This window comes from Condylostylus longicornis, unplaced genomic scaffold (assembly GCF_029603195.1).
Source record: "Condylostylus longicornis isolate FDR11 unplaced genomic scaffold, ASM2960319v2 ptg000010l, whole genome shotgun sequence".
NCBI classification, from domain to species: Eukaryota; Metazoa; Arthropoda; class Insecta; order Diptera; family Dolichopodidae; genus Condylostylus; species Condylostylus longicornis.
In genome coordinates this window covers 24,591,799-24,657,076 of record NW_026577979.1, presented here as the reverse complement: position 1 = coordinate 24,657,076, position 65,278 = coordinate 24,591,799, and the positions used below count along the sequence as shown (strand labels likewise).

At 29.3% G+C, this 65,278-nt stretch overlaps 5 protein-coding genes across 8 annotated transcripts; 3 read left to right on the top strand and 2 right to left on the bottom strand.

The window, feature by feature from the left end:
- Positions 1 to 7,670: 7,670 nt before the first annotated feature.
- Positions 7,671 to 10,947, top strand: LOC129618754 (splicing factor 3A subunit 3). Its single transcript, XM_055533717.1, has 4 exons — positions 7,671 to 8,234; positions 8,299 to 8,346; positions 8,410 to 9,628; positions 10,310 to 10,947. Exons 1-4 carry the CDS (start codon positions 8,139 to 8,141, stop codon positions 10,441 to 10,443), a joined length of 1,497 nt encoding a protein of 498 aa, XP_055389692.1. The 5' UTR covers positions 7,671 to 8,138; the 3' UTR covers positions 10,444 to 10,947.
- A 25,530-nt stretch (positions 10,948 to 36,477) lies between these two features.
- Positions 36,478 to 37,808, bottom strand: LOC129619027 (ubiquitin fusion degradation protein 1 homolog). Its single transcript, XM_055534088.1, has one exon. The coding sequence runs from the start codon at positions 37,676 to 37,678 to the stop codon at positions 36,767 to 36,769; it is 912 nt and encodes a 303-aa protein (XP_055390063.1). The 5' UTR covers positions 37,679 to 37,808; the 3' UTR covers positions 36,478 to 36,766.
- Positions 37,809 to 44,387: 6,579 nt separating this feature from the next.
- On the top strand, positions 44,388 to 46,639 carry LOC129618798 (mitochondrial inner membrane protease subunit 1-like). 4 transcript variants are annotated; one of them, XM_055533803.1, is made up of 5 exons: positions 44,388 to 44,812; positions 44,874 to 45,003; positions 45,060 to 45,102; positions 45,159 to 45,261; positions 46,168 to 46,639. In XM_055533803.1, exons 2-5 carry the CDS (start codon positions 44,902 to 44,904, stop codon positions 46,595 to 46,597), a joined length of 678 nt encoding a protein of 225 aa, XP_055389778.1. In that variant the 5' UTR covers positions 44,388 to 44,812; positions 44,874 to 44,901; the 3' UTR covers positions 46,598 to 46,639. The 4 variants fall into 4 exon arrangements, with proteins under 4 accessions (XP_055389778.1, XP_055389780.1, XP_055389777.1 ...); XM_055533805.1 differs by having other exon boundaries at positions 44,389 to 44,989; positions 45,050 to 45,102; XM_055533802.1 differs by having other exon boundaries at positions 44,389 to 45,003.
- Positions 46,640 to 46,650: 11 nt separating this feature from the next.
- Positions 46,651 to 50,486, bottom strand: LOC129618797 (ubiquitin conjugation factor E4 A). Its single transcript, XM_055533801.1, has 6 exons — positions 48,939 to 50,486; positions 48,536 to 48,884; positions 48,054 to 48,473; positions 47,600 to 47,993; positions 47,377 to 47,539; positions 46,651 to 47,320 (listed from the first exon to the last, which is right to left on the bottom strand). Exons 1-6 carry the CDS (start codon positions 50,323 to 50,325, stop codon positions 46,920 to 46,922), a joined length of 3,114 nt encoding a protein of 1,037 aa, XP_055389776.1. The 5' UTR covers positions 50,326 to 50,486; the 3' UTR covers positions 46,651 to 46,919.
- A 5,555-nt stretch (positions 50,487 to 56,041) lies between these two features.
- On the top strand, positions 56,042 to 58,380 carry LOC129619144 (uncharacterized). Its single transcript, XM_055534238.1, has 3 exons — positions 56,042 to 56,463; positions 56,524 to 57,540; positions 57,702 to 58,380. Exons 2-3 carry the CDS (start codon positions 57,512 to 57,514, stop codon positions 58,378 to 58,380), a joined length of 708 nt encoding a protein of 235 aa, XP_055390213.1. The 5' UTR covers positions 56,042 to 56,463; positions 56,524 to 57,511.
- The last annotated feature ends 6,898 nt before the right edge of the window (positions 58,381 to 65,278 follow it).

Below are 65,278 nucleotides of genomic sequence, written 5' to 3'. Positions count from 1 at the left end.
GACGTCAAACTTTTGACATCAAATTTACAGTCAACTTCTTACTGAATATTTCGGTAAACAAAAGTATTTTCTAATAATACTTTTGTAAATTCAAAATCAAATATTCTTTTGCATTTTACAAAGCAACAAAAATTAGCTGCAAATATCGACGCTTAAAATAAAAAAAAACAACCTAACTTATTTTTTTTTTAATTCTTAACATAATTTTATTGCTTCAGACTGAATGCATAAATTTATTCTTCAAAAATTGGGTTTGATTTTTCTTTGACATTTTTGAAAAAATTCTACAGATTGTGTCAAAATTCAAAAAGGTAAATCTTATTTTTTATCTATGTAACATAATTTTGTAAAATGTTGCACTTTGTATGTGGAAACGAATTAAAAAAGACTACCTTACAGAAGAATGGGTACCTTACAAAAACCAATGAATTAAAAATACTAAAGAAAGGAGCATCTTGATAAAACAATAAAGCCAAATTTTTTTGTTGTTTCTCTCTTTGCTGCAAGCATTGTCAAAGTCGTAACAGGAGCGTATTTATTTTATTTTCTTCTCTGGCCTCCACTATGAAATATGTGTAATTTGTAAAAAGGATAAGTTAAACATTTTTTTAAAGTAAAAACTAAAAACTATTTCAAAATATTTTTTCATTTTTGATATCTGTAAAAAAAAAAACAAATTTAAACAAAACTCATTATATGTATTTTTTTTTTCTTTGAATAAATTTATTTTATAAATTGCACACATTATATGTAAGTATTTTAATATCACAATATTTTATGACCCTCGAAAATGACCATATTTTTAATATGTTAAAAAATTTCTGATGTTATCAGTTTTAATAACTTTACTGAACTCTAAACGATATTAATAACAATAATTATAAATACATATAAATTTTAATGACTCTAAAACAATATAATTTTTGACAAATTTTAATTAATATGATGGTCTTTACTCACTGAAGTAGATGGTATGTTGCCGTATTCTTGCTTATTCATTAATTGCTTCACATATTAATTCATTCTAAAACAAAATATCTTACAATGTAAATAATACATGCTAATATTGTATTTTACTTACAGAATTCAACGCCATCTTCATTTACTTTTTTGGTGACCAAATCTTCTATAAAGGGAAATCATTCCATCTTTTCATTTTATTATTTCTAGAAAAATTTTAATTATACAAAAAAAAATCATTTTATGAAACACAAACTCATTTTGTTTAAAAAAAAACCTGTCTTGATAAAATTATGACATCCGAAGTAATTTTAATTTAAAACAAAACAGAAACATGTTTGCTTTGCCAATTAAAAACTTAATAAAATTTCTTTTAATTATTGAAATGAATAATATTCACATGTACATATGTATACGGTGTAAAAAAACAATTTGTTTTTGCAAATGGGAATAACAATTTAAAACTATACACCTTTTTCTTTTTCAAGAAATTTTTTCCTTTTTTTTTCACTAGTTACAACTTTTTTATAAGTTTTTATAAAATAATATTCTTTTTGTAACACTTATTGTTAAATATTTTTAAATTTATTATTTACAAACTGCACTAATTTTATAAATAAAATAACAAAATCTTCTTTTTTTGCTTTTTATATGGCTACGCGTAATTTTCTAAGAAAAAACACAACAACATTTGGCATTTAATGTTAATTTCAGTTTCAGAACGCTCGGAGCAAAGAAAGAGACTTATCTAAAGTCTTAAAGATGTTGCTTCCTTTAGTATTTCCAATTCGTTTACAAAAACAATGAAGCCAAATTCTTTTTTAGTTGTCTTTTTCTTTGTTCCAAGTTGTTGGTAAAGTTTTTTATCTCGCTTCCATTATAAAATATTTGTAATATGTATGATGCAAGAAAGACAAATTTATAAAATTTTTTAAAGTAAAAAATAATATAATATGAAATTAAAACTATTTCATTCCACTATCTTTAGATTTTATTTCGCAATTCACTTTTTTTCATTTCATCATTTTTAGTAAAACTGTAAATATATAAAAAAAAGAGCTAATTTTAAACATCATATGAGTGGTAAATTTTATTAGCAGAAATTAATTTTGCTTAAGAAAAACGCTCTTGGTAAAATTAAAAGTAATTTTAGTTTAGAACAAAATAAGAATATATATGTATTTTCTTTTCAAAATTAAAAATTTAATAAATTTACGATTTATGAATTAAACTTAACGTTATATATTGTATAAGCTTAATGTTACATTTATGTATATACATATATTTCTTTTAACTATTAAAATAATATTTACATGTGGGAATAACAAGTTGGAACTGTGCACTTTTTGTTCCAAGAAATCTTCTTTTTTCGATTTGTTACATTTTTATAAGTTTACATTAAATAAGAGTTTCTTTTAACACTTTGTTTTAAATATTTTATAACTTGAAGTCGACGTTCCTGCCTGGGTTTGTATCTCTTCCGTCTTGCGATGTGTTTGAGTTTATGTGTGTGAAGATTGTTATGGCTTGCTCTTTCTTGTATATCTTTGTTTGTTACTGTACCCCTAGTTTGGATGCTGGTCGAAAGGCTGTTCCATTTATGATGGTATGAATTTTATGTGGTTCTAGACGATATTGGTTCGTGTGGCTTGTGGCAGATTAGTATTGTTTGTAATAAGTTTGGTAGGCAGCTGAATTTTGACTTTTGTTCTGAACTTGGTAGTTTTGCTGTGTCATGATTACCATCACACCTGTCTATGTTTTCTGTCGGGATATTTGGTTCTGCTGTTGCGTCCGGAGGGGAGAAGGGCCTAAGCTTTAATTTTTGTAGGGTTGATTTTGGATTATTACTTATTGGACTCGGTTGAGTTCGACTCTATTTTCATGGCAGATGAGAGACTTGATGATTAGTTGCGCAAGCTTTATTTCTCTGTCTTTGATTGTTTGCGTTCTTCTGTGCCAGTGGTTAGACATAGGAATGTGTGTCGTCACTCCCTTGGTATACGCTAGAGCTGCGGAGCCTTAAGAACGTCACGAACTCTGCTTGGCGGGCTTTTGTAGCGTCAAGGTTATCGGCGTATTATGCTAGGTTTTCCTTGGCCTATGATAGTTTAAGGTTTATGTGTGCTGATTTGTATGGGGCATATCTTGGAGATTTCCTGCGTAGTATATTTGGTGATCCGCGCAAGTTTTTTGATTTTATCAATTCTAGGAATAGGTCTGATGATTATCCTTCCTCAATTTTCTGCTACAACTTCTAGTGATTCTCTGGTTATCTCTAATTTATTCACCTGACACTTTTCAAGTGTTTTTGCTCCGGTTGGTGGTTTCAATTGTTTGTCTCCGGACCAACAGTTGGTTGGTGACTGGTGCCTTGGTTTTCATTTCATTAAGGGTGGCCTTGTTGGTTCTCTTACTTCTTTATTTAATCTATCGTTGGTATCTTCTGTTTTTCCTTAGGCTTTTCTTTTACTAGCACTATGTGGGTTTATTCCTATTTAACATATCGGTTGTATCAAGTTTCTTCCCATTCGGCTGTATCTGATGTCTTCTGTGCCATGTCGGATGTTCTGTAGTGCCATGTCGGATGTTAGTCGCGACTATGGATGCTTTTAGCTCTGTTTTGGGATCTGTGCTTTATCGTTTTGCTGATGACTCCAAAATTGTGAGGACAGTTTGGTCGGAGGTTAATTGTCTGGCGTTGCAGAGAGATTTGGATAGTTTTGGGGAATGCCGTTGTGCAACTGGCTTGGAACTTTGATAAGTATCGAGTAGTAAACTTTTTGCGGAGGAGGGAATCTTCTGTTGTCCGGTGATGATTCTTGACCTTAATGGGGTGGTATTGGGTAATTTAACAATGCTTGGAACAAAAAAAGAAACTTACCTGAACTTCTTAGCTTCACTGCGACGTTCTAGCAAATCAAGTATGTATGTATATTGTATAATAAAGTTAATTGTCGAAATCGCGAAGGACTCACCTTTGAGGCCAGTCCTGGAGATCCTAGCCAGATCCTGAGTATGACCGAGAGATACCTAGACAGCACTGCTCATAAGCATGCAACGCAAAACCCCTCGCCTGGAGGAGGCCATGGTCTTCTTTTTAGTCCAAGAGCTTCTTGATTTTCGAGATAAAGTTAAGCCATGCCAGTGAATTTGTCCGCGTACTGATACGTGAAAAGGAGAGCAGCACTTAGAAAAATTTCTTTAATGAACCTCTCCACAATTTTCTCCCCCGTTTTGATGATTAACGACGATATGAGCATCGGTCTCATCAGTTTGGGATGTAGTCATCCCCGTACTAGCCTTAGGAAAGAAAGTCACCAACTAATACGGTGAATACTAATAAGAAAATCAACTAAAGGTTCATATCTCGCATTTGTATTCGTGTCTCCCAGATGCTGTGTTGGGTGCTAGCATCACAGTCAATTACCACCACTTTTTCAATCCGCAGATTTTAGATCGTAGACTTTATGGTGTCTTGCAGTTTCGCCGCCCTCACTACTGCTGTGTTTTTCATTGCCGTTTCTCGATGGGCGCCTTTTGGTAGAAGATTTATCCAATCAAAGCCAAACTACGGTGTGTAATAGATCCGCTCCAGTGCCAGAGCTTAAACCTCATTTTCGTCCCTGCAAAGTGGACAACCCCTCCCATAGGCATTTCCTCCACTTATTTGAGGACTTTCTACTGCATCGCTTTCAGCTGCTCCTCATTCGTGAGAGTTTCAGGGTGGCAATTGGTGACAATACCAAACTTGTAACTCTCACAGGCGTCCGAATATGACAAATGTGTCAGTTTCATCTTCTTAAGCGGCTTTGATTGTGTATACCCAGCTGACCGGTCGCTGTTAACATACCCAGTGAGTTTCTCTTAGTTTGTGACCGTCCTCACGACCTAATTGACATGGTTGAACTTGCCAGACACTGCAAGGTTTCAGTCAGAAATAGCCCTACACGTTTGCAATAATTGCAAATTAATCCACAGCAATTCGTAACGTAACTTTTTCGGAAAGAATATGGAGTAATATCAAAAGCATGTTTCAATACTGACCAAACCGGCTAAAAGTGCGATCTTCATACGATTGATGCAATATTGTATAGAACTCTGCGCGTGCAGTAGTCTTTTTTACATCATGGGTCTTCACCACTGCTGACAAAAATACAGCCCGGACCCTAAAAGAAAGGACTCTAAGCTGACGAATTTACATGTATTCTTATAGAAGCTATAGAGGGTTCTTTTTAACATCATAAAATTCCTACAAGATCAACTTTTTTCAAACTTTTAATTAGAAAAAGTTAAAATTTCAATCTTTTTTTATATTATTAATGCTTCTTTTATGTTATTAAAAAATAGATTTGAGAAAAAAACTTTCCATTAACTTCGTTAATTTTTTTAAGGTTTCAATAAATGCTATACTCCAAAAAAAAAAATATTGCAAATATTTTTTTTCAAAGTATGAAGTTGATTTTTGTTTATTTTTTCAAATTTGAGATAATGTACATCTTATTTTAACAAGTTCGCTAATTATAGGTATATATCTGCTGATTAATATATGTAGGTATATATCTGCTGATTTTTAATGTGTATATTAATTAAATTAATATGCTTCATAATTCATAAAAATTGCATGTGTATTTTTTTATATTAAAAGTCCATATAATTCTTTTTACGTATGTACGTTATGTGATTTTAGTTATATTAAAAATATAATCGCATCGATTGTAAGTCTAATTCACTGATTTATCTAAACTACCTTATCAGGAACTTTAAATGCTTATACAAGTTTCTTTATCATAACCAGTGGTCGAAGTGGGATACTCAAAGTGGTGGGATGGTAAAAAAAAAAAAAACCAAAAAATTTTTTAAAAAAATAACTAAACAAAATTTACCAAACTTTGGAAGTAAGCTAACGAGAATATTTATATTCAAAATTAAATCAACTAAAAATTGAATCAAAAACTGTGCAAATTGTTACCAAAGAAATGCATAGACTACTATGTGGTAACGAAAATTTCATTAATAGAAAAAAATTATACGTTACTATTTGAAATTACATATATTTAATTTTTTGTTAAAAAAATTTTTAAAATTCATTAGAAAATTTTCTTAAATTTTAAAAAACATGTTCCGGAACGTATTTTTCTCTCCTATTAAGTAGTAGGATGGATTTCCAATTATTTAAAAGTACTGGGATGGCATTCCACTCCATCCCGCCTCACTTCGAGCACTGATCATAACATAAAAACGAACAATGAAAGAAATAGTGCCCTATATATAAACGAACATATAAGAAACTTAGTTTTTGTACAGGGATCAACTTGGAACGACGTATTGTGCTTTTGTAGTTGCATATTGATTATGAATTTCATATTATGAAATATCTCATTACACATGAAATACATCCCGGTCAACATAGAAAATCCATAGAAACCGCTCTTCATGAACTTGTCAATAGGGTTGAAAGTACACTGAGCTATAAGGAATGCTTTTGACAGTACCATTATTGGATCGACCACTGGCATGCTCAGGAGTAGAAAAATCGAGGCGGTAATTGGTACTGACTCCTTGACCGGTCGCAGCCACTGGGCGCTGCCCACAGTGTGGGGTTCTTTCCCCACTTTTGTGGCTTTTCGTTATGGACCAGCTACTTCTGAGATTAGAGCGATCAGGGTTCGGAAGCATTAACTATGCTGACGACGTGGTTGTGATGATTTAGCGCAAGTTCAAGACTACAGTATCGGAGTGCACTCAACTGGCTCTGGCTGTAAGGGGCGGATTTAAATGTGAATCCGCAAAAGGTAAAGTGTGTACTTTTCACCAAGAGTACGGGCGTAACCTTCCATAAACCGAAATTTGACGGCGCTCCTATTCTGATGGCTGACGACGCGGCAAGCGAAGGGTCCAAACTGTCCTAAACAAGATACAACGGTTGGCCTGTTTGGGCACTACTGGTGCCCTGAGGACCTCACCGACGGCAGCACTTGAGCGGATGCTGGGACTTGTTCCCTTACGTTTGCATGTTGGTGGCGTTTCGGCGGCTGCAAGACTGAGGCTCTCAGAATATATAGAATGTGGCTCATAACCCCATCCTGGAGGAAGTTGGATCGAACGGGAAGTTTCTGGAGGCGTCAAACTTCCTAATTAAAACGACTACGTAATAATACCTGAAAGGGAATCCGTAGAGGCAATTATAGTCTCCTTGCCAGCCCAGGCGCTCGTGTGGTGCACGGATACCTCTAAAGGCGATCGCGGCACGGGTGCAGGTGTATGCGGCCGCAACTATAGGTTTTATGCGCCTTTGGTCGAAGCCACCTCCGTTTTTCAGGACTAATAATCTAAAATATCTCAAATTGCCAGTTTATTGACAACCGACAAAAAAAAACCTACATTTATTGTAGGATTCATCTAATGCCATATGTATATATGTATCTACAGACCATCAACCTCAGAGACTAAATCAAAAATAAATTCCAAATTTATATGGAGTTTAAATGGAAGGTGCGTCAGATATTTTTTTGAAATGTAAAATTTAAATTTGAAAAAAATTGGTTGGTAAATTCCATCTGAAAAATCAATTTTTAGCGCAGACAACCATTTTTATCTTTCAAATGGAAGGGTACTGAAATACAGACTAAAATTTTTGATTAAAAAATAGAATTTAAAAATAAATTGGAGAAAAAAACAAAAAAATAGTAATTATAACCTAGATGGCTTTCAAATCTATCCTAAATAAAATGAGATACATAAAGAATACTCAAAAATTTCACAAAAAAAAATAAAAAAGTATTTCAATCGGCATACTTCGAAAACATAAAACATTAAGAATTGTTCTTGTATTTTTTTCTCACTCAAAATTTCGGAAAATATTTTTCAATATTTGGCCTGATAGATATACTTACATATGTACATATGTATGTACATATATGGCATTAATTCGTCGCATATCCACTGCATATGAACATTTTTTTTGGATTTGTCAACCACGGCTGATAGGAATTTTTGTTATGTCAAGTGTCAAACAAACTGATTTTCATTCCGTGCTGTACATGTTTTTTAATTTCATTTAGATATATGTATATCTGAAACTATAAGATTATTTACACGTTAATATTTTGTATATCATCTATAATTTGATGTATAAATTTCATTCTTATAAAATTCGATAGTGCAAATTTCAAATTATGGAGACGATATTGGAACAACAGCGAGGTTACCACGAAGAAAGAGAGCGTCTTATAAAATTAATGGTAGATGAATATGCCTCCAAAAAGCTAAGTGTATGTTTTATACAATTCCTTATAAAGTTACAGGCAATTTATATATGTTTATTTTTAATTATAGGATAAAGACAAAATATATTCTGAACATCGGCTAAAATACTTGCTTGACGTAGGTTTTTTTTTTTGTCGATAAGCATATGTACATTAATGTTTTCAACCAATTAAATTTTAGCTTCATCATAATGCAACAACAAAGCTGAAAGAGCTTTATGAAGATAAGGATAATGAACGAAAAGCAGAAGTTCAAGCGTTATCAGGTCCAAATGAATTTTCTGAATTTTACTCTCGTTTAAAGCAAATAAAGGAATTTTATAAAAAGCATCCTAATGAAATAAGCGTTCCTTTGTCAGTCGAATTCGAAGAACTGACAAAAGCTTATCAAAATCCGGAAGAGATGAATGCGCTTGTTGATTTTACAGATGAGGAGGGCTATGGCCGATATCTTGATTTAAATGAATGTTATGAGAACTATTTGAACATCCGAAGTATTGAAAAAGTGGATTATATCACATATTTAATGACTTTTGATCATGTATTTGATATTCCAAAAGAAAGAAAAAATATGGACTATAAGAAGTATTTAGAACGTTTAAACAATTATCTTTATAATTACATTTTGCGTATTAAGCCGTTGTTAGATGTGGATGCTGAACTTGAAAAAGTTGATAAAGAATTTCAAAGACAGTGGCAAGCGGGAACTTTTCCAGGCTGGCCAAAAGAGGCCGAGTCAGCTTTAGCCAATACCGGAGCTCATTTAGACTTGTCAGCTTTTTCAAGTTGGGAAGAACTAGCTTCATTAGGACTCGATCGTTTGAAATCCGCATTAATGGCACTTGGTTTAAAATGCGGCGGTACTCTTGAAGAGAGGGCCCAGCGTCTCTTTTCAACGAAAGGAAAAAAGTCTTTAGACCCATCTTTGATGGCAAAAAAAACCGGGGGTAAATCTAATACAAGGGAGTTGAACAGACAAAAAGAAATAGCTTCAATGGAAGCAAAGTTATATAAATACGCCGAACTAGTTTCAGAACAAAGGAGTGCCACGAAGGAAAACGTGCAAAGAAAACAAGCAAGAACAGGAGGAGAGAGAGATGACAGTGATGCTGAAGCAAGTGAAAGTGATCCTGGGGAAGATGACACTGATGATGTTCCCTACAATCCTAAAAATTTACCTCTTGGGTGGGATGGAAAACCAATTCCTTATTGGTTATATAAACTCCATGGCCTAAATATAAGTTATAATTGTGAAATATGTGGTAATTTTACATACAAGGGTCCAAAAGCCTTTCAAAGACATTTTGCTGAATGGAGACATGCTCATGGAATGCGTTGTCTTGGTATTCCAAACACTGCTCACTTCGCAAATGTAACTCAAATTGAAGACGCTATAACACGTAAGCTTTTTTAATTCATTATTTTCCTTTAGTTCCATATAGTAAAAAAAAAAAATTTGAACTTTCCTTCTTTTAAAGTGTATTTCGAACGGTTAATATGTGCACATTTTTTACTTTCTTATCTTCTATGCATTGTCTTCGTCTTCCAAACACTTCCCATTTCGCAAATGTAACTCAAATTGAAGGCGTTATAACATATAAGCTCCTTGAAATCATTATTTTCTTTTAGTTCAATGTTATAAAAAAGAAAAAGTGAACTTGCCTTCCTTTAAAGTGTATTTATTAATACGTAGGTGTGTAAAGTGTACTTTCTAATAAGTAATAGTCTACAAACTCTAGCAATACATGTCTCTACATATATCTCATGCAAATCGTTAATAAAATACGTTCACTTCTCCAATCATGTTTAAATGTTAAACTTCGAAAAGTTTATTGTTCGAGGGGCCTTCAGGAAATATGCTAGCTTTATATGGACGCATGAGATATTGTAAAAAGATTTTGAAAAGGTCTACAAGTTTTGTTGCCGAACATTTTTAAAAATGATCCCTTAATAATCACTTTTCATATGGCAGAAAATATCTTAGGTTCTAAGTTTTATACAATATGGAACCTTAAAATGCGTAAAAAAAACCTTTTTTCAAATTATACAACTCAAGATCTTTAATACATATCTTGTTTTAGTATGGGAGAAGCTTAAAGCTCAAAAACAAGCAGAACGTTGGATTCCAGATCAGGAGGAAGAGTTTGAAGATACACAAGGAAACGTTGTCACAAGAAAAACTTATGAAGATTTGAAAAGACAGGGATTGTTGTAGATGGCAACCCAGAATTATTAAAAACAATTATGTATTTTGATAACTGTTTACAGAATATAATGCTTATAGCACATTGAAAAATATACATTTGTGAGCGATGATAAAATTTTCGTAATGCAATTTTAAGAAAATACATTCGTTCTCCCATAAAATTCGTCCAGAACAAAAAAAACATGATAATATTTCTTCTGGGCCCTCTTAGAGTTATGAAGCTGCAAAGCTAGCATTTCTGAAAACCGTTCAACTCTTACATTTTTTTTTATAACTCAGGGAATATGAAATGCAAAGTCAAATTGATGCTCATTTCAAAGCTTATGAATTTTGTTTGTAATTACACTTAGTCAACATAATATAGTTTTTTTACTTGGAATTGATGTCCGGTACTTTGACTCCCATTTTAATGGAAATAAAATTCCTATCATGAATTTCGTTCGTAGTTCTGAAATTCGGAAAATTACGAATCTGCTCTAAATATTTGGAACGCAGTATTAAATTAAACTAAATGCAAATATTTTCGAAAAATTAAATCTCGGGAAATATAAAAATTTATATCCATATAACAAACCAACAACAGTCATTGTAGTTGGTTTGAAATGATCACAAAATATTAAAATAACAATAACACATAAAAAAATTGTATGTACCTACATTCATAACAGTTTACCGATGATAGGTGAAAGACTTGCGCTTTCAAGTAATAGTCGCTCAAACACAAAATTTTGAATTTAAAAGCTGAAAATTAAAAAAAAAGCTAAAAAAGCCCGTTGTTTTTTTTTCTCGATGCGATACATCAGCTTTTACAACTTTGCTATTCATAACTTTCATGGCACGCGTGCCGTTTTGCAGCCAATGTGATAATTTATGTAATTAACAACAAAGTTTCCAAACACAACTTTACTTTACTTTCAACAGCGCCGAATGTGTTCTCCCCTCTCCACATCCATACCACTTTTTTCCTAAAAAACTCCATTGAATCATCTGCCGGGAGCTGTAGCACTTGGATCGGACCACCTTGTATTTACTAATTTGAAATGTTAAAAACTGGATTTGCAATTTCGACCAACGATTTAGACATATCAAAAACTCCTATAATGTACATATAATACAAAGATATTTGTGTAAATACTAAAGGAATGGCCATCTTGAAAAAACAATGAGGCCAAATTTTTTCCAGTTGCCTCTTTCTTTGCTCCGAGCTTTGTCAAAGTCGTAATAAGAGCGTATTTATTTTACTTTTTTCTCTGATCTCAACTATAAAATACATATATGTAATTTGTAAGAAAAATAGGTTAAAAATTTTTTTCAAAGTAAAAACTAAAAAATATTTCAAAATATTTTTTCATTTTAGATATCTGTGGAAAAAAAACAAATTTAAACAAAACTCATTATATTTTTTTTTCCTTTGAATAAATTTATTTTATAAATTGCAAACATTTATAAGTATTTTAATATCACAATATTGTATGATCCTCGAAAATGAACATACATATGTATGTATTTTGTTAAACAATTTCTGATATTATCAGTTTTGTTCGATAATTTTACTGAACAACTCTAAACAATATTAATAACAATAAATATACATACATCAATACATACAAATCTTTATGACTCTAAAGCAGTATAAATTTTAACAAATATTAATTAATGTGATGGTTATTACTCACTGGTATTCTTTCTTATTCATTACTTATGTGAATTCATTCTAAATCAAAATATCTTAGAATATAAATAATACACGCTAATACTGTATTTTACTTACAGAATTCAACGTCATCTTCATTTATTTTTTTGGTGACCAAATCTTCACTCTATAAAGGGAAATATATCTCATTTCATAATCCTATTAACTCTAGGAAAACTGTAATTATGCAAAAAAAAATCATTTAAAATATTTTTTTGTATGCTACATTTTATCAAACACAAATTGATTTTGCTTAAAAAAAAAACAGTATTAAAATTGGCAAAATTATGGCATCCAAAGCAATTTTAATTTAAAACAAAACAAAAACATATGCTTTCTTTGCTAAAATTATAAATTATGAAATAATCAAAGCACTATTGAATAAATATCTCTTTTAATTATTGAAATGAATAATGTCATAGACTCCTATAATGTATATAATATTTTTGCATATGTGTGTATCCAAAGTTTTTTGTTCAGAAAAAAGACTATTCATTTCTTTAATCCATATATAAATTTCGTAAGGGAAGGTTGTCTGGCTAATCGGTAAAATAATTTATTTGCTGTTTAAAATTTAATTTTATTTTAAATTTAGTGAAAAATTATACTTGTTATTTGTGCTTTAATATAAAATGATGATTTATAAGTTATATTAATTAAATTTTATATTTTGTTTGTAATATTTAGTAAAAAAGAAGGTGGATTTTCAAAAAATTTTACTAGTTTATTTAAATAGAAAAAATGACTTAATTAATTAGTAAGATACGGTGTACTTTTTAATATTTCTATTGTAATCATATTTAAATAAAATAAATAGTATATTTGATTACGTTCATATAAATAGAAATGCCCCAAAAGTGTTGCGTCGAAGAATGCAGATGCAATTGTCTACGAGAAAAAGAGAACGTAAATGCTATACCTACATTTACTTTGTCTTCTTTGTTAAAGAACGAAGTCATCAGGGACAAATGGATACAAGCATTAGGAAAAAGGAGTTCTACACCACGGAAGTGTTTTTAATTTGTAAAAACTTTAAATTTTATTTTGTTGCCTGTGGCAAATATAATTTAATCAAGTACCAACTAATGTTCAGATTTTAACAATTTAAATAAGAATGTAATTTAATCTTTTATAAAAGAAAATTAAAAAAATTTGTGAATTTGGTTAAATACATAGGTACATTTATGTCATAAAATTAATTGCTTTTCTCATCAAATATTACTTATTTTAAGAAATATTGATTAAAAATTTTATTTTTTTATGTAAATATGTCGTGCAGTTTTTTCAAAAACAATTTTGTGTATGTACTTATTATTTTGGTTTTAACTGAAAAATATTTTGTTACCTGTAATTTATTATAATGCAATTTGTTACCTGAAATAAGTAACTAGTTTGTAAGAACAAAAAACTTAATTTTGTTAATATTTAAACGAAATAAAATAATTTCTGCATATTTTTTGTATTTAATCATTTTTTATTTTCAAACATCTAAAGTCACCATGAGCATTTCCAATTTATTCGAAAATACCTAATATAAGAATATCTCTTCACAAAAAGTATGATGACCAACTTTGAATACACCTTGTGTATGTATTAGTAAATTGTACATTACGGAGTCTTGAGAATAAAGATGTCTGTGATAATGTTCACATGTATATGGTGTAAAAAGCAATTTGTTTTTGCAAATGAGAATAATAATTTAAAAGTATACACCTTTTTCCTTTTCAAGAAATTTTTTTCTTTTCAATTGTTAAAATTTCTTTAAAAGTTTTTATAAAATAATATTCCTTTTTTAACACTTATTATCAAATATTTTAAAATTTTTTATTTATAAACTGCACTAATTTTTTTTTTATTTCATTAAGTGATATTGCACCTAAGAGTATAATTCCTATCTAGCACATTTTCTGGCTCAGTATGCGGGTTATGGGTGTATCATCCACTGATGAGTTCCTTGTACATTGTATTTGTCTAGCCGATCAGTTCAAGTGGTCTGACCCTTTTCAATCGTCTTTGTACTTGATATACATCCAAAAGTTGCTTCTTTATTTCATCTTTGACTGTTGCACGTTTGGATCTCGATGTAGAGTTTGGGGATTTTCGTTTATGCACGCTGCGCTGGAAATTCTACATTAGAACTAAAATTTCTAAGCCGCAGCGTTAAACAGTCAGCTAAGTTTTTTTAGTTTACGCAGTCTACAAATTCTGAAACTTCTAAATAATCAGTCGTTCGAAAATAACAAAAATAACATTGTTTATGAAATAGTATCGCAATACTTTTCGCCCTCCAATTCACCGCAAAATATGGAAATTTTAACAAGATTTGAAGACTTAAAGAAAACTTACTTTAATAATCCTTCAATATCTGAATCTGCAATTTTGAGATTTAAAATTTTTTTAAATTTAAAATTTTTGCAAAAAAGAAGCAGTTTCAGGAGGCAGCGACAAAATGTAAACTAGAAGTCTGCGCTACATTTCTGACATTTCTTTATTAAAGATTGAATTTTTGAACGCACTTTATTGCAGCCAGTAATTTCCGAACGATCTATATTTTTAGTGTATGTAGCGTGAATTTTCAAACGTGCTACAAGCTAGAACTATTCTAGAGCTGAATAAATGAAAACCCCCTATCATTGCTTACATACCATGGCGCATTTACAATGACTCGAAGGACCTTGTTTTGGAGAGTTTGAATAATTTTCAAATTGGATTCTTTGGTGCAGCCTCACAGCTGTATACCGTAAGTCCAAACAAGTTTAAGAACCTGATTGTAGATCAATATATTGTTTTGTGTATTAAGCTCAGAATGTCTTCCAAGAAGCCAATATTTCTGCTCTTTCTACTTTAATTTAGCATCTAGTGTCGTACCATGGTATTCGGCTTCGTTGGCGTGCGGAATTGTTGCCCCATTAAGTAAGACACCGATTGGATCGCCCCTTCTGTTGGCGTAGTTTACGTGCACTGATTTAGCTTCGTTGATTTTGAACCTCCATTTTTTCGTTCAAGTAGACACTTCGTCCAATGAGATTTGCAATTTATTCGTAGCTTCTTCAACAGTTTTACCAATCGCTAATATTGCCGTATCGTCTGCAAATGTTGCTAAGGAAGTTTCTTCATTTTGCGGGATATCTCTGGTGTAAAGCAAGTACAAAAGAGGTCCCAGCACACTTCCCTGAGGCACACCAGCCCTCAGATGAAGTAAAATGGAGTACTCTTCCTCAAATTTTACGCTGAATATTCTGTTAAAGAGGTAGGACTTTAATATTTTTGGAAATGGCTCCGGCATAAACTTCTTTATTTTGAAGTTGAGGAACTTATGCCAAACCCTATCGATCGCTTGGGCCACGTCCAAGAAGACAGTTGAGCAATATTCTTTGTTTTCAAACGCATTTTCAATGACGTTCGTTAACCTGTTAGGAATGTCTAGACCGAAACCCAAATTGATAGTCGGGGATGAGACCTCTATTTTCTATTATTGGTTTCAAGCGATGTAATAAAACCCTTTCAAACAGCTTCGACAACACCGGTAGGAGTGATATAGGTCTATACGACTTCATCTCATTGGCAGGTTTTTCACACTTGTGTACCATGATGATTTCTGGGACTTTCCACTGCGCTCGGACATGATTAAGCCTTAGCGGTGCATTGAACAGAAAAAGCAGCTGTTTTACAGCAATTTCTGGTAGCTTTTTCACTATTTCAGCTGTTATCAAGTCGTAACCTGGGGCCTTGTTATTTTTTAAGAGCTTGATTACAGCCTTGAGTTCAGTTATTTTAATTTCCGAATTTCTGTTTCTTCTGAGGTTTGTTTTGGGAGTGGTAAAAAGATACAGTCGAGATAGTCTGCGAAGTTGTTCGAATTTCCTGCATCGCTTACTATCCAGGAACCATCATCCTTTCTAATAGGGAGAACTTGATACTTAGGTTTCTTAATATTTTTAACAGCTTTCCACAAGGAGTAATTGCGGTCCTTGTCAGCCGATAAGTTATCTAAATAGTTGGCTTAGATGCATTTTTTATCTCTTTTAGAAGTTTCTTTAGTTTATTCCCCAGTTGATTCACACGCGTTTTATTCTGTGGAAACCGCGAAATTTACCATACTTTGCGTGCTATCCTTTTCTCAGCGATCAGGTTTCTTACTTCTAGAGCATACATCACATTGTTTTTTTTTTTTTAACTTCCGAAGCTACTTCAGGCTGCATCCTGTGCATTTGTTTTGTGGTGCTTTCTAACCCGTCTATTTAACAAATCCTGCAAATGTTCAATTGCGTAAACATCTGGTGACTACCCAAGTAACAATTTTTATCTCATAGGACTCTTGTAGAGCTATATTAAGAATTCTTTAAGAATATTACTCTTATAATTTCAGTCTTGTAGAACACTAAAAGACCCTAATGAGATCTTTATAAGAACAAAAGAGCGCAATTACTAGAGTTAATAATCTTGTAATGAGAGTTAAGCTCCCATTAAAAAAGTTTTAAAACTCTTAACAAAAAGTAGAGGCTTGTAAGAGTTTTTGTAACAAAAAGTTACTTATGCCACTTATAATAGTGTTACTAGAAAGAGAAAGCAATACATTGTAGAATAAATATATCGATCTTACTTCGAACTTTATAAAAAATATATCTATTCTGCTTTTAATAATTATTTTTTTAACAAAAATGAAACAAAATATACATATGTTTACGTATATGATATGTAATCAACAAATATTTATATTCAAAAACTTAATATCATAAAATTATAAATATGAGAAATTAAAATCATTTTTTTGCCACGATTATAAATCAAAAAGTTGGTGGCATTAATATTTTATTGATAAAAGTTGATATTGTACTTCGAAAAAAGGCAACGCCAACTAAAAATATTTAAAATTTAAAAAATTTTTATGCATATTTTTTAACATTATATCTTATTTCTTTTTTTTTTACATAAATTTGAAAATTTAAGAATTCTTAAGGAAAAAGTAAATATACCAATGTGGATAAATTTTAACTAAAGCTTTATTATATTCAAATAAAACTATAATTTTGCATTTCATTAACTTTAATTTAATAATTTCTGTACAATGAATATTTTTCGGACTTCTTTCCAAAAAAAAGAATCTCAGTCTCATTAGGATTAAAATTTAGATAAGGAAAAAAGACAATAATAAAATGGCCATGCCTAACTAGACTTATAAAGGAATTCTTTTAAGAACAAAATTCTATAAGAGTTGACATCTTATAAAAAATATTTTATGAGAATTAAAATTTTTCATGGCTTGCTGAAAGTAGTTTTGCTATGAGAGTAGCAAAATTTTTAACATTGCAAGTGCTAAGTTTTTATTATAAGAACCTTACAAGAGCTGAAAAAAACAAAAAAAAATTATAAGAGTATGGAGTGTGGTATGAGAGTTTTATGAGAGTTTTGGTAAATTTTTTAAGGTATTACTCTTCAGCGTTTCCACTTGGATACAATTGTATCCATTTGGATACATTTTTGCTTTAAATTTGAGCTTGGATACAAAGATACTCAAATCTGCTAAAATGTCGAATTTGGCTACATTTGAAAATTTTGCTGAAATATGGCTACATTTTTTTTTTCAAACACTAAATAAATATTACAAAACAGTTAAAATGCTGGTAATATTTAATCGTGATTGTTGATTTATTTTCAAAAAATGTTATTTGCTGCCTTTTCTAAGCAGGTTTCCGAATTTTTTAGAAGAAAGTAAAAAAGATACTTTATTAACTGCCTATTCCTGTATTCAAATCTAACATTTATACAAGAACGTACCAGAAATATTTTAGTGTAAGCTAGGTGTTATAGAAAATGCATTGGCCGTACATATTTTTTAAAATTTGTCCGTTTTCATGGTGAATCATCTTTACAGCATAGTCCAACAACTGCAGAGCATAAACGTATGTTTTTTCTTTCCTTAACTTTTACATGTAAAATGTAATAAAAGTTGTATGTGCTTTCTTTACTAAAATTTATTAAAAAAAAATAAAACTTATGTTGTGGAATAAAGCAAATTAATTTCAATTATGGGTTAATTTGTACAGAATAAGACAACTTAGTATTTAAGTTTAGACCATTTTAAGAGGTTGGATACATTTTTTTCTCGAAATTGGATACATTTTGTTTTTACCGAGTTGGAACACTGTTACTCTTAGAAATTGTTACTTTGGCATGGAGATAAATTTAGTTCCTTTGGAACACTATACAACATCCATTCTTTTATAATTTTTGAGTAACGTTTTGGGTCATTGTCCTGTTGGAAAGCAAAATTTTTGTGATTCAACCCCACTTTCTGCACACTGGTTGTCAAATTTTCTTATAAAATTTTCAAATAACCAAATTTGTCCGTAGTATAATCGATGAGCATCAGATTACCTACTCCAAAAGCTGCATGCCAGGTAATCTGATGTCCCCAAATGTCCCCAAACCACAATTTCCACCACCGAATTTTGTAGTAGGAGATACATTTTCTTTATCAAATTCTGAATTAAATTTGCTCTAGACTTTCGCATGGCCATCTGATCCAAAAATATTATACATATTTACGTCGCTAAATCTAACACTTTTCCAAAAATCTTTCGATTTATTGAGGTACTTGATTCGATTTATTTGAGGTATTGATTTTATTCGCGATAATTCGCTCTTCTTGCTGCGTAAATATTCTTGGGCGACCAGATTGATTCGTTTTCTCTCCAATGTTCCTCGTACTCTATAATTTTTGTATTACATATTGAACACTGGAATGAGTTCTCCCAACTATGAAGCCGATTTCGTGAGCCTGGGTTTTAATATAATTTCTCTAGTCTCCACACAACTCGCGACCTTTTCTCCATTTTTGGCTTGGTAAAATGTCAATAAAATATCAAAACGAATTCAAAACCACTAGTATGATGCTTATTAGATTGAAATAACATACCACATACTAATGCAATTAGTGTAATGATATTTGAACAAATATTTGATTTTAAGTTTTATAATTATGAAAGTGCTTTTAAAATTTTATAATCGTTAAAAAAGATGAATAAAAACCTTTGAACTTAAATAGAATATAAGCTATCATGTTTCTTTATGTTTGAAAGGCTCTGGTTAAGCAATTTATAGTTAACGCAGTTTTCGTGCGGCGAATTGTAAATTCTACTAAAGCAGAATCGTAAGAAGATTGGAAATCAGTTAATTTAGCTATTATACTCGTATGTATAATCTTATACATATGATTATACATAATATGTATTTTTGTGTATAACGATTTTTAAGATAGAATAAAAATACTGATGTACCATCAAATAATCGAACAATTGTCGCTATACAAAAAAAAATTTGTTAGTTAATTTATAAATATGTACGTATATACACACATTATTTCAACAACATTGACTATTTAGTAACAATTGATAACCACTAACAACTTCATCAACAACCAATCAGCAACCAATCAGGGACCGATTAGCAACAGGTCAGCAACCGATCAGTACACGATCAGTAGCCGATCAGTAACCGTTCAGCATCTGATTAGTCATCGACCTCTGCATACCACTCTCCTCCGTCCTCCCTCCTCCCATTCCCCTCTCACTAATTGCTCCAGAATTGATTTTTTCTACATTCTAACGACAGACTAATTAAGATTCATATATATATGAACAAAAACTTAATTTTTCTATAATTAGCCTGCATTTTAGCAGGCACATATAGTATGTATATGTATGTATGTACATATCATCTATTACTCTTTTGTAGTACATGCAAAGTTTTTGTGTACTACTGCAATTATAATTTTTTCATTATTTTTATTCTTATACTTCTATGCGACTATTTAAACATTCAATTGAAACAAAAGAAAATATGGAATTATAAAAGTAAGTTTTACGCTGACCGCAGAATAAACACAGTACTATGATTCACTTTTTATTTTCCTTATTTTCTTATTCATACGGAGCTCCTATATTTCATAACTTGACGTTGGCTTTACGTCAACATTCTGTTCGTGTAACGCAATATCCTCATTTTACAAACCTTACGAATTTGGTGGGGATACAATTTATTATGACCATTGGCCAAATTCCAAAATTTGAAAATCAAAATGACATTTCCATAAATGTGTACATTTTAAAAAAATGGAGACAAAGGTTGGCATTTGCCCTGGTCGGTTTCACATTTTCCTAACATGCGAAACTGTAAATTCTAGGAAAAGCCCTCTGGAAACATCACCTCTGCCAACAAATCCGACTCTCACCTCTCAGAAGGTAGGTAACATAGTTTTCTGCCGAGTGTCTCCTGGGAAACTTACTTAGTAAGGTTGACGAGAGAAAATAAATCCGGTAAATCCAGAAGCGTCTGACCTAGAATAGGCGGCTCTCTGGTCTGCGTCTGATCTCTGAGGGACGGCAATTTTTGAAACCTGGCAGGAGGTATGAAATGCAAACATTAATCATTGCAATGGAGAAAACAAAAGGGTTTAATACCCGAGGTTGTAATCCAACTACATTGAAGAATCCACTCTCTTCGGAGGTCGACTCTGCGGATTCTGGGGAAAGCCATTTATTGCATTTGATTGATCCGTTCAGGAGGAACATGAAAACGCGGCGTTCACCACCTACATCTGATGTACGGATTTTAGAAAAGAATAAAACTATAGAACGTGGACTACCGCACACTCAAGCTCCACAAACCAAGAAGGAAATAAACATAAGTAAAGCTCAAGCCAAAAAAAGTAATGATCAGAATGCTGACATACATAAAAGGGTTAACCAACTAGAACAGCTCTGTGAGGCTTTGAAAGACGAGGTTCTTCAACTGAGGGCTGAGAATGAGAAGCTAAAGAAAGAAAAACATGGGAAAATTAAAGGAAATAAGTCTAATGATAGTAGTCATAAAGAAAAAGACGTTACACCACAAGCAAAGCAGGTGAGAGCAATCTTAGACGCCTACTCAACAGATGAGGAAGAACTCGCTAGAGAAACAGATTGGATACTAAAGCAAAAGAGGTCCAATAAAAAAAGAAAAGCGGAATCATCTCCGGAAGTGGTCCAGGTGACGATCAACGCTGAGTAAGCGGATGTTCTTGATTCTAAAAGTCGAGGTGATGTCACGAAAGCTCTAGGCCGCCTCCAGTAAATAAGGACATTTCAAAATAAGAAGATCAATTATAAGGTTAAAATTGTGAACAACAATCAATTTAAGCTCATTGTAAATTCCGAAATGGATTATAGGAATTTTACCAGGACCATGAATGGATCTGCACTAGAATGGCATATCTATGAAAACAAACAGACCAGACCAATTAAAGTCATGGTAAAAAATCTTCACCCCAATTGTAAACCGAAAGACATAAAAAAAGACTTAAGCTCTAGGGGTTGCAAGATTTTAGATGTAACCAATAAAATTAAAAAAATAAAAGAGAATGGGAAAAACATTATGATACCTCTACCACTTTTTGTTAACGTTCTCAAATGACGAGGAGATGAAAAAAGTTTATGAAATCGATCACATAAACAGGATGAAAGTTAGGATAGAGGCATTTTGAAAGGATAGGACCATTCCGCAGTATAAAAGGTGTCAAAGGTGTGGCCATACACAAAAATTTTGCCAGAGTGAACCAAATTGTGTTAAATGTGCAGGCAAGCACTTAACCGCAAATTGTAGTAAGCCAAGGAGTACTGCAGCAAAGTGCTTCAATTGTTTGGAGGCCCACCCCGCATGCTATAGGGGATGCTTTGTAGCTAAGGAACTGCAAAAACGTAGGAATAACAATAACAACAATTTGAAGAAGAATTGTGACCGGCCACCCAGGCAATTCAGTTCGAGAATAGTGCCTAAAGATGTAACATACAAGATCGTTCTCCAAACGAAATCCGATGACAGTGGCACAAGCAATAAAGCAACGACTAGTGATAATAATAAAAGAAAATGAAGTACATTGTGATCTGCAGTAAACGCAAGCCAAGGGAATGCAAATGACGGCGGTTCAGATCACTTCTATTAAGCAAAAATTTAGAGTGGCTGCATTGTATTGTCACCCCAGATTTAAAATAACGATACACTGATTGGGGTTCGAGACATACTTCAACTAGAGGAAGAGAACTGAGGACAGCAATTGGCGGCTCGGGGTGCCTTTTTCAGTCTACTGCGAAGCCAACGTATTGACCAACCGATGTTAATAAGTGTCCAGATTTAATAGATTTCTTTACAACAAAGCGGTCATAAATATGTACCACTTCATTGTGGTACATAATTATGATCTGAACTCCGATCATTCGGTGGTTACTCTTAAACTTAACAAAAATATTGTAATGAAAAAAGCGTAACCTTTGCTGATAAATGGAAGAATTGTCAAAGATTGGTCAAGATTTCGTTTAGAGATTGATCTATAAGGAAAAGAATAAAAACAACCCAGCAGATAGATGAGGAGGCCGAAAATTTTACTAAAATTATTCAAAGTGCGGCATAAAGTAACATAAGGAATATAAAACTTAACGAGATGACATCAGTACACGTGAATTTCACTAATAGGAAAATTGACAATTCATTTTCGGTTCGGATAAATGGCGTCTTAATTCCGTTCGCAAACACGGCGAAGTACTTGGGAATCACATTGGACGCAAAGCTCAGATGGAAGGAGCACATAAAGAAAAAGAGAGCTCAACTCGAGGAAGAATACAGGAAGTTTAAATGGCTTATTATTCCCAAAGGAAGGCGTTCTTCGTTATCAATATACAACAAAGTTTTGATATATAATCAAATATTTCAGCCTGTCTGGGCTTACGGTATTCATTTATGGGGCTGCGCTGCGCAGACTCATATTCAATCTATTCAAAGATTTCAAAATAAGGTATTACGAGACATTGTAAACGCGCCCTGGTATGTGCGTAATGTCGACATACACAGAGATCTCACGATCTTAAGTGTCACAGATGAAATTAAAAAGCAACCATCAATCGTAAAATGCATTTATCCAATCATGTCAATATCGAGGCGGCTCGATTGGTTAACAATCAAAACTTTGTTAGGAGACTTGAACGTACGAGACCTTTCGAGTTAGTTTAATGTTTTTATCTGGAACAATTGTTCCAGATCAAAAACTGGTGAATGATCAAAAAAGTTGAACTGAAATTGATGGTTTAATTGATGGATTAGTCGTTTCCGACTAGTTTTATAATTTATTTTGAGGAGGGTGTTTTTTTGGGGATTAAAGTTCCACACTACTGCTTTTCGTCTGACAGTGTCTTTCTGGCAAAAAAAAAAACAAAAAAAAATTTAAAAAAGGTGCGAGATTTATCGAGACTTATTTCTTCACAGCTTTCTAAGCATAATGGTAAAAAACATTTTTATGATAGGTGTCTTCATTATTTTAATCTTGAAACTAATTTAATGACGCATTTTAAGGATTAGGTCACTCTCAATAATTGTAAGGTAAGACTACCAAGAGAAGAACAAAAATACCCCAAATTTAAAAATTTTAAGAATAAAATAAAAACACCGTTTGTAGTATATGCAGATTTGGAATGTTTACTTAAATAAGTGAGCGATAATAGTAAAAAATACCAAGAGCATGTTCCTTGTAGCATAGGTTATTATGTGAAATGTGAATATGACTCCACTTTGTCGTTTTATAAATTAGTTCGCGGCCCCGATTGTGTTATTCGGTTTGTTAAAGAATTTGAAAAATTTGCTGAGAATGTGGAAACTGCATTACTTTGCCCATTACCTATGGATAAATTGACCAACGAACAAAACAAAGACTTTGAATCAGCAAAAATTTTCCACATTTGTGAAGGCGAATTTGATTATTGTGATCAAAAAGTAAGGGATCACTGTCATTTTAAGGGTAAATTTCCGGGTCCAACATATGAGGGGTGTAACTTAAATTTTTAAGATAGTCATACAATTTCCATTGTCTTCCATAATTTAAGTGGTTATGATTCATACTTTATAATAAAAAATTTAGCAACTGATTCACAAGGAAGATTGGATTTATTACCAATAAACAAGGAACGATATACATATATCTTTCACGAAACATATAGAAGATTTTCGAATTAAATTTCGATTTTTAGATTCTTATCGCTTTATGAGTTGTTTATATATGTACTCTTGCATCATACTTAAACTCAATTCCAATTCGATAGATTTTTATAAAATTTCGATAGATTTTTAGGAAATCGACTCCCTTCGATTGATGAATTTTATAATCAATTAAACGATTCTGGCATAACTGAGAATGATTAAACATATGCCCAAAAGCGTGGCAAACACCAAAAATAAAAAATTTAGGAGAATACTCCGATTTATATCTCAAAACCGATATACTTCTCCTAATGGACACCTTCGAACCATTTCGTCTAAGTTGCCATTAAATGTATGGGTTAGATCCAGCCCATTATTATACACTGCCCGGATATACTTGGGACTGCATGCTCAAATATTCAAATATTACCTTAGAACTTCTTACTGACATCGATATAGTTATGTTTGTTGAACGAGGTATACGTGGCGGATTAAGTCAATATACAAAACGCTATTCTAAAGCTAATAACAGATATATGTCTAATTTTAACGCCTTGCTACCTTCAAAATACTTAATGTACAACGACGTTAATAATCAATATGAATGGGCAATGTCACAGTTTCTTCCAGAGGGTGGGTTCAAATGGTGTAGTAATGTCGCAAATTTTAAAGTTGAGTCTATTATTGAGAATTCTCAAATAGGCTGTTTTTTAGAAGTCGATTTGGAATATCCGCAAGAAATTTATATTTTACACAAAGACTTACCAATTTGCCCAGAACATATTTGTGCCCCTCATTCAAAGCAAAAGAAATTGCCTGCTACTTTAAACAATAAATCAAGATATATAATTAATTACAGGAATTTAAAGCAAGCAATTAAAATCGGGTTAAAAGTTTCCAAGATTCATAGAATACTACAATTCAAACAATCACCATGGCTCAAGTCGTACATCGATTTGAATACGAAGCTTCGAATACAAGGAAGAAATGATTTTGAAAAAAATCTTTCTAAATTAATGAACAATGCGGTTTTCGGTAAAACTATGGAAAATGTTCGTAAGCATAGTACAGTAAACTTAGTTACAAAGTGGTGTGGAAGACAGGAGCTTTGATTTCCAAACCAGAGTTTAAGATTTCAACCATATTTAATGAAAAACTTGTTGCTATAGAATTAAACAAAACTGAAATTTTCTTTAATAAACTAATATACATATGTAGGTATGTTGATTTTAGACTTAGCAAAAACAACATTTTATGATTTTGATTGTGATTATATGCTTCCACAATTTAATAAAAACTGCACTATTCGCTATACTGACACGGATTCGTTAATATATGAAATTAATAGTCGCGATTTGTATGAAATTATACGAAGAGATTGCTACTTGCACTTCGATACCAGTGACTATCCGATAGATAATAAATTGGATATTCCTGTATGAGTTTGTAGGGCTAAGATCTAAAATGTACGCCATTCAAGTAAAAGGAAATAAAATTTAAAAAAAGTAAAAGGAATCAAACAAAACGTTGTAAAAAATCAAATAACGTTTGATGATTACTTAGATTGTTTAAGAAATAATTTGAAAAAAAAGATTAATCAAAATATTATTTTATCAGAAAAATAACGTAAATTGAGTTGTACAAGCAAAAGTATCTCTTAGTCCTCATGATGATAAAAGATATTTAATAAATAATAGTTTTGAAACAATTCCGTGGGGTCATTATAGTATTGTGGAAATAGAATAAAAATTATTATATGGTTTAATATTTTTATAACTTTTAATTGTATATTATATATTTAATTATGTATATTATAAGTGTTAAAAAAACGCTGTACTACAACTTTAATTTGTGAACATGTTATGTTAATTTTAGTAAGTCTATATAGTTGTGTATTGTAATATGCACTACTAGCAATACTTAAATAATTTTACCATTAATGAAAAATTGTAATAATGTTGTATTATAAAAATAAATAAAATTATAAAAATCAAAAGATATCCGTAATTTGTTTTGACATTTTTTAAGATTTATTCTTTACTCAAATTATATAAAGATACTTTTTCCTTTGAGTCAATCGCTAGAATGTAGAAAAAATCAATTCTGGAGCAATTAGAAAATAATTAATAACGGAAATTTGGGAGAGGGGAATGAAGAGGTCGATAACTGATCAGATGCTGAACGGTTGCTGATCGGCTACTGATCGTGTACTGATCGGTTGCTGATCTGTTGCTAATCGGCTCCTGATTGGTTGCTGATTGGTTGTTGATGAAGCCGTTAGTGGTTATCAATCAGTTGTTGACATAATGTATGTACATATATACCTACATATTTATAGTCTAACTAACTAACAAATTTTTTTTTGTATGGCGACAATTGTTTGATTATTTGATGGTATATCAGTATTTTTATTCTATCTTAAAAATCGTTACACACAAAAATACATATATAAAGCATATGTAGGAACATACAAAAAGACATTCATAAAACTGAAATTTCATAAAATATTATACACATGTTATACACATACACATGTACATAAATAATATAAATTACTTATTAATTAAATCTGACCATTGGTGCAGTGGTTATGGCACCGGTCCTTTAACCGAAGGGTCTCGGGTTCAAACCCCGGTCAGGTCACTATAAAAATTATATTCAATATTATTATAACTTAATATACAATACTAATAAAAAAATATTATACAAGTAATTTTCAAATATTCCTAATATTCGATATTAAAAAAAAAACTAAGAAAAATAAATAGTAAATATTAATAGCCTCAAATAATTAATATATAAATAAAAACTACGGCAGGCTAGTCACCTACCTAGTTAAACCCTATGACGCTATTAAACTAGTCCTATGCTCCTTCTAGGAGTGAACAAAGGAAAAAAAAAAAAAAAAAAAAAAAAAAATTAAATTACAATCTAAATATTTTGATCTATAGTTGATGTACATACATACATAAATACATGCATACATGATTCATATGTATATGACTATGCATAAATTAGCTAAATTAACTGATTTCCAATCTTCTTACGATTCTACTTTAGTAGAATTTACAATTCGCCGCACGAAAACTGACTTAACCAGAGCCTTTCAAACATATAGAAACATGATAGCTTATATTCTATTGAAATTCAAAGGTATTTATTTCATGCTTATAATTTATTTTGTGTTCATATTTCTCAATGAGATCAGTGTAAAATTTGATAAAAAATAATTTTAATTCTCAAAACCCAGAATCATGTGTTCATGTAGTATGTGAAGCTTTTTCATAATTATACTGAAATATTATAATCAAAGTATATCTACTAACAAGTAGTTCGACTCTCCGTTTACATCACACTAATGCAATCACTCACCAATATTTGTACACAAAAAATTTCCTTAGTTAAAAGAGTTAAGCAGTATACCTTCTTATTTTCATTTTTATACACATAAGAATTTTTGGGAAAGGGAAAGAGTACGCAATAGATGTCAACCTGTTTTTTTATAATGTAATTTTGAAAGGCGACACTTTATTATTTGTTCCTATATAAAGTATAGGGAAAAATATTAAGAATTTTAAAAGCGACACAATAATTTCTGTAATTCATTCCAGTATAAGGTGGCAAAAAATGTGTATTATATTATAAAAGCGAAGAAGAAAAAAAGTGTTTAAAAAATTATTATAATTTATATGAAAAATAATAAAAATATATTTTAAAAAGACGTATAATATTTTAGTTCAATGTTTTTGATACACTCGTTTGTTTACAATACTTTGTTTCTTTCTTGCCTACACAACTCTTATTACCATCTATTTCTAAAAAAAAATGGAATATTTCAAGAATTTGGAAGCAAAATGCAAACGAAAACTAACGGAATGGAACGAGTCGAATTACTTATTAGTAGATATACTTTGATTATAATTATGAATAATGCTTTTTGATATTAAAAGTATGTATGTACATACATATGCTTATCTATTATTTGTATCACTTAGAAAGCTTTTTGCATCGAAAAACATCACATGCCGTCCGAATAAATTTTTTCCGAATAATTTTTACTGTTCTTAGTGATTAATAAAGGTTTGGATGAATTAAAAAACTTACATATATTGTAAATTTCGGAAGGAAAGATACAAATAAAAATTAAGATCAACGATCTTGGGCATCGTCCGTTTCAAACATAATATTATTTACATTATACATACTCTATTGAGATTTTGTCTTTATTTATTGTGTTTGAATTCTTAAATGTATTGTACAGTCTGCTTAACTTTTTTAACATTTCAGAAAAAAATCAATAAATTAAACCATATAAATAACTTAGGAAAAATTATAATTAATAAACATATTATGTATGTACAAGACCAATAAAATTACTTGAATATCCAAGGCGTTTTGAGGGTCTGATATATACATACATAATAAAAACAAAATATGAATATGCATAAAACTCTAATAAAGAAATTACATTTTAAGTTAAGCTTAGACCTTATAAAAATAATTAATTGTAATTCAGAGAATATAGAATAGAAACAGTATTGTGATTTACTTTTTATGTACATATTTTGTTTATTTTTATACTCTTATACCTTTAAGGAAGGGGATGGTAGTCGACAGAGACGCAGGAGAGAGTAGGAAGGGGGAATGGAGGTTGGTTCGTCTAAATGGGTTCAAAAATATTTTGAAAATTCATTTGAAAAGGATTAAAAACGTCAACAAAACTATTTGACATCTATTTTCTTTTTCATCCTCCTTTCTCCTCTTCTTCTTTCCTTATCATTCTTCTTTAATCAAACTATCTACTTTCTATAACACATATATGTATGTATATGTATGTATATTAGAGTTAAACAAATTGTAATAATATTAGTTGCATAACATTAATCCAAAGCAAAAGTTCAAATGGAAATGAAATTTGAAAAAAACATACATAGTATGGGAGAAGCTCCCATATATTAGCGACCAATATTCGCTAATATACACAAATCTATATATTCATACATATATTCATTTTCTGTTCATATAAAATCAGTCTAATTTTTACTGATAAACAAACTACTTTGTATATATTACAAATTACACATTAATCAGATATACGTATTAGCGAGCTTGATAACTAAATCATATTTTTTTATTTGTTTTTGTTTTCGTTGCTTTTTTTATTTTTAGACTGATATTAAGCATTGAATGTAATTGATACACAAACACACGCTACAACGACAACATTGATCACACATTTACGCTGGCGAAAGTTTTCAAACACCGTCCTTCTTTTCATTCACCTACAACGACAACACTTAAAAAGTACTTTTTTTGCCTCCTGTACATTTCTTATGTGAAAACTGGTCCAGAAGTCTCATAGCTTATCTACTCTTTTTTTGGCTCCTGTACATTTCTTATGGGAAAACTGGTCCAGAACTCTCATAGCTTATCTACTCTTTTTTTGCTCTTTCATAATGAAATGAGTGATAATAAAAAGCTAAAATTGTAAATGTATAGTAAAAATAAGCTAATTATTAATGTTTATAATAATGTAACACTTTTTTTAACATTTTTTGCAAGAGGTAGCAAATATTGTAGAAAGGTTTTGAAGAAAGCGATCCGGACTAAGTGTATGCGACTCGTCAGATTGATGATTAATCATTTGGTGTAATACAAAAACTGACAATTTCAGAAATCACATAATTTGCAATAACATGTGAAAAACCATTGACGAATAAAGATAAGGTTACGCAAATCAAAAAAAGGATGTAAAATCTGTGCTATCCTATTTTAATATTTTTCAGTAATTTCTTTAATCTGCGCTATCTGCTATTTTTGACAATTAATTTTATTTAAGATGCAAAGCTAAAGACAAGCAAAGTAAGACATTTGCAACTACAACTGCAAACTATTATGGCGAACTTATGACCCTTTCCAATTTTTTCGCAAGTGATATTTCCGAAAAGGGGTACAGTCCGATCGTGTCTCGGTTCCTCATCTCACTTTTTATGTGCTTTTAAATCAGAATTCTCCATTTTTGTATATTAAAGTTGAAGGCGAAGGTTGTGCTTGTTGTTTTTCCGCTTTTTTTTAAATTTTAAAATAATTATCAATGAAAATATTAATATATTTTTTTGATTTTTTAAATATATTTTCTAAATTTTACCTGCTTTATGATAAGTGTGAATTTATTTTAATATTTCTTCTCAAAAAATAGCCACTTCGATTTAAAAAAACCCATATAAAATAAGGTCGTGCTTTCAAGTTTCCCTCTGCGCATTGGGACTTGTTAGATATACGGATATTAGTTTAATTAATGTCTTTATATCCAACAAGTCCCAATACTCAATTTTTTTTACGAAATATTACGAATTTTTGGCTTCGTTCCTGTTTTTTTTTTAAATGCTACTAATCGTGTCATATTTCTTATTATTTTTTTCTTTGTTTTACGTAAAAAAGAGTTTAATATTTTAAAAAATCTCAGGATATTATACACATTTTTTAAAAAGCTTCCCATTTTTCCAAGGAGGAAAGAAAAAATGAAAAAAATTTGAAATTCCTATTTCAGTATGGTTTCAAATGTTAATGAGGAAGGATGTATGATATTTTATGCACATTTTGTATTTCCCAATAAGGTAAGTTGAGTAGTGTCGGCTAACAAAAATGTTAATAAAAGTAATATAATATAAAATAATTTAAATAAATAATATTATATTTTAATTTTATATAATATAATTTCAACAATTTGAATTATCTCATTTCGGTTTTTTATACATTACTCATTAAATTGTTTCAAATATTTTCAGTTAGTTTTTAAGTTATTAAAAATAAATATGTATGTACCTACTTCCAATAATTTGTTTTTTAAATAATTATTTTAAAACTATTTCAAACATGTTATATTGAGTGCTTCAAAAATTTTGTTGTGCACTTCTTTCATATTTTATTCTTCTTGTTAGATATAAAGACATTAGTTTAATATTTCAAAAAATCTCAGGATATTATACACATTTTTTAAAAAGCTTCCCATTTAAATTCTATTGAAGGAAAAAGGAAGGAAGGTAGGAGGAAAGAAAAAATGAAAAAAATTTTTCAAATTGATATTTCAGTATGGTTTCAAATGTTAATGAGCAAGGATGTATGATTTTTCATGTACTCGCTCATTTCGTATTTCTTAATAAGGTAAGTTGAGTAATTTCGGCTAACAAAAATGTAATGAAAGTAATATAGCTTGATACATTTCAACAATTTAAGTTATCTCATTTCGTTAATTTATATTTATAAAATTGTTTCAAATAACTTCAATTAATTTTTCAGGCATTAAAAATAAATATATATGTACCTATTTCTTTTTTTTTGTAAATAATTACTTTAGAACTAGTTCAAACATGTTATATTGAGCGGTTCCAAAATTTATTTGTGCTCTTCTTTCATATTACCTACTTCCATTTTTTTTTTTGTAAATAATTGCTTTAAAACTAGTTCAAGCTTGTTATATTGAGCGGATCCAAAATTTATTTGTGCTTTTCTTTCAAATTTTATTACCAGGTAAACAAGATGATAATAAAATATACATTAAATATTTATAAAATGGCCCTGTCTATGAGTGGCCTGTCTTAAACGAAAACGGAAAAAAATTTAAATAAGTATCTACTACCTGTCATTTTAGAATCGGAATTTTTGAATCATTTGCTGAAATACTATTTATTTCAAAAATAAAAAAATATTCAAATCCGGTCATAAAAATAATTGATTGTCTCTTCCAAAACCTTTTAAATATTTTTTAGTTTGGTAAAAATTTTTTTCAAATAAAAATAGAAGTAAAATTTTGAAGTGTATATAAAATTTGTATTAATAAAATAATATTTAATTCTATTTTAGATATTATTTTCTAATCCCCAATATATAATAAATACCAATATTTAATAATTATCCTTTCATTAATTATATTTTCAACTTGACACTACAGTTTCTTCTCATATCTCGAGTTAACTTACCCTATGAGAAAAAAAAGCTGTTCACTTAAAAATAATGAAATGCTTTCAGTACCATATAAAATGTTGAAGATAAAGGTTTTGCTTGTTGTTTTTCCGCTTTTTTTGTATGTATTTTTAGAATTTTAAAATAATTGTCAATGAAAATATTAATAAATTTAATTGATTTTTTAAATATATTTTCGGAATTTTACCTATTTTCTAATAAGTGTGAATTTATTTTTTTATTTCTTCTCAAAAAATAGGCACTTCCATTTAAAAAACCTTTTTCTCAAAAAATAGCCTTGCTAGATACAAAGACATTAAGTAGGTACAAGAACGGTCCCAGGATATTTCCCTGTGGTATACCTACCATTATTTTTATTAATTCAGAGTATTGATCTTTAATTTTTACCCTAAAAAGTACGATGATGGTAAAAAATTAATTTTGTTGATTAAGCCTGTGTACCATACTCTGTCGAAAGCTTGTGTCATATCCTGAAAAGTTGCTGCTCGCAAAAGAAGTAGTTAAAATATCAAAAGTTTACAAAAGAAATAATCACACGTACCAAGCATTTTAAAGGGAAGGATCGTTTTAAACTCTTCCCGAAAAATGGTGCTGTCAGTGCTGATTTATAATTCATGGTAGGGCTTAACGATTAAATTTTGTATATGTACATTGTAGGAAAAACGTGACACTAAGGAATTCTCACTCAAAAATTACAATGAAAAATATAAAACTATAGGTCTGTCTCTGGGATAAAATTGCAAAAACATTAAAAAAAGAAACAATGATAAAATTTCTCTCAAAAAGAAAAAAAATTCTTAAAAAAACATAAACCAGACAGTAAACTTTTAAAAACTATATAAATAGACGATAAACTTCAAATTTCAAAGTATTAATTAAACATAAACAAATATTTTTTACCAAAAACCGAAAATTTTGATTTTGGATCATAAAAGTGTGAAACCTAGAAAAAACCATTTTGGTTATTTTATTTTATTTTTAATTGAAAAAATTTGTTATTTTATATAGAAAAATTATTATTGATGAAATTCTTTTCAAAAATAAAACCTGACATAACCAAGAAACATTTGTTTCGACAGCTGTAAGAGTTGAAAAGTTTTGAAAACACTAAATTTTACTTTACAAAACTTTAAATAATGTCTTTTTATCTAACAAGTCCCAATGCTCAGAGAGAAACTTGAAAGCACGACCTTATTTTATTGGGTTTTTTTAAATCGAGGTGGCTATTTTTTGAGAAGAAATATTAAAATAAATTCACACTTATTATAAAACAGGTAAAATTCAGAAAATATATTTGAAAAATCAAAAAAATATATTAATATTTTCATTGGTAATTATTTTAAAATTCTAAAAAAAGCGGAAAAACAACAAGCACAACCTTCGCCTTCAACGTTTTATATGTTATTGAAAGCATTTCATTTTTTTTAAGTGAACAGCTTTTTTTTCTCATAGGGTAAGTTAACTCAAGATATGGGAAGTAACTGTGGTGTCAAGTTGAAAATATAATTAATGAAAGATAATTATTAAATATTGATATAAATACATATTAAAGAAAAAATTTAAAGAGGGAATTAGAAAATAATACCTAAAATACAATCAAATATTATTTGTTAAATACAAATTTTATATAAACTTCAAAATTTTATCTCTATTTTTATTTGAAAAAAATATTAAAAACTTACTATCATTTATATCAATTACCTAAGAAAAAAAAATATTTAAAATGTTTGGAAAAAACAATGATATATTTTTATGACCGGATTTGAATATTTTTCTATTTTTGAAATAAATGGTATTTTACCAAATGGCTCAAAAATTCCGACTGTAAAATAACAGGTATTTTAAAATTTTTGTTCTTTATGTAAAATTCTTTCCGTTTAGAATTAAGATAGGTCATACATACACACGCAGGGACATTTTATAAATAGATTGCTCTTGTTTACCTGCTAATAAAATATGAAAAAAGAACACAGCAAAATTTTTGAAGCACTCAATATAACATGTTTGAAATAATTTTAAAATAATTATTTAAAAAAAAATTATTGGAAGTAGGTACATACATATTTATTTTTAATAACTTAAAAACTAACTGAAATTATTTGAAACAATTTTATAAGTAACGTATAAATAAATAAAATGCGATATTTCAAATTGTTGAAATGTGTCAACCTATATTACTTTTATTAACATTTTTGTTAGCCGACACTACTCAACTTACCTTATTGGGAAATACAAAATGTGCATGAAAAATCATACATCCTTCCTCATTAACATTTGAAACTATACTGAAATATCAAAAAAAATTGAGTATTGGGACTTGTTAGATAATGTCTTTATATCAAGTCCCAATACTCAATTTTTTTTACGAAATATTACGAATTTTTGGCCTCGTTGTTTGTTTTTTCTTTAAATGCCACTGATCGTGTCATATTTTTTATTATTTTTTTCTTTTTTTTTACGTAAAAAAGAGATTAATATTTTAAAAAATCTCAGGATATTATACACATTTTTTAAAAAGCTTCCCATTTAAATTCTATCGCACGAAAAAGAAAGAAAGGTAGGAGGAAAGAAAAAATGATAAAAAATTTTAAATTGATATTTCCAATAAGGTAAGTTGAGTAGTGTCGGCTAACAAAAATGTTAATAAAAGTAATATAGGTTGACACATTTCAACAATTTGAATTATCTCATTTCGGTTATTTATACATTACTTATAAAATTGTTTCAAATAATTTCAGTTAGTTTTTAAGTTATTAAAAATAAATATGTATGTACCTACTTCCAATAAATTTTTTTTAAATAATTATTTTAAAATTATTTCAAACATGTTATATTGAGTGCTTCAAAAATTTTGCTGTGTTCTTTTTTCATATTTTATTAGCAGGTAAACAAGAGCAATCTATTTATAAAATGTCCCTGCATGTGTATGTATGAACTATCTTAATTCTAAACGGAAAGAATTTTACATAAAGAACAAAAATTTTAAAATACCTGTTATTTTACAGTCGGAATTTTTGAGCCATTTGGTAAAATACCATTTATTTCAAAAATAGAAAAATATTCAAATCCGGTCATAAAAATATATCATTGTTTTTTCCAAACATTTTAAATATTTTTTTTCTTAGGTAATTGATATAAATGATAGTAAGTTTTTAATATTTTTTTCAAATAAAAATAGAGATAAAATTTTGAAGTTTATATAAAATTTGTATTTAACAAATAATATTTGATTGTATTTTAGATATTATTTTCTAATTCCCTCTTCAAATTTTTTCTTTACTACGTATTTATACCAATATTTAATAATTGTCTTTCATTAATTATATTTTCAACTTGACACCACAGGTACTTCCCATATCTTGAGTTAACTTATCCTATGAGAAAAAAAAGCTGTTCACTTAAAAAAAATGAAATGCTTTCAGTAACATAAAACGTTGAAGGCGAAGGTTGTGTTTGTTGTTTTTCCGCTTTTTTTAAAATTTTAAAATAATTATCAATGAAAATATTAATATATTTTTTTGATTTTTCAAATATATGTTCTAAATTTTACCTGCTTTATAATAAGTGTGAATTTATTTTAATATTTCTTCTCAAAAAATAGCCACTTCGATTTAAAAAAGGCCATATAAAATAAGGTCGTGCTTTCAAGTTTCTCTCTGAGCATTGGGACTTGTTAGATATAAAGACATTATGTTAGATTAGATATAAAGCCATTACTTTAAATAACGAGAAAATGAGAATGTCATCATTTTCTCTCATTTTTTTAAAAAGTATTATCCCAGACAGTTTGCATGTTAGTACTTTATAAAGTTCTTAAAAGATTTTAAAAACTTTCTTATCCTAGATAGACCTGCTGTTGAAGCTTTGACAACCTTACATAAAATGAATCTGATGTGCAAATGCTCATCAGATTTTATCATAGATTTAATGAAAAATTAGCTATGTCCTTTATATTCAGGAATTGCACTCCTGGTACAATAATAAAATACGCTGCATGGTGTACATAACTTAGATTATAATTAATTTCTTGTGAAAAAGCTTATGTCTATAGTAAGTTTTTTTTTTATTTGAAAAATTGATTTTAAATCTTCATTCGCGGCCATTTTCTTCTAACTTTTTGAAATATTTTATAAATAATATTTGAAATGATGCTAAGGTTAATGTGCTTCATTACATGTTAACAATGCATAATTTTGAGTAATAACATTTAAATATTGTCTTGTAAATTTATAGAAGTCAAAACATCAGACATAAATTCCCATTGCAAAAACTGTACTAGTGTATTATACTGAGCAAATAACAATTAAAAGAAAATTTGTTGAATTTTGATTTTGTATTTAAATATCTTTGGAAATAAAAATCTTTGAGACGAGTAATACACGGCTAGAAGAGGACTTTCATGTGCTTTAAAATAAATGTATCATATTCATTTATTTGCTTGTCATATTTCCCAAATTATAAATGAAAATGTTAAAATTGCAGTGTTCAAAAAAATATACTTGAGACTTCACAACTCAGTGAGGTCATTTAGTGTTTTTTCTCTTGACACAATATTTGGAACGTACCAAGTTTAAGACACCCTGTATAAATATGTTTTGATATTTGCAAAATCATTAAATCATTTTGAGTAGTTTATATCTAATTCAATTTTATTCATTTTCTACCTTTTTTCAAAGAAAACCCAGAACCATGAAATGCGTCAGAAACGTCGTCTTCGATTTTGTCTACTGATTCTTTCACTCTATCGCTTATAGGTTTTATACTCCTATTAAATTTTATTAATCCACTGGGATGATTATAATCTGGAATACCCCTAACTTGAGTTTTTTTCACAACATCTTTTATATCAATTTGGGTTTCCTTTTTCTTTTTGCCATCCAAACGAACACCTTCCCCACGAAACGTGAACTTATTATCTTCTTCAACTTCTTCCATGGGTTCTTCAAACTGCTCCTCATTCTTTTTCCGTTCTTCAGTTTTCGGATCTTTATACCCCAATGGTGCTTCAAATTCAACATTCATATCACACTCTATTATGCTAACCGCATTTCCAGGCCGTGTTTCCAAGACGCATAGCTCATAAATCCGTTGATTATATTTTATTGCAATCGAATCTCCTGTCGTTAGACAAGAAAAATACCTTAAAGCATTCTCCAAAACTGCCTTTGGGTTAGTTATATCCAAAAAATCTATGCTTTGTGGTTGAAACTTTGAGAAGGTTGCTACGGGGAGCGATATATTTTCTATCTGCAAAAGGTCACCCTCATCCAGCAATAAATTTCGCATCATCCAATATGGTAAATAAACTTTGCCCTCATCTGCAACAAATTCTAGCACACCGGCATGCGTGACTCGACTTTTCTTATTATTAGTCAGCTTAAAAAGCATGGGGTACACTACATTTAATCTTGTTAATTGATCCAAAGCTGATGGTGGCATTATAATTTTGCCCCCCTTTTCAACATCCTGACGTTCATTTCCAGGTAACATTGATACTGAATAACATTTAAATTTTTGAAAAAATCTAGCATTTTCAGGAAACATTATATTAAAACCCGCAAACATGTTTTTTTGTTTTTAATTATTTTTAAACTGAAAATTGAAAATTAAAGCAAAATTCAGTAAATCTCATATATATATGTATGTATTTCTGCAAGTAATATAAAGTGAAATACATTGAGTAGCAGCTATGTTTACACTACAACTTTTGCGTCAATGCTTGACATACCTTTCAAAAATGATTGTAGTGCATTTAACAGACTTCGTACAAAAGAAATTGCAGTCAAATTATTAACACACAGTTTAATAAACTAGCTTTGTACTAGCAAACTATTTTTCAAGAAAATTTATATTACTGAATCAATTATTTTAAAAGCAATATATGTAACTATGATATAATACCGCGTTTATATGCAGCTTAAAAACGGTTTCAAGCGAATTTCGACCTGATATAAACTTGAATAAAATTTTCAAGTCAAGTTGATCTGATAAAATTATTAGCTTAACTTGAATAGTCTGCATATGTATACGCGTAATGAAGCATTGCAAATCAACAATTAAGCTGGATGCATTGGTTCGTCGTTTTTGAGCAGAGCTATTTGTAGTCGAACTATTTTTTCTCTTGATTGTTCATTGGTTCATCTGAAAAAAGCTGATCGTTTTTTTTTTAATGTGATGCATTTATTACTTTTTTGACAAGAATTATATGTAATTGTAATAACTGGTTAAATAGTTAATACAATGTAAATCTCCGCACTAAAGTTGAAGTTGATTTAACTTTTTGAGAGAGAAAAAAAGCTGTACTAAAAATAAACAAAATGTCAAAATTCCAAATTTTCATGTAAAATACATCAGTTCATCGCTAAACTGACGAAGCAATAAATCCAACATAAATAGTATATATAGTAAACAAAATAAAGTTTTGTGGTTTTGTTATTGAATTGTGTGATTTATACCTATTATTAACTAGTACTATTTTTAATGTTTAGTTACCTGAATGTGACAGATTTGTATTAGAATTTTTCATGTGTTGTTGTTTGTTAGGTGAGGCTGTTAAATGTGATGATTATTATATTAAACATAATTCTTATGTACATATTAATGAGGGGAATTTATGAATTTTTCTGCATATACAGTCAGTCCAAAAAGTTTTCATGTTTTACCTTCAATACAGTTTAGTTCTGCATATACAGTCAGTCCAAAAAACACTTTGAATGTTTTACCTTCAAGTTCCTAAAAATGCATTTTTTGAGTTAATTTTTAAAAATAAATAGGCTCCTTGTGATGTTAACAAAAAAGTTTATGTTATATTAAAAAGTAGTTGGACGAAATAGGGAAATCCCCGCTTTAAGTAGAATTTTAAATATAATTTTTGATCAAAAAAGTTTTCACTTAGTTATGGTATTCAAATAATTCCGATGATTCAGAGTTGTTAAAAAAATTTTTTTTTATTAATATTCAAAAAATATTCTATTATTTTGTTAATAACTGTTATACAAAAATATGGGCAGAAGCAAAGAAATTTCAACAGGAATGGGTAATTTAATTGAGATAAAAATTTACTAAGAAAATCGAATAGCAACGAAGTGGTCGACCAAAAATATTCACTTCTAAAGAGATCGAGTTATTATTAACATAGTAAAAAAAGAGCCAAAAATTTCAACTCTTTCTATTGAGCAAAAAATGAAAGATTTAGCACAGAAGAATTGCAATCCTCAAACAATTCGAAATATTTTACAAAATAGTGATTTTAATGGACCTTGACAAAAATCTTTCATATCAAATATCCACAAGAAAACGGCTTAAATTTGCTAAAGAGCACTTAAATAAATCGAATGATTTTTGGAATAACGTCATTTTTAGTGATGAAAGTGAGTATTATAATTTTTGTAATAATGGTCATTCAAAAGTGTGGTGAAAACCAAATACAGTAATACCCCGTGTTACGTTCGCTCGTTTTACGTACCCTCACACTTACGTACATCTCATTTTTGTCCCCAATTGCCCATTATACGTACAATGATTCACACTTACGTACAAGTACATTTTTTCTGGTTTTGAAATTTATGGAAAAAACAATTATGTATACCAAATTGAGAATGTACACTTGTAACAACGTGTTTTTGTATGTCTGTACATTATTTCTATGAAACCTAAATTTTGTTATGAGTGAATGCATGTAGAAACAAGTCAAAACAAGTCAATGAAGATGAAGATGATACATCATTCTCTACATCATGGAGCAATTAAATTTGAATTACTGTTATCCTCAGGAAAGCTGTCCAAAATTATTTTGTTTTTTTAATACACGTTAAGTGTTAAATATAGTATAAAAACGTATGAAATAAAAGTATAAAACTGCATACATAATATCCCTCTTTTTCTTTTTATTTATATATTTATTGTTTTAGTTTGTTTCAAACATATTATTCATCAATAAAGTAGTAGATTCATTCTACGTACATTTTTGTTTTACGTACAGGCTCCGGTCCCAAAGGGTACGTAAGTGCGGGGTATTACTGTACTGCTTTCAATAAAGAAAATATTTTGTCAACAATTATTGTACGGGTGACGGCAATGTGATTGTATAGGGTTGTATAAGTACTGCTGGAGGTGGTAACTTGCCTTTTATTTATAACATTATGAATAAAAATAGGTATATAAATACTTTGCTATTGGATAGCATAATTTCTCCCACTGTTTCAAACTCCCAACAAAATTTACAACGATTTTTACACTTTGCTTAAGTCGATGTTCTTTCAGAAAGCCGAATTCAAGGAAAGCTATCAAAATGTTGTGAACAACGAAAAGCAAATAGAGAAATTGTGAATGGTTGATGATCATTCTGTGGCTGATCCGACAGTTTTGCTGGTGAAGAAACTGATCTCAAGGATTAAATTCAATTATTACCAAATATAGAAAACAACAATGAATCTTAATCTATTATATGGAAGAACCAAGACCAAAATTTTTTTCCTCGAAAATTATTTTCACCACCTGAAGAACTAGTAATTTCAGACAGAGGTTCAAAAAAAACGACAATGTTGCGTAATTCATGTCAAATTCCAATTTGCATTGAATGTTTTGCAAATTATTATAAAAAGTATATAAAAATTTATAATTTAGAATGCAAAAATCTGTTTAGTCCATTACTTTTGTATCTTGTTTAATCACTTTTTGCATAGTAATAGTCTTCTTTATCACTTTTATATATGTATTTTAAATAATAAAATTGTTCCATAAACCACACTTTATTGTCTACGTTTTGTACCAGCGTCACTTATTTTTCTAGGAGAAAAACATCTGGCATTAAGCGTCAGCTTCAATTTGACAATGCTTGGAACAAAGAAACGATAATACCTGAAGTTTTTATCTTTTTTAAGATAAAATTTTTAGGGAGTGCAAGCGGGATAGAAACAAAGATGCTCGTTCTTTCATATATTTTTTTAGTGACCATATGTTCACTCTATAAAGGGAAATATATTTCATTTCATCATTTCTAGGAAAACTGTAATTATACAAAAAAAAAGACTATTTAAAATATTTGTTTGTATGCTGCAGTTTATCAAACCCAAACTCATTTTGCTTGAAAAAAAAATTCGGTCCTGATAGAAATATGTTGTCCAAAGTAATTTTAATTTAAAACAAAACAAAAACAAATTTTTTCTTTCCCATTTGTTTTTGCAAATGGTAATAACAATTTAGAACAACTCGTATACACTCTTTTTTTTTTGTTTTTATATTTTTATAAGTTTTTATAAATTAATATTCTTCTTTTAACACCCTTTTTTAAATAAGTTAATATATAATTTTAAATATTTAATAATAAGTGTTAAAAAAAAAATACTACTTGATAAAAACGACTTGGAAGTAGCAGCGGAAAATTTTAACACATTGGTGCAAAAGGCCGCATGGAGTAGTACGCATATAGTCCAACAAAAAACAAAAGGAGTTAATTACCCACTAGAAATTAGAACCTTGGTTTTGGAAAAACGACGAGCAAGAAAGCGTTGGCAGCAAACCAGAGATCCGGCACACAAATTCATCCTGAATAGACTAACGGAAAACCTGAAAGAAGAAATTAAGTTAATTAAAGAACAGTCATTCAACAATTATATTGAGAATTTGTCACCCAAAGACAATTCAGAGCATTCATTATAGGAGGAAACGAAGAAATTTGACAACCGCATCACGCATGTTCCCCCGATTCGTAAATCCGACAACTCATGGGCCAAATCCGACGCCGAAAAAGCGGAGGTTTTTGCAAATCATCTAGCCGAAATATTTACACCAAATGAGATTTATTCAAACGTGAACGTCGCATCTCCTCAAAATTCTGCTGATCAGGAAATAGGCGTAATAACCCATAAGGAGGTGTCACGCGAGATCAAAAAGAGTCTTAAAGCGAAGAAAGCTCCTGGTTTCGACTTAATAACATCTGAGGTGCTGAAAAACCTACCAGCTAGGGCTATTAAAATGCTAACTTACCTGTTTAACGCCGCCTTTAAACTGAAGTACGTTCCTACGTCCTGGAAAGTAGCTGAAGTCATCATGTTGCTGAAACCTGGCATGCCGCAAAATGAGTATAAGTCATATCGCCCCATTTCTCTTCTCCCAGTGGTCTCTAAACTGTTTGAGAAACTGTTTCTGAGGAAGCTGAAAGTGTTGATTGAAGAAAGAAACGTTGTTCCAAACCATCAGTTCGGTTTTAGAGAAAAACACTCTACTGTAGAGCAGATCCATCGAATCACTGACGTAATAGAAAAGGCTCTGGAAGAAAAAGAGGTTTGTTCAGCGATGCTGATTGATGTAGCTCAGGCGTTTGATCGTGTATGGCACGAAGGATTAATTTACAAATTACATGACTTTCTACCAACTCAATTTGTCGAATTAATAAAATCGTATCTCAACGACAGACTATTTAGGGTAAGAGTGGGGGAAGATTTTTCGGAATTAAAAGAAATACATGCGGGGGTTCCACAAGGCAGCATACTGGGCCCACTATTGTTTGTTTTGTACACCAGTGACGTTCCTACTCCTCAAGGGGTCACCGTTGCTACCTTCGCAGATGATACAGCCTTACTAGCAGTTGACAAAAATTATTTAGATTCTTCTAAAAAATTGCAAAATGCAAATGACCAAATTTCAGAATGGACTACAAAGTGGAAAATAAAACTTAACGAGGCGAAGTCAACAAACATTAACTTTACAAATAGGCATATACACCAGCACGTTCCTATTTACCTAAATGGAGTACCTGTACCACACGAATCAACCGCAAAATACTTGGGCATGACACTTGATGTGAAATTAAAGTGGAAAGAACATGTTAAAATTAAGAGAAAAGAGCTGGATCAGAAATATAGAAAATTGTACTGGCTGATCGGTCGCAAATCAAAACTGTCAACGAAAAATAAGCTACTTGTCTATAATCAGGTGCTAAAACCAGTCTGGCTATATGGAATTCAACTTTGGGGCTGTGCCGCTAATCAACACATAAACATAATTCAACGTTTTCAAAACAAGGTCTTACGTAACATGGTGAATGCGCCATGGTACGTAAGAAACAGTGATTTACACCGGGATCTGAACATTCCCTGGGTCATCGACGAAATTAAAAGGCTTGCGATAAAGCATGCTGCTAAATTGGAGGAACATATTAACACGGAGGCATCGAAGTTGACCAATACATCCGGGATCACACGACGCCTGAAAAGAAAAAAGCCGTTGGACCTTCTTTAGCAACATATTGTCTACCAGAGGTTGCGTCAGTTCACCGTTGGGTGTCTGATGTTATAGTTAAAACATCTAGTAATAAGCTTACAACGAAAAACTGATGGTTGGCCCTAGGCCAGTTTAAGTTCAAATATAAAAAAAAAAAAAAAAAAAAAAAAACTTGATAAAAACTTATAAAAAAAATATAACAAGTGAAAAAAAGAAAAAAATCTGTTGAAAAAGAAATATCTGTTGTATAGTTCTAAATTATTTTAGAAATAGTTTTTTATTTTGCAAAGAAAACATCTTTTTTTTTCGTTTTAAATTAAAATTTCTTTGAATGACATACTTTTACCAGGATCGGATATTTTTTAAGCAAAATTAGTTTGTGTTCGCCTAGCAAAACATTGATAAAATGTAGCATACATACAATATTTTAATTTGATCTTCTTTTATATAATTACAGTTGTTTTACAAGTAATGAAATGCAGAGAAAGTGAATTGGAATTATTAACAAACAAGTTTGCTTTTCAAATATTTTGCCAAAATTTATAATTTTATAATTCATAAAATAAATTTATTCAAAGAGAAAAAAAATAATGAGTTTTGTTTAAATTTACAAATATTTAAAATAAAATATTCTGAAATATTTTTTAGTTTTTCCTTTAAAAAAAATTTTTAACTTATGCTGCTTACAAATTACACATATTTTATAGTAGAGGCCAAAATAGAAAATAAAATAAATACTCGGAGCAAAGAAAGAGACAACTAAAAAAAATTTGGTTTCATTGTTTTTTTTCAAGATGCTCCTTCTTTTAGTAATTCTAATTGGTTAGGCTTCATTTTTTTTTTTTCAACATACGTTTTTGTAGTGAGTGTAAGCGAGAAAGAAACAAAGATGCTCCTTCCTTTAGTATTTCTAATTCGTTGGCCAAGCCATTTTCGTTTAGCATATGGATTAGTGAAATGAAACATTTTGATTGGTTAAAAAATTGTCCGAACATTCGAATACTGAGAGGAAACGCATCTTAAATTTGGTCTGATGAAAATTTGATGTGTAATCGAATTCGAATCCCATAGAAAAACTAAAAAACCATCCGATTATCACTAAATTTTCCGCCAGATTTTTAAAAACAATAGTGTAAACCTTGATATAACAAAAACACCTGTCAGACGTGGTAGAAGCTAAATTAAACTAAGCGATTGCAAAAATTTTAAACATTACTGTATATATTGTAATTTGAATTTGAATCAAAAAAAAAAATATGAAGTTTTAAAAAAATTGAGTCCCAGCAGATAATTTCAGTTTGATATGTAAACAGTCATCAGACTTTCTCATAGATTCGATCTGAGATTTCGTCGTACATGTAAACTGCAAGTTGAATGAAGGAGGTTGGAACGGCGCTTATTCAAGCAGTCAACATTGGCATTCATATAAAATATATTTTGGGAAATTCTGTTTCATAAGCTGAATAAGTAGAATACGTGTGATAAAATTTGCTTTGAATTATTGAACAAAAAAAACTTTAAAAGATATACATTTTAGTTTTTCGCTGTTATTTTTTGTTTTTAATATGTTTAAGTTCTTAACAAAAACACTTGGGGTCGCAGGTTACATTATACAGTATGGTTGCGTAGCACATTGTACCTTTGAATATATTGGTGATTTAGTTGTGGTATGACATTTTTTATGATTTTCATCGAATGAATCTTTATGCGTAGGTTATTTCAGTGTTCTGGTCCTTCTATGGAACCAACTCTCTTTTCTAACAATGGTAACAAACGATTGTGGCATGTCAAAAAAAATGAAGTTAATATTTTAATTTTTTAGTTTTGCTGACAGATAGAATATCACCAAGATTAAACAGAATAGATCGTGGGGATATTATAATTGCAAAATGTCCTACAAACCCTCAGCAGCATATATGTAAAAGGTATAATAAATAAATATATACATATATATATATATTCAAAAATAAATATGTATGTATACAGGTGTCCAAGACACGCTGGTATTACCGAAGCAGAGTGATAGAATGACTTCCGACGAACAAAAAGACCTAGTGACATTTTAATTTTTGGGTCCTTGTTCCGCGAATTTGGAATATTGGAAAGCATCTAATTGTTACATCTTAATTTATAGCTCGTGTTTTTGTTAAGTATACAAAGTTGGCTTTACATGTGGTGTTTCCCGAATTATCTATTAAAATGTAAAAATTAAAGGTTTTGCCATTTTCCAAATTTGAGGCCCCATAACTCGAGAACAAGGACCCAAAAATTAAAATATCACTAGGTGTTTTTTGTTCGTCTGAAGTCATTTTATCACCTTGCTTCGGGGATCACATCGAGTCTCAGACAACCGGTATTCATATGTACATCTCTGATGAAGCTGAGTAATTACCGAGAATAACATATTTTGAACAGCACTTTAAAGTATGGTATTGTAATTAAAATTATATTTGATAATTAGGAAGCAAGATAACTTCAAGAGCTTTAGCAAATAAAAACTGTATTTAAAACATATTTGCCAAGTTTTTTTACATTGGAATTAAATAAAAGAATTTAAATATACCAGCCCATTTGTTATAATAAGCGTGTACCTAATTTATAACAAATAAACGTCAAACAAATAGATACATACTTATTAAATATATTAATTTATTAATTAGACTATTCTATCAATAGTTTTTAACGCTTATAATATAGTTAATTTTTATACAACTTTATTTGTTTCTAAACTTTTCAATTTAAAAAAATAAAGGTTACTATTCATATAGTAATAACCATCTTATTCTTGAAATCACCTTTCGTTTATTACAAATTCTAAAAATATATTTCAGGGTTATTGGGCTTCCGGGTGATCGTATAATTGCACGCACGGATCTCATGATGTCTTTAACAATTAACCATTACAAAAGAAATTTATATGCAACAGAAATTCGTGATGATGATTTAAAAACTATTAATAACACATCAAAGTTGAAAAGCCAAATCGGATCACCCAACAATACTAGCTCAACAAATAAGGCTTTATCAGCAAAATCAAAAGATTTGATACAAATTGTACAAGATGAAACAGTTACAAATGTAGAAAAAAGAGTTCCCTTAGCTGAAATTGTTATTCCTCCAGGACATGTGTGGATTGAAGGTGATAATACCAAAAATAGTTCAGATTCTAGATATTATGGTCCAGTGCCAATTGGTTTGATAAAAAGCCGAGTTATTTTGCGTGTTTGGCCAGTTGATCAAATTAAATTTCTTTCGTCATAATACTAAAGTGTTGTTTAGTTTTAAATAAAAATTTTCATAAAAACAAAACTGAGTGTCGTTATTGATAGTATTTATTAAATTTTTGTAAAATATGTGTCTATATTAAATTGTATATATATGTATGTATTTGTAACTTAAAATTTGAGACGAATGTTAAACTATATGCATATATACACGTACACCTACAAATATATTCAACTATTATGTATGTAACACATTTTTGCATACATCAATTGCAATTCATCTTCATTTACAAAGCATAAAATAACAAAAACCTGAATAGAAGAGAAAAATTGTAAAACCCCAAAAAAGTTATATTTTGTTATTCTGTTTCTCTTTCATTTTTTAAAATTTCTTGTATTTGCTTATTCGTGTTTTGTAATTGCTTCTCACTGTATTCATGACGTTTTTCTTTGATCCAAGCATCAATTTCATTTTTTAATATTGCATTTGATTTCACCTGATCCATTGTTAAAGGTGAGCGGTTAAAAGGATCTGATTGATCACTCAACAAATGTCTAGTAATTGTGGCCCTGTCAACAGTAACATGGGAACTTGGTAGAATAACTGGATCCATCATAAGGGTTGACATTATGGGATCAAGAAACTCATCTGGTGGATCAATCAACGCCTGTTGATCTTCCTTATGCTGCTTTTCAAGGCGCTTGACTTTATCCGAAAATTCTCTAATATCGCCAATTAATTGACCGCCACCAATACGAACTAAAATTCAAACAAAAAAAAATTAATTATGAAAAGAGGAATTGTAAAAATATTACTTAGAACTTGCTCCGCAAAAGCAAATAGTTCACCACTATAAGATCGACCATCTTGAGAAACGGCTAAGCAGAAATTTTTATTTCCCTCTAAGTTAACATATATTCGACAAATTTCCATGACAGTATTTGCAGGATCAAACTCAAATTCTTTTTTGTCTTTAACCTACAATTTTAAAAGTTAGTAATATTTGATATTTGAAAAAAGTTATAAATGCCTACATACCTTGAAATTTCCTTTTTTAGGCCCAACCAAGTATAAAAGAAAATAATTTAGCATGGAGGCTATGCGATCAACCATGGATTCGTGACAAAATATCTCCTTTATTTCACTAGTTAAAAGCTTTAAAATGTTAATAGTATCGCGGCCTAAGATGTTGTCAAATTTTGTTATCATGCCTAAGTGCTGTAAATTAGCAAAATTTTGTTGTCGTTCATTTTGTGGCAGATTATCCCATTCACCTGCATCTTGAGCAGCTTGCAATTGTCTTATTTGTTGTAGATTAGACAAAGATTCGTCAAGAAGAAAGATTGCATCATTCATTAATAAATTCACGAATCGTAAAAATATAGGTGGTTTCACGGCTTCTATATTTCTTACAGCTTCTATAGCTAACGTTCTGAAAATATTCTTTTTAAATTAACTAAAGTTCAACGGATACAAATGTATATATAAGTACTTAAAAACTTCTTTTTGTTCTTCTAAGCTCCATAAAAATTCCATTATCCTGTACATAGGGCGACGATAGTTGAACTTTTGTTCAAATTGAACTGATTGTCCGGTCATTTCTATGCTGACAAATACATCTAATAAGTTGGCGATAATCTCTAATCTATCGGGATGACAATCAAACAAATTGGTTTTAAACGAACTTCTAAATGTGTTTGATGTATCTTTTGGCAACAAACTTTCTAAACCTTCTGCTAATCTTGCTCGTAAATGAGGATTTCGCACACGATCTACACTCCCCATGAAAATTAAAATCGTCCTAAATAATTCATTTTGAACTGGGATATCAAGTTCAATTGCTTGATTTTTAAAATGGCGGACAAAAGTCATATAGCCAACAATGTTTTCCAAAATATGTTCTGGGAGTGATCTAAATTTTTGAAAAATATTTCATTTAGAATTGTTCGAAAATTTATTTACTCAAATACGTACCTCAAATAGTGAGGCTCCTTATTATTTAATGGTAATGATATATTTTGTCTTTCTTTTGGGGCGAAACATTTAATTTCAGACATATTTTTCAAATCATTTTCTGATTTGGCTGTTATTTCTATCAACCAAACAGCAGTGGCTTCATAAAATTGGAGTAAAAGTTGATCATTGCAAGGCTCCATAATTGTGTTTTTTAAGCAAAGAAACTGTTGTGATTGAGACGTTAACATTTGCATAATATTTTGAGCAACATCTACTGCACCTTGTTCCATAGTGTCTTGATAAGCACCTTGAAGGCGATGAATTTCACGACTCATCCGAGCAAATTTTTCCATGCAAACTCTATAACCTGAAAAAACATATATTGAATAAAAGAAATACATCTTATATTATATTAATTTACTCAAATCGATTGCTTTATGGGTCATGAAAAAACAATCGCTTATAAAATTATAGTTATCAACAGTAATTCGAATTTGATTTTCTTCTACTGGTAAAAGGCAAGTTTCCTCGCAAACATTTTTTAAATGGACGTTTTTTTTCAATCTATCATTTTCTGTAACAGCACAGTATGTAGGATCCACTAACAACACTTTAAAGCCGGGTTTAAATAATGGTACACATAATCTTAATAATACTCCGCAGAGATTAATCATAAAAGCATCGCTTGCACTTGTTAAATTACCCAAAGCCGATATGTTATGAGTATTCCATATTTGACCTCTTGGAGTATTAACATGTAAACAATTTCCAATCCATGTTAGTATTTTGCTTTTCGCTGATCCTCCTAAGAGTAAAATTGACTTAAATAGGGTATGCAGTTTGTCTAAGTGATTTTTCAAATAAGTCCATAATGAATCATTAAGTGTTGTGGATAAAGAGTCCATAAAGTTATCATAATATTCGTAAGGATCATTTTGCTTTTTTGGCAAAATTGATATACATAAGAGTTGTCCTAATAAAGTTTCAGCGTATCTTACTCCTTCGGAACCTGGATTTGGAGTTGTGAAGTCCATAAAGAGTTCTCCTAATTGAGGAACAGATTTATCAGAAATAAATGTTTGAAGCGCTGGTATTATCCACTTTTCTATTGAAATCATACTGGCAGCACGCAAAACTTTCTGAATTTCTGATAACATTGGATAGAATATCCCTTTCAATGCACTCATTGCATTAGCTTCGTCGTCTAGATACATTTCTTTTGTTGTTTCACTTAAAAAGCTAGCGATTATATTATAATTTGGATCAAAAGGGTCTTTTAAAAGCTCCAACCATTGTGAAGATAGTGACTGCCCCTCATAGAGATCTGGTTGTTTCATAGAAGTGGACACATTTCTCAGAATTAACGACTTAATTTCCTGACACACTTTGCTTAATTCTGCGTCAAGACCATTATATTGGTAACACATTAAATATGACCTATATAAATAATGAATAACTTTAGTTTCTGTAACATTAGCAGTATCATCAAGTATTTTGTCATTTGGAATTAAATAGTCTGCCGGCGCTTGTAGTAATAGACGTTCAAATAAAGCTTGTTCAAGTATGTCAATGTTAAGCATATTCGACCCAGTTTGCTCTCCAACTTCTTCCATAAAAATTAATTGTTTGCTATCATTTGCAGAGTTTTTATCGAGAGTAAAAAGAAATATGGACTCGATTAAGTTATTTATCTTTTTCTCTAAGATACTCATTGTATTTGTGTAATGGTTTTCTTTCTTTTCAGTCGTTGATATATTTTCTTCATTAATGACATTGAATATTGGTTTTGTACCATTATTATCTGACATAGCATAAAACGTTTTTACTCAAGTACACTAATAATTAAATAATATCAATAACAAGTTTTGGCATTTTATATTTTTTAAAAGTTTATTTATCACTTTTTAGCCATATAAGACCAAAAGACCCTTAAAAATGGATTGACATTTTTCTTGTGACGTATTACGTGTGGCAGCTTTTGCTAAAAGTAGTAGATGAAAAAGAAATTAAAAAACAAAATGTAACAGATCACTATAGATCACTGAATGGATGGAGTGCTACCAAAATTATATGCAATAAATGTGATTAATAATTTAAACAACGACATCAATAGCTGACACACTTCCCACCTTTGCCAACTTTGCCAACAAACTAAGCAAGTGTTTTTGGCAAGGCTTAATTGCACATTATGTCAACGAATAATGCAAGTCGTTATGTGAAACCACTTTTTATGTCTTCACTGTATGAAATACATTATTTTTAAAAATGGAATGTCATACGGAAGATCATAAAAATATATTAGTTTTCAAAAAGAACATTTTCACATATAAAAATTCTTCAAAAAGAACATTTTCTCTTTTTCTTATCAAAGAAATTTATAAAGACGGCACCGATACCTTTGAATGCAATAAGTTGTAAATTTATAAAATATCAGGGAGATAAGATATCTCGCTTACACACCCTAAAAAAATCGTATATTACGTTCCCAGATATTGTTCTCATTTAAAGAAACAAATAAATGTTTTCCACCATATATGTATGATTAAACCCCGGGTGATATATTGAATATGTGAAAACTTAAACTAAAATTACTTCGGATAAAATAATTGCATAGAAGCAGCTTCCTTTTCGAAACAAAATTAGTTTGTGTTTAATAAAATGTATATATATATATATATATATATATATATATAGATTTAAAATGGACTAATTTATATAATATTAACAGTTTTCTTAGAAATGATGAAGTGAAAAAAAGTAGAGTTTCACTTATTAGTAAAGGAGTTTAAGTCAAAATATTTTGCTTTCATAACATTTACATTAAAAATATAAAAGGAAATTATATGGTAAAATTTATTTAATGCCAGATGCTTTACCTAATGTAATAAATAATTTTTTTTAAATGTGAATTGCTTTGTTAATTATTCATTTTCTAGAGTAAAGATTAAGGAATCATCAAAGAAATATATCGTGCCGATTGGTGCAGTGCATTTGTATCCAAAATTCAAAAAATGAATAAAAAGTTACCACAACAACATTTAACATTGACAAATGTTTTGCGAACATCATAGTTATCAACAAAAAGCACATTGCAAGCTATACCCAAGAAAGTCAAGATTGGAATAAAAAATAAAGCAAAATTTTTTCTAGTTGTCTTAAAACTTTATTCCAAGCAGCATCAATGTCGTAACAGGAGCGTGTTTATTTTATATTTTCATTAGGTCTCAACTTTATTTTATATTTTTATTTTATGTACAATTTATAGGTTGACCTATATATATATAGGTTAAATCTAATTGCAAAAACTTAGATGTGAAAGCATCTAAAAACGTTATCTGGAAGAAGAAAATAAAAAATCACATTATTTATGTTTAATTTGTCTGGGTAACTTTTTTTTATACACTTATTTCAGCTGTAAGGAGTCATGGGCAATATCGGTTATTTCAGAGATTCCTTCTCAACGAACTACTGTTTTTAACTGACCGATTATAAAATCCTCGTTCAATCGTTCAATTGCGTGTTTTTTGGTTATAACTATATGGCTATTCGTATTTATGGTTAATTTTTAAAGAAAAGCATATGTAATGTGTTTTGTGAATTAGTAATAAGTTTTGAACCACAAAATGTCTCTACTTACATAAATATAAACTAAAAAGTTTAAAACGCAAAGGAAAATTTAAATTTTCTTGAAAACTTTTAGTTAAAAAATTGTTAAATTATAAATAATTTCTTAAATTTCAAGAAATAAAAATTTTAAACCATTTAAGCTTAAATTTATTATTTATAAGAAATTTATAGAATAAAAATAATTATCTTTACTTTTAATCCTCGAAAAAAACTGAAATCCTATCTTAATTTTTGTAAACTTTTGTTTAATTTACTTTAATCTTTTATTTTAATCCTTAGTAGAACGTTAACTTATAATGATTAATTTTTTTTTAGTTTTTTCTTTTATTCAAAATATTTAAGTAAATAAGCGATCATATTTGTTATCTTTTTCCAAATATTTTATGCATAAATATAAGACTTATTTATGCATAAAATTGAAGAGTAAGCCAGCTCAATGCTTCTTTTTTTTCGTACAGGTAGCTTTCAATTTGAATCAACTGGTCCAATCATTAAATTTTCTTATTTAGGTAGATTTTTAATTTGGTCAATTCTCGTTCGTTTTTCTTTTTATTGGATTTAATATATCGATTAATTTTACTTGTATTGTATTTATATTGCCAATTGATTCGGTCACTTTTTTGTGTATAGAATTTCATTTATTTTAATGCTCATTTGTTTTTATCAATATTGCATATTGGAGTATGTGCTTCGTTTTTATTAGCTTTGGATTTAGTATATCGTTCAATTTTACTTGTATTGTATTTTTATTGGCAACTGATTCAGTCACTTTTGTGTGTATAGTATTTCATTTATTGCACTTCTCGTTCGCTTTTATCAAAATTCTATATTGGAGTATATCGTTCGTTTTTATAAGTATTGCATATGCGTTATTTAGTATGTCGTTCAATTTTATTTGTATTGTGTAATACCAATACAGAAAATATAAGGAAAAATATAAATTGTATATCAATTACCATTTGTAAATAAAATATGTATATGCAGTAATTTTTTTTAATAACTAGAAGAGAACTGGAATTCTAAGTGAACGATGAACGATTCATTTTTGAAGAAGTGAACTAACTAGCTAAGTTCAGTGAAGTGATTCGTCCTTTTAGATAAAAAAAAATTCTTATTAAAGTAAGCAATTGAATGAAATAATACAAAGCATCAAGATTTTTAAGTTTTCAAATGCAAAATAATACAATGTCTAAAAAAAAGGGATACATATATATAATAAAAGTATCAAAAATTAAATTTAAATTTGATGTTTTTTCGATTTTGACAAAATCGTATAACTTTTATTTGATAATTCCGAACAAACTCTAAATTTACACTCATATTTTTGTATTACAATAGCTTTCGGCGCTTGAGATAAACATTTTTTTTATGATATTTTGTACTGCTTTCGGTGTTACTTGCAATGTACTTTTTGTTACAACGGTGATGTAAGCAAGAATAGTTGAATCTTCAATCCGCTTTATTTACTTTCATTCTGCAATCCACTTTCTTTTTATATCATCATTTCTAGTTTATTTCAAATATTATTTTAAATATTGTTTATATAGTGTATTCTATTAAACACAAATTAATTTCGGTTAGAAAAAAAGTCCGCTCTTGCTAAAATTATTTTATTCGAAGTAATTTTTGGTCTAAAATAAAACAAACACAAGGTTTTCTTTTCAAAATTAAAAACTTAATAAATTTACAAATTATGAATTATACTTAACAATAGTGAATAAATATTTCTTTTATTTATTAAAATAAATAATATTCACATGCATATGGTGGAAAACATCCATTTGATTTTTCAAATGGAAATAACGATTTGGAACTATGCTTTTTGTTTCTCCAAAAAAAATTTATTAGTTTTTTGATTTATATTTTTTTATAAGTTTGTATTAAATAATAGCTTTTTTAATACTTTTTTCTAAATGCTTTATAATTTTTTATTCATAAATTACACTAATTTTTAAAACAAAATCACAAAAAATTCTTTGTTTACCTCTTTTTCAGCGTTGCCAAATTTTTCCAAGGCAAAAAATTTTTTAGGCATTTCATGTCAATTTTAATTTGAGAGTGCTTAGAAAGCAAGAGACTTCCATAAAGTTTTTGGCTTCACTGTGTTTTTTTCCTTCTTTTAGTACTTTTAATTTCTTGGTTTTTTTCAAAATAATATTTTTATTTCGTTGTAATTGCTGCGACATGGCGAGAACGAAACTGACAGAAGCTCATTGTCGCAGAAATGTTATTGTCGTAATTCAATTTACGTTTACAGTGAGAGTCAACGAATAAGAAATACTGAGGAAAGGAGCATCTTGGAAAAACAATGAAGCCAAACTTTTTCAAAGTTGTCTCTTTTTTTGCTCCGAGCATTGTCAATGTCATAACAGGGGCGCATTTATTTTATTTTCTTATCTGGCCTCTACTATAAAATATGTATAATTTGCAAGAACGATAAGTTGAAGTTTTTTTTTTAACGTAAAAACTAAAAAATATTTCAAATCATTTGTAATATAAAACTAATTATTTTTTTTTCTCTTTGAATAATTGAATATCGCAATTATTTATTGCCCTCCAAAACGAACATATTTTGTCAAAAAATTTCTTATGTTGTCAGTTTTGTTTGACAATTTTACTCAACAACTCTAAACAATGTTAATAACAATATATCTGTGGCAAAACCGCTTAAGTCGAGATAAGACAAAATTGATAGAAGCACCATTGAATTCAGCGTCCAAAACTTTATTTTGTGTCAAATTTTGGTAAATATAGCATTTTCCAGTCCTGAAATATTGCCATTGGGGGTAAAACTGAGCATGTAGTTCTAACGCCAGTTTTAGCTGAAGTCACATGTATTTTGTTGTAAAAAACATGAAGAAACTGAAGAACGTTTTTTTAAATTTTCTTTAGTTATTTCGATTTCATTGTTTCACATTCTATTTTTAATGTTTCAAACTAAAACGTCAAATTAATTTAACAAAGTCGTTTCGTGTTTGTTGCCTTTAAAAAAGTTGTTTTGAAAATTATTTTTTGTTAAAAAATTTAAATTGAAATCATAAAAAGTTAAACAGAAAATTAAATTATTTTCAAAGATAATAGTAAGTTGAATTTGGAGAGAAAAAATTGCAAAAAACATGATTTAAGCTTAGGTATATTTAGCTGTGGAATAAAATTCAAACCTCAGTTCTAATAAATTTTTTGAAAATTGAAAAATATTTAAGCATAGTTAACATTAATCATCCTAGTCATTTAAATAGAGTAGCTAAAGAAAATTGTTATCACGAACTTTGCAAAGAAATGCAAAATGTAAAAAGTAGTGCCACTATAACTGATTTGAAAAAGAAAATTAATACCTTAAAAACACAATATAACAAAGAAAAAAATCTCATTATCAAGTCGGAAAAAAGTGGATCAGGTGTAGAAGATGAGTATACACCAAAATTATGGTGTTACAACGATTTAACTTTAATTCTAAAAACTTTGTAGAACAAGCAATGGAAGGGCTATATGATGAAAATTATGATGATATTATTGAAGAAGATTTCATTTTATAATCCATTAAAAAATAGGTATTTAGTTTTTGATTTTCCTTTTTCATCAATCATATTTTTTGTTATTTTTTTAGAAATTCTGTACCATTTTTGGACAATGTGCCAATAAAGTAAAATATTTCGAGAATCAAAAACCAGTTTTGCTGTGAAATAAACACCTTATTAATTTTGTTACATTCAATAGTGAATAAAAAAGATTTGTTTTTTAGTTATTTACATACATACGAGTATTATCTTCTACTTAGCTATAAAAAAAAAACATTTTCTACTTTTTTCTAGATAATATCTAGATCTTGCCAGTCAGTTCGACCTTCCTCAATAAAGTAATCAGCAAATTTTTTTCTTATTTCGTTGGCAACTTGAGAGTGATTTCTCATTCTTTCCGTTTTAGATGAAACGCCTATAGAGCTTGCAGCACACTGGGAATTTTCTAAACACCTACAGAATAAAAGGAAATTAATGATTTTAGCACAAAAAATTACGTTTTAAACTTACCTTGAGTTATTTTTCAATAGAAAATTGTAGAGAACTACGCATGCTTGTGTAATACGGTTCACTTTTTCAGAGTGAAGATCTATATTTGTTTTTAAAACTCTAAATCTCGCTGACAAAATTTCGATTCAACGCTTTGTCGTGCACGGCTTAGCCTAAAATTAAAAGTTTTTTCTGTTCGAGATTGTGTTGAGTATGGATAAGGTTTCATAATATGCTCTTCTAAAGGGAAAGCGTCATCAGCGACAAATACGTAAGGCAGGGATCTATTATTGCCAATAACTTCTGTTCCAGGTAAATCAATATTAATAATGAAACTTTAAAAATTTTATACTTCAATTTTAAATTCAAAAGCGTCAAGGGTCAAGTCGATGAAATCAAAAAATGAAAAGCTTTGGTTTGACAGCGAATTAATGATAGCATTGGAAACTAAGCAGTTTTGGTACTCTAAATGGATTAAAGATAAAACGAACACTAACCTTGAAAGACAGTATAAATATTTCAGAAACAGATTTACAAGCTTAAAAAGAAACAAAAGATATAATTTTTTATAAACAAGTTTACCTTAAATCAGCACTCCTCGTCAAAGACATGGGGCTGTATTAATGAAATTCTTTATGGTAATAACAGGCAAAAGAATAATGTTGATTTGTTAAAAGGTTTAGCTGATTCACAGGCTGTTAAAAAAATCAACGAGCTCAACAGACACTTCGCCAATATGGGCAAAATATTAGCAAAAAAATACTGTGACAATACAGAAAGTCAAGTATTCAGCATTATTAAATCACTAAACAACTCAAACTCAGTCGATTCTTTAAATATGTCCACAAATATGTTGAAAGCATGTAATGAAGCACTATGTAACCCAATTTGTAATTTTATTAATAAATCTTTTGTTGAGGGTGTTTTTCCAGATTTGCTAAAAATTTCCAGAGTGGTCTCCATTTTTAAGTCGGGCAATAAGGATGATCTAAACAACTATAGACCAATTTATATTGCGCCGGTATTGTCTAAAGTTTGGAGAAAATAGTCAACGGACAGTTGTCATCTTTTCTTGAAAGGCTTGGTTTGTTGCCAAAGAGGCAATATGGCTTTAAAACAAAGTCCAGTACCGAATCTGCTTTAGTCGGCATGTTATCTTCTGTTCAAAAATTTAAAGATAATAAAAGAATGGTGGCTATTGTATTCCTGGATCTGACGAAAGCATTTGACACTGTTGACTATGACATATTGCTGAAAAAATTACATAGCTTTGGAATTCGCGGAACAAGTCATAAGTTGTTTCATTCTTATCTAAATAGTCGCATCCAATTTTGTCAAATAGGGACTACAAAAAGCCAGAATGAGTCAATTTCTTATGGAGTACAGCAGGTTAGTGTTCTAGGGCCTTTATTGTTTTATATGAAGGGAATAGATCAAGTTGGCATAAATGCAAAAATTCAATAAAAAAATCACACCAATAAAAAAAAAGCAGAAATATTCCCTTTCGCTGATGACGTATGTTTGGTGTTTAATGATATCAATTATTACAGCTTAGAAAAGAAAATCAACGAAAACCTAGCAAAGTTAGTAGTTTGGATACAAAATCATAAATTGACACTCAATATAAAGAAAACGAAATATATGATTATCAGTCCCACTGCCCCACCATTAAAAATCGTTATTTCTGATGAAATTTTAGAACAAGTTGAAAACTTTAAATATCTTGGTCTATGGATTGATTCGGCACTCAACTGGAAAACACATACAACGTTTTTATTTAAAAAACTGTTGTCTGTTGCTGGTGTCTTCAAAAGAATTGCATACTTTTTGCCAAACAACGTGAAGACGTCCGTCTTTTATTCACTTTTCCACAGTCACGTGAGCTATGCTATAATACTATGGGGTGTTTTCTCCAAAGAAAACAGCGACAAGCTTCATACCGAATTTATTCATAGCCAGAATAGGATATTATTGGTACAAGATTTTATTAAATACAAACTGATCTTGTATATTCACGATATCTCTAATGGCGAATTACATTCTACCACTCAACTTACGACAAGAAGTGATCATAATGAAATCAATACAAGAAGCAAACAACAGATTCATCTCGCCAAAAAGAACACAACAAAATTTGGAACATCAACATCAATCTATAAGGCAATTAAATTATATAATGAAATTCCTGAAAATATGAAGACACTCGATAATTATAAACTAAAAAACTAATTTCTATTAAAACTAATAAATGGATTTAAGATTAGCTTTTTCTTGCAAAAAAATTTTATAACTAAATTAACTTGAACAAAGTCTATCATTTTTTTTCTCTTTTATTTGCACTTTTGTTTGATACGTACTTAAAAGTAAATGAAGTTTTTGTATACATACTTTATATTGCTTTTATAAAGCTTTTTATGAGACTTGTCTCTTTAGGCATTTTTGTAGTTGAAAATAAAATAAAAAAAGTAAATATTTCGAAGTATTTGCGATAATTGTTCTTAAATCACTTCTATTCAAAACTCCCCCATCACTAATCCTACCTTTTTAGCCTACGTCAACCAAAATAAATTTAAAGTCTGCGTCTGCAACTGCAGAACTTACAACCTAAATATAAGAGAAAAACTTTTTTTAAGCTATTTTTCTATTGATAAAATAAACCTTTATAGTTATTAAATTCAGTTTTATCCTGTTTTGTAGCTACAAAGGGAATATGCTTTCCATCCATTGCACCCAAGCATAAAGGAAATGCCACCTAGCGTAAAAGTTATCAGCAATTATTTTCCAATCATTAATGGTCTCTGGAAACTAAAATACGTAATACATATAATTTGAATTTCATAACAACCTCTAATATTTAGTAAAGTAATAATACTTATTAGTACTTAGAGTAGGTATTTACTTTCATATAGTGGGGACCTAATTTTTTGTATATCAATTCACAAACTTTAACAATCGTTGTTGATAAATGAGATTGTAAAAGTCTGGTCTGGGAATCCAAACTTCTGAAACTCTCGCCAGTTGCCAAATATATTAAAGTTGCAGCCAAGGTTTCTTCAGCTGGTATTGCATCTCATAATTGTGTTAATTTTTTCAATATGAGGACATGTTCTAATATTTCTTCAAAACACTTTTGAACTGTCTGCATCCCTTAATCTAAATTCATCCTGTAGTAAAAAAAAAAACTTTTTTCTCTTCTTTGTTTCCTATAATCTTTCATCCATCTCCGCTTTTTTTTGTTTCTCGTGACAATAACAAAATTCCTAATTGTTTTTTCCGAGCACATAACGCGGCCGCTAATTGCAGTTTAATATCCATTTCTAAAATTTGCTAAGATAAATTTAATTAAAAACTCTTACCTTTATTTTAATTTATATTCCTTAGTTTTTATATTCTTAATATATCTTAATTATTATTATAATTATAATGTACATAAATAATTTCAATCATAACGTTCTTGAGCATTCTCATTTTGATTTATGTTGAGTGTTTCACTACCAATTTCTACTTTTCAATTACTTTTTGCACTTACTGGCATCTTTTAAATTCTTCAGTTAAAAATGATAGTGTAATCACCTGTCACTTTTTCAGCGCTGAAACACTGACGTTAAAACTGAGCGTGTAATCACTCCCATTGATATATTCGCTTAACTCTGTTAATTGAATATCTGCACAAAATATAATGACTTAACTTCACTTAAGAAAACGAAAATACGTATGATATTTTATTAAATTTTTCTAATTCAAGTTAAGTTATTATAAAATATCAAAACTTCTTCGGAAAATATTTAGTTTTAAAAAATATAACAGCTTATGTCGAGATAAGCTTTTATATTAAATTGGAATTTTTTACAAGTATTTATTAGAGTTAAGCGGTTATAAAAAACTGAATCTTGTTTTGGCAGTAACCTAAATCGTTTTAAGTTTTTATAAAAAATTCTAACGGTTTTTTAACTGAATCATAAGTTTCGTTAAGCGTTTACATTGAACGTATCATTCAGTTTTATTCCTGAGTTTGGTCAAATATGTGAGTGTAAATTATTATTATAATTATATAATTATATACCTACTCTATAGGAAAATGCCGAAAACAAATTAAAAAAAAAAAATACAATTGAAAGCTAATTTATATTACTATATTATATAAAACAAAAATTAAAATGTCATCCAGAGCGAAAATTAAGTTAGAAATGGCTAGAAAAATTGTTGGAAGTCGCCAGAGTCAGAATGGTAAGTTTATTCATAATGTCTTTTAAAAATTATTTAAATTAGATTTATTATGTACAAATTGTGACAAATATTTTGAATATTACGATTTTTTCATAAATGTAGCATCATCATTCTAAAATTTTATAATTGTTTAAATGACACTAAATTTTTAATATCTTACATATAATAGTAGGAGTACATAAGTCTAATATTAAAAAATAAATTTTTGCTTTATTTATTATCTTCATAATTATATTAACAGACTATAATATTTTAAAAAATCAGAAGTTTATTTTTCTCTATTTTTTAAACGATTATATTAGTTTAGTGTAATTAAATTTTGTGCATATTATGAATAAATAATAAATTATGGGCTACGGTTTTCTCTTATTATTTTGTATAAACAGCTGAAGTAAATAATTCTACCGCTAATGTCAACAAACAAAAAACATATTTTCCTAAAGCAACACCTTTCTGTTCAAAAAATGTTTCAGACTTTAATAAAGAAATATTAGACCACATAGAGGATTCCGATGACTCATTAGCAAATCCCAGCTTTAATATTTCCCAACGTGAAAGTTCATCTGAAACAAGTAGTAGAGATGGCAATACTTCGGTGTTAGGGAAACAAATTCAAGAAAATGTCTTGCAATCGGTAGAAGACGAAGATGAATTTGATGTTTCAGCGAAAATTGATTCTCAAAAAATTCGTAAACTTAAAAGAAACATTGGACAATCCTACAAGCATAAAAGCAAAGTTGTATCAGCAACAAAATTTATAACTTTAAAAGAAATTTTTGTAAAGATAGAATTGTAAAGATAGAATTTCTATTGTTGACCAAAAACATTTGTTTGAAAAGTACTGAAACTTACGAACCTATAATGAACGAATTCTTTATATTTCGTCTCTTTTAAATATAGAAGATACAAAAACTATAACTAAACCTAAAAACCCAAACAAAATTAGAAATAGAAAATATTTCATAAGGTACTCGTATCATGTATCAAGCAAAAAAGTAGAATTGTGTCAAAGATGCTTCAGAAAATGCTTCGGTGAAACTGAAAGTTTTCTCGTAACTGTAGGAAAAGAAAAATTAATCATCCGGAGGCAGAATTTAAAGATTTAAGAGACGGAAACGGCAAACTAATATCTGATGATGTGGTATTGAAAGTTAAAGAACATATCAACGCTTTTCCATCTTATGAAAATCATTATACGAGAAGAGACACAAGTTTCAAATACTTTCACTTGAATTGACTATATGCAAAATGTACACTTTTTTTCAAGAAAAAAATCTGAATATAAAATTAAGTTTGAATAAATTCACAAACATTTTTAAAAATAAGTTTTTGCAATAAAATAATCTAAAATATCCTAACTTGTATGCTAAAATGTATCTTAAATATTCTAATATTTTTACTAGCTATGAAAATAAAATTCAAAAAGCCACAACTAGACACTTGCAATAGATGTGACTTATTGAAAGCTCAAATTGATGTCGCAAAACAAAATGATCCAGGAAACCAGAAGGCTTTGAAAAACGAATTGACGTTACATCATGATAAAGCGGAATATGCTTACGAAGCAAAAAGAAGAGACAAGGCATCAGCTTTTTTAAATAAATCTACTCGTACTTACACTTTCGACCTACAGCAATGTCTTCCTACTCCGTATCTGCAGAATTCTGTAAGCTTCTATAAAAGAAAATTGTGGACGTATAACTTAACAATCCATGATTGTTATAGCGGCAATGCATATTGCTATATTATATGGGACGAAACAAAAGCTAAACGTGGTGGCAATGAGATAGCTGCATGTATTTTAAAACATTTGGAAACTTTAGATACTATTAAATAAACAAAACATGTAATTTTTTATAGCGATTCTTGTGTGGGTCAAAATAAAAATTCATTTCTGAGTTCTATGTTTATAGCATTTTTGCAAGGTAGTGCCCATACAACAGTCATAGACCATAAATTTTTGGAACCGGATCATACTCATATGGAATCTGACAGTGATTATGCCATCATAAAATGAAAAATGAAACGGTTCAAAAATACATCACCCTAGAGATTGGGAAAACTCCATAAATACAGTTGGAGTAAAAAAACACTTTATTGTAACCACAATGAATAAAAACGACTTTAAAAATTTTTCTTTGTTTGCAAAATCGAACTTTATTTGGAGGAAGCGTAGCGAAAATTCTAACCAATTTGCATGGAAAGAACTGCGCTGGTTTAGGTACGATAAAAGTTGCTTTGGAAAAATGCAGTACAAAACAAATTTAAAATAGGACGATGCTTTTGAAGTTCTTAACGTAATTAAAAGAGGTGTAAAAGCTGGTACATTGAAAGAAATTGAAATAAAAAAGAAATACCACGAATCAGTCATCAGAAGAAAAAAGATTTATTAGATCTTCTACCATATATTGATCCAACCTTTCATAACTTTTAGCAAAACCTTTCCACAGATATATTGCCGGATATACACCCAGATTTGACAGAATATGATGATGATAATTTACCTGAGTAATAAAATGAATCAATGTTATGTGTTGTAGATGTATGCAATATTTTTACAGATAACATTATATTATAATATTATGTTATTACCGTAAAAATAAAATATATAAATATGAAACATTATAATTACAATGCATTATATTACAATACATTTTGATGAAAATGCAGTTGGTTAAACTGTTATAGTTTTATGCATAATGCTTTTTTAATATTTATATATAAGTTCAAAATATTTTAATTTGAGAACATTGAATGTTTTTCTTATAAATTTATTTCGAAATAAAAAGCATTTCACTTAAAATTTTATTGTTTTAAAATGCTATTTGTAACATAAGATTCTTGTAAGTTGCACGTGATATTTCTATGGAACAGCTTAACTTAAGGTAAGTCATAATATATCCCTAGTTTAATTTTTATATAAAAGCTTAACTGGAGATAGGTTTTTACAGTATGTTTTAAAGTTTTAGCCGCTTATTTCTTTTTTTATTAAATTTACGCTGTTTCCCGGGGAGCGGTATAAACTAAAATTTAAAATATTTTAGGGTGAATATAGTCCTTTTAAAATATCTTTTATTTTTCTTCAAATATAAGTAAATTTTTTTAACAGAATTATTTAAAACTTAAAATCGCCGTATTGTAAAATTGGGTTTTTTGACTTAAGCTGTTATAATATATTGCCACAGATATATAAATACATATAATTCTACTGACTCTAAAACAGTATAATTTTTAATAAATTTTAATCAACATGATGGTTATTACTCACTGAAGTAGATGGTATGTAGTAATATTCTTCCTTATACATTAATTGAGCTTCACATACTCATTCATTCTAAAACAAAATATTTTAGAAATAAATAATTTACGTTAATATTTTATTTTTCTTTTTGACATCATATTTCAGTCTGCATATATTTTTTTGGTGGCCAAATCTTTACTCTAAAATGATAAATATATATTATTTGATCATTTCTAGGAAAACTTATATAAAAACTTATACAAAACCTTATACAAAAAAAAATTATTTGAAATATTTGTTTGCATGCTCCCTTTTATCAAACACAAACTCATTTTGCTTAAAAAAACAATCCAGTCCTGGTAAAAATATGTTATCCGAAGTAATTTTAATTTAAAAAAAACAAAAACAAATGTTTTCTTTGTAAAACTTAAAACTTAATAAAATTACAAATTATGAATTAATTAAAGCACTATTAAATGAATATTTCTTTTAGTTATTGAAGTGAATAATATTCACATGAATATGGTGTAAAAAAAACTATTTGTTTTTGCAAATGGGAATAAAAATTTAAAACTATACACCTTTTTTTATAAAATAATATTCTTTTTTTAACACTTATTATTAAATATTTTATAATTTTTTATTTTCAAACTGCACTAATTTTATAAATATAATAACACAATCTTCTTTGTTTACTCATTATATAACGGCGCGTGACTTTTGTTTTCGTACAACCTTTATTTTAAAAAAAACAATTTAATTATTTCTTTTAATTTTATTTTATTTCAAACTGAATAAACCATTCACAAGTAGTTTTTAAATCTTAATATTAATTTACACTTTAACAAAGAAACTATTTAATATTAATCCGTGATCGGAAATGATTCTAAAATTAGAACTGAGAACTTTCTTTTTCTTACCTCTATTTATATTTCCAAATTTGTAATTAAAATGTAATTAGACAAAGACTTACAATAATATTATTATCAAAATATAACCAGACTGATCTTTATTTATTTATGATTTAAATATTATCTTGTTTTTAGAGTACAATATTTATTATATTTTGTTTATTTAGTTTACATTGAATATTTTATGATTTGTCTAGTCTAATCATCTTTGTTTTTGAACAAAAGAAATCAAAACATGATAAGGATACCTATTGAAACAAAACAACATGTTAAAACTTGTATTGCAGGTAAAGTATCTGCATGCATAAAAATAATGTTTTATTTTTCCTTTCTACCAATATTCGTATACATAACTTCTCCCTCCTTAAGAAAAAAAATTCTCCTGAATTTTACTACTATATTAAATTATTTCTGGTATTTAAAATTCTTTCTACCTTATTAAATGAAGGTGGAAGTTCGCTTGTTGTTATGCTACTACCTGATATATTGGAAATAGTTTGTTTTGGTTCTATAGTTTTATTTCTTTTGTTCTGTATCTTTTTCTTAATATTCATACAAAATTTTAAAAATATAATTGACAAAATTATAGTTACCACTTTACTCAGAACTATTAAAATTACATTTATCTTTATTGTTTCATTTTTATCATAGAATTTAGTTTCTCTTATTTTTTCCAAATTATTTTGATATTTTATTAAGAAATCTTCAAAAGTTATTTTATCAGTAAAATTGTTTTGCTGAGTATTAG

What these genes read in the sequence shown, in the direction of transcription:
- LOC129619144 (XM_055534238.1), top strand. Translation starts at nt 57,512, where the DNA reads ATGAGTCAATTTCTTATGGAGTACAGCAG. An exon ending in TTTCTTATGGAGTACAGCAG is followed by an intron (nt 57,541 to 57,701) that starts GTTAGTGTTCTA and finishes CAATTATTACAG; the next exon opens with CTTAGAAAAGAAAATCAACG.
- LOC129618798 (XM_055533803.1), top strand. Translation starts at nt 44,902, where the DNA reads ATGTTTAAGTTCTTAACAAAAACACTTGGGGTCGCAGGTTACATTATA. An exon ending in ATATTGGTGATTTAGTTGTG is followed by an intron (nt 45,004 to 45,059) that starts GTATGACATTTT and finishes AGGTTATTTCAG; the next exon opens with TGTTCTGGTCCTTCTATGGA. An exon ending in CAGCAGCATATATGTAAAAG is followed by an intron (nt 45,262 to 46,167) that starts GTATAATAAATA and finishes AATATATTTCAG; the next exon opens with GGTTATTGGGCTTCCGGGTG.
- LOC129619027 (XM_055534088.1), bottom strand. Translation starts at nt 37,678, where the DNA reads ATGTTTGCGGGTTTTAATATAATGTTTCCTGAAAATGCTAGATTTTTT.
- LOC129618754 (XM_055533717.1), top strand. Translation starts at nt 8,139, where the DNA reads ATGGAGACGATATTGGAACAACAGCGAGGTTACCACGAAGAAAGAGAG. An exon ending in ATGCCTCCAAAAAGCTAAGT is followed by an intron (nt 8,235 to 8,298) that starts GTATGTTTTATA and finishes TTTTAATTATAG; the next exon opens with GATAAAGACAAAATATATTC. An exon ending in GGCTAAAATACTTGCTTGAC is followed by an intron (nt 8,347 to 8,409) that starts GTAGGTTTTTTT and finishes ATTAAATTTTAG; the next exon opens with CTTCATCATAATGCAACAAC.
- LOC129618797 (XM_055533801.1), bottom strand. Translation starts at nt 50,325, where the DNA reads ATGTCAGATAATAATGGTACAAAACCAATATTCAATGTCATTAATGAA. An exon ending in AAGGAGCCTCACTATTTGAG is followed by an intron (nt 48,474 to 48,535) that starts GTACGTATTTGA and finishes TCAAAAATTTAG; the next exon opens with ATCACTCCCAGAACATATTT. An exon ending in TTTTGCGGAGCAAGTTCTAA is followed by an intron (nt 47,321 to 47,376) that starts GTAATATTTTTA and finishes TTTGAATTTTAG; the next exon opens with TTCGTATTGGTGGCGGTCAA.